This window comes from Triticum urartu, chromosome 3A (genome assembly GCF_056163025.1).
Source record: "Triticum urartu cultivar PI428250 chromosome 3A, HENAU_Tu73, whole genome shotgun sequence".
Lineage (NCBI taxonomy): Eukaryota > Viridiplantae > Streptophyta > Magnoliopsida > Poales > Poaceae > Triticum > Triticum urartu.
The window spans coordinates 547,463,726-547,535,814 of record NC_141875.1 but is presented as its reverse complement, the minus strand read 5'-3'; positions in this window follow the sequence as shown (position 1 = coordinate 547,535,814).

The following is a 72,089-nucleotide window of genomic DNA, read 5'->3' as shown; positions in this document are numbered from 1 at the left end:
ACAAGATGGTATCTCGCTAGCCCTTTCAGAGACCGCAAAACATAAATGCAGAGCACCTTTAAAGATCAAGGACTGACTAGACATTGTAATTCATGGTAAAAGAGATCCAATCATAGTCATACCCAATATAAATTAACAGTGATGAATGCAGATGACAGTTGTGCTCTCCAGCTAGTGCTTTTTAATAAGAGGGTGATGACTCAACATAAAAGTAAATGGATAGGACCTTCGCAGAGGGAAGCAGGGATTTGTAAAGGTGCCAGAGCTCGGTTTTGAAATAGAGATAAATTGTATTTTGAGTGGTATACTTTCATTGTCAACGTAACAACTAAGAGATGGCGATATCTTCCATGCTAAACACATTATAGGCGGTTCCCAAACAGAATGGTAAAGTTTATACTCCCCCTCCACCAACAAACATCAATCCATGGCTTTCTCGAAACAACGAGTGCCTCCAACATACATCAGGTCCCAGGGGGAGTTTTGTTTGCAATTAATTTTATTTAGTTTGCATAAAGCATGGGACTGGGCATCCCGTGACCAGCCATTTTCTCGTGAGTGAGGAGCGGAGTTCACTCCTCTTGAGAATAACCCGCCTAACACGGAAGATAAGGACAGCCTTGGTTGATACATGAGCTATTCGAGCATACAAAACAGAATGTTTATTTGAAGGTTTAGAGTTTGGCACATACAAATTTACTTGGAACGGCAGGTAGATACCGCATATAGGAAGGTATGGTGGACTCATCTGGAATAACTTTGGGGTTTAAGGGATTGGATGCAGAAGCATTATTCCCGCTTAGTACAAGTGAAGGCTAGCAAAAGACTGGGAAGCGACCAACTAGAGAGCGACAACAGCCATGTACATGCATTAAAATTAATAAACATTGGATGCAAGCATGAGTAGGATATAATCCACCATGAACATAAATATCGTGAAGGCTTTGTTGATTTGTTTCAACTACATGCGTGAACATGTGCCATGTCAAGTCACTTAAATCATTGAAAGGAGGATACCACCCCATCATACCACATCATAACCATCTCAATAGCATGTTGGCACACAAGGTAAATCATTATAACTCATAGCTAATCAAGCATGGCACAAGCAACTATGATCTCTAATTTTCATTGCAAACATGTTTATTCATAATAAGCTGAATCAAGAACGAGGGACTCATCATATTTACAAAAACAAAAGAGGTCGAGTTCATACCAGCTTTTCTCATCTCATTCAGTCCATCATATATCATCATAATTTCCTTTCACTTGCACGACCGAACGGTGTGAATAATAATAAGAGTGTACGTGCATTGGACTAAGCTGGAATCTGCGAGCATTCAACAAACAGGAGAAGACAAGGCAATATGGGCTCTTGGTTAAATCAATAATAATGCATATAAGAGCCACTTCAACAATTTAATTATGGTCTTCTCCTACTGACCCCCAAAGAAAAGAAAAGAAATAAAACTATTTACACGGGAAAGCTCCCAACAAGCAAAAGAAGAACGGGAAATATTTTTGGGTTTTCTTTTTAATTATTACTACTACGGCAGAAAATAAACTACTAATAATTTTTTGGTTTTTCTTAAGGTTTATTAAACACACAAGAAGAAAGCAGAAAAAAAGAAAATAAACTAGCATGGATATTACAGTGAAAAAGTATGAGCACCAACATCTAGCAATGAGTGTGAGTGAACATAAATGTAATGTCAGTGAGAAATACGTACTCCCCCAAGCTTAGGCTTTTGGCCTAAGTTGGTCTATGGCCACGGCTGGCCTAGCGGATATCCATAATAATAGTTGTTGGGGTCGTACTGTGATGAGGAAGAATAGTTGGGATCATACTGATGTGCAGCGGTTATCGCCTGCTGAGCTGCGGCGTGGAGTCGAGCTACCTCCGCTCTCCTCTCGTACTCTTCTGCCTCCTCTCTGGTAATAACATATCTTCCTTTTGTCTGTGAATCAAAGAAGGCAGGAGCAGGGAGAGTAATACGGAAAACATGTCGTTTATCAAAAATTAAATGATATAACAGAGGTGATTTAGGCCTCTCGACAAACTGGTGCGAAGCCATGGAGTCATAATCTAAATATGCAGGAGGCAACTCCATATCACCCTCACGAATGTCTATCTCAAGAAAATGAGCTAAGCGGGTTGCATAAATTCCTCCAAAGAAATCTCCATTATGTCTATTATGATGCAACCTACGAGCTACAATGGCTCCCATATGATAAGATTGGTCTCCTAACATAGCACTCCTAAGAATGCTAAGATCAGGGACACACATGTGACATGCTTCATCCTTAGCATTTATGCATCTACCGATGAAGAGAGGAAAATAATGTATAGCAGGAAAGTGAATGCTCCCTATGGTAGCCTGCGTTATATCTCTAGATTCCCCCACAGTTATACTAGCAAGAAAGTTTCTAAATTAGATTTAGGGGGATCCCTAACACTATCCCATGATGGAAGTTCGCAAGCAGAAGTGAAATCCTCTAAGTCCATGGTATAAGATTTGTCATAGAGATCAAACATGACTGAAGGAGAATTACGCGAAGATGAATACTCAAACCTCCTCACAAATGAACTTGTGAGATCATGATACTGGGGGCATGTGTTAGGCTCAAAATCCTCAAGACCGGCATTGCGCAAGTATGCTTTGAATTCTTCTTTAATTCCTGCACGGTCCACAAAATTTTCCGACGGCCATTCGCAAGGTCGTACTGGAGCGTCTCTTGGTGGATCCTCGTCAGCATCGCGCATAGCAATCCTGGGTCCTTGCTTCTTAGAGGAGCCACCTTGGAACATCTTCCTAAGCATATTGTTTTTATCTGAAAAATTCTGAAATTTTTAGTAACTTCAAAAAAAAGTGAACCAACTTCAATAAAACTGATAGCAACTACTCCTACAAGTGCCTAGAGCCTATATCAAGCATTAGAACTACTTGGAACCATATAAATTTGACATGCAAGCTCAAGAACATGGTCACCTATGCAGCACAAATTTGCAAAGAATAAAGAACTAGAACAAAAGCTAATTGGACCAACGGAGGAGTCACATACCAAGGAATAATCTCCCCAAGCAGTTTTGCGAGAGGTGCTTTGAGCAAGGAGATCGAAAATCATAGCAAAAGTGGCTGGAACTCGTGCTTGAGTTGGTTTTTCGGGTTTGTGTGAGACAGAGGAAGAAGATGGGTGCTGGGATAAGTGGAGGAGGGCCACTGTGGGCCCACGAGGCAGGGGGCGCGCCCTATAGGGGGGCGCCCACCACCCTCGTGGCCAGGTGGCAGCTCCTCCCGCGGTAATTTTTGCACAATAAATCCTCAAATATTCCCGAAAAAATCATATTAAATTGGCATGTCATTTTGAGGACTTTTATTTTTGGGATATTTTTATGTTGCACAGATAAGTCAGGAAACAGACAGAAAAATACTATTTTTACTTTATTTAATATAAATAACAGAAAGTATAGAGTGGGTACAGAAGGTTGTGCTTCTAGTTTCATCCATCTCATGCTCATCAAAAATAATCCACTAACAAGGTTGATCAAGTCTTGTTAACAAACTCGTTCCGATAATCATGAAAACAGAGAAATTTCAAATAACACTAAGTTACCTCAACAGGGATATGCACATCCCCAATAATAAGTATATCATATTTCTTCTTGACGGTAGGAAGAGGAAATTCAAAACCTCCAAATACAATCGATGGAATTTTTCCAATGGAGTTGATACTATGAACTTGAGGTTGTTTCCTCGGAAAGTGTACCGTATGCTCATTACCATTAACATGAAAAGTGACATTGCCTTTGTTGCAATCAATAACAGCCCCTACAGGATTAAGAAAAGGTCTTCCGAGAATAATAGACATACTATCATCCTCGGGGATATCATGTATAGCGAAGTCCATTAAAATAGTAACGTTTGCAACCACAACAGGCACATCCTCATAAATACCGACATGTATAGCAGTTGATTTATTAGCCATTTGCAAAGATATTTCAGTAGGTGTCAGCTTATTCAAGTCAAGTCTACGATATAAAGAGAGAGGCATAACACTAACAGCGGCTCCAAGATCGCATAAAGCAGTTTTAATATAATTTCTTTTAATGGAGCAAGGTATATGTAACATCCCAAATTTTCAATATGGAATGTTATACATTAGGTCATCATGCATATCATATTTTATTTTGCTTTTGGTTTTGATCCTAGAAAATCCTAAGCAACTCAAGGACCCACGGAGAGAGTTGGGGATTTCGTTATTTACATATTTGAGTTTTCTCAAATTATGTAAACAGGATCATTTGATTTTATTTATTTTATCATCAATTATTTCTATTACAAAAATATGAGAGCGGGAATAAAATGACTTTCCCAAAATATAGAAATATTGAGGATTTAATAAAAAATCAAATAAGATTTATTCCGGAGTTTTTCGGTATTTTTATTTGAATTTAGGAAAAATGCACGTTTTTCAAAGTTATAGTTTGGGCCCAGATAAATGTTCACTTTATCGGGCTTGATTTTAGGAACCCGGAAAAATTTATTTCGTGAATTTTGGAGTCCGTTTAGTATTTCTTTTTATTTTTCTTCCGAGCGGAATTATAAAAAAAACGCGGAACCGACTTTGTGCCGTACTCGGCCAGGACACCGCCGGCCAAGGCTATATAAGCCGCCGCCCCGGGGCCCGAAAGTGCAGCCGCCAGCCGCCCCTGACCTATCCCTAGCCGCCGCCAGCCGCCGACCCACCGCCGACTAGCCGGAGCAGCGCGCCGCCCGAGGTTCGTCGCCGCCTCGTTTTCCGTGCTGTTAAAAAAAATTATGTTCGTCGTTTTTCTTTTTCTCGTCGGATTTTTCGCGGTTATTTTTCTGATCGCGATTTCTGATCCGATTTTCGTTTTAGTATAACTTTTCGCTCGTTTATCGGAATCAGGCGATTCAAGCGCCTGGAGTTTCGTCTCGAAACCCTCTTTCCGAATAATCAACTTAAACAAGTTTTTGCTATTGTAAAATTTTCCTTAGATCCAGATTACTAGAACGAAGTTGTTTGTTTCGTCGTTTGTTTTCTTTTGCTTCGTTCGATTTGATTCTTTTGCCAACCAGGGTTCTTAAGTTGAACTTTCTGGTTAGATCTTCTATTTGCGTTTTACCTGTGCATTAGATGAGTACTTATTGTATGCTTGTTTGTTTGTCTGCGATAGAATACCCGGAGTGCGCCGCCTGTTACTTCGAATCGTTAGGTTTCTCGGACCATCAGCAAGGCAAGTAACACTTTGATCATACCTCTTCTACAACCCAGTTTTATTGCATTAGATCAATCCTCACACATTGCATGAATAGGATCTAATTAAATTGTGGGATGGGAAGTAGATGAGGTAGTACCTATTACCTGTTTACTATCAAACCTTTGGGAGTTACTTCTACGTTTGCTTATTATGCCGTGCTATGCTAGTAGACGTGGATTGGGTGCGTGAAATCCATGATAGATGTGAGATTGTTAAATTAATGGTTTATCTAAGGTGGCAACCTAACACGCATCTGGGTGGATTGAGGCACCTGGTTTCCAGGACTTGCCTGTTTTTTTTGGACCGCCACCCAGGCTCAAAGGGATCATGAGATTATTCATACTAGAAACTTCCGTGTGCAGCCACAAGCCATTATGGGCTCTGGCATAGTTGACTAAGTTGTGCGAACTCTTACAATGGTAGACTAGCAGATGTAGGGGATGTAGGTGGTACGGTCTACCCGATCGTAAGGTGCTAGCGCTTCTGAAAGACTATGTCTCGGTCATCCGTTTCTCAAACACCCTGTAGTGCGAGAAACCAAACGGAGGCGATCGAGTCTTGTGGGGAAAAGTGCGCAAACCTCTGCAGAGTGTAATAAACTAATCATGATTAGCCGTGTCCCCGGTTATGGACATCTTGAGTATCTAGTACCTGGATTATCATGTGAATCTCAACATGTTACTCTAAAGTTAATTTTGTTAATGATGCTATTTTAATTGGGATTGAGAATGCTGTCAACCATTCTCAATGTTTAACAACCACCATGATAGTAATTAAATTTATTCCTTTGAAGTAGGGAAAAATTGGCTTTACGCAAAAACTGTAACCATAGAGCTTTCCACCAGCCAAATATGCATATAGTATAGTTGTTGCATTCCATTACTCTCTATGTGTTACCTTGCCAGCATATTCCATGTGCTGACCCATTTTCGGGCTGCAACGTTAATGTTGCAGACTTTTCAGACGACGATTAAGGAGTTTTTAGGTCGTGGTTCTATACTCAGTGATGCCGTTGGAGTTGATGGATTCACTTATCTTCCAAGCCTTCCGATGTTATCGTCACTAGATGGCCTTAAGCCATATTTATTGTAATAAGTTCTCTTTTGAGACACTCGATGTAATAAGTGTGTGATTGCTACTCTGCTATAAATCCTTCGAGTACTGTGTGGTGTCAGCATTACTGATCCAGGGATAACACCAGAGTACAGAGATCAGACTGTTTGAGGTCTGGTCGCTACAGAGATGGTATCAGAGCACAGGTTGACTGTAGGACACGACCACTAAGCTAAAGACCTAGATCACTACTCACTCTCTTCTCTTCTGACTTCTCATCTTTTCTACTCTTTAGGATGGCGGATGCAAGGAACAAGTTCACACAACCAGACGAAGATACACCCTTTGGACGCCACTTGAAGGAAGTCACTAGATACCTGAACATAGGAGTACCAAGCTTCAGGGAACCTACAATGCCACTTTACCTGAAGAAGAGTGTTGGATGATTCAAGTTCAAGTTCCAGGAAGGACGTTCATGCCAGTCATTGAGCCCATAGAGTTTTCTTTTGATGCACCAACTTGGAGTCTAGGAAAGAGCATGGCAGCTCACATCGCCATGGGACGCATTGGAGAAGTCTACCGCAAGGATCTCAAGGATACTATCTACCAGATTTGTGGGCGCCGAGATGAACACTGGGAGATGATCAGCACCAGGAAAGATAGATCAATTGCAGCTTTTATCTAGGAGTTAAACCAGCACATTCGACGACAGGAGAATCAGATGTGCGCCGACATGATAGATCTGAAGAAGGCTAAGACTAGAATCAAGGAACTAGAGGAAGAACTCAAGGCTACACGTGAAGATTATGAAGAAGAAATTGAAGTATTGGTGGATAAGAATGCCGACCTAACTATGAAGATTGGAATATTTATGGGAGGCCCTATGCCCATAGATGAAGACGAAGAACCCAAGGAGATTAGCCCGGAAGACTACATCATCATTGACGGCATCGACTCGGAACAAGATAGTAGCGATGATGAGTATGTTGATGAAGTAGGAGCAGATATCATGGAGTCTACAACTGTAGAATATTTCTAGTAGACCACCTCATCAGTAGTAGTAGTCCACCATGTAAATATAGTAGTCCGAGCACTCTTGCGATAGCTAGATCGATTGTATGCCTTGTTTGTTTGAATGAAGTGAATTGTGTGCTATTGCCTCATGTGCATATGGGTAGTGTTTTCTCTTTAGACTCCCCCTATTCTTATATCTCATCCTTTCTAAACCCTCAGATGCCTCCGAGACGTGACCCCGGATTTGCCTTTCCGCCGGAGCTCACCCAGTTGATCCAGCAGCAGAACACCTTGATGCAGTTGTTAGTTCAGAATCAGAATCAAGGAAACAACAACAACAACCCACCACCACCACCTGTTGACCACTTAGCTCGTTTTCTTAGACTGAATCCGCCGGTGTTTTCCAGTAGCACCGAGCCGATAGTAGCAGATGATTGGCTCCGCAAGATAGCTAGGGAGTTAACCACAGCAGGCTGCACAGATGCGGAGAAGGTGAAGTTTGCCGCACATCAGTTAGAAGGACCCGCAGCATCCTGGTGGGAGAATTTCACAGCCACCTTCCCAGTCGACACTATCACATGGGACCAGTTTCAGCAGGCTTTTCATACTGCCCATGTTTCAGCAGGAGCAATGGCCATGAAGAAGCGTGAGTTTCGTAACTTGCGCCAAGGAGGACGGACAGTTGGCCAGTATGTGGAGTAGTTTAGTAAGCTAGCACATTATGCCCCAGATGACGTTGCTACGGATGCAGCTAAGCAGGAGAAATTCCTGGAAGGACTGAATGATGAGTTGAGTATGCAGTTGATGGTAGCCACCTTCAACAACTACCAGGAGTTGGTAGATCATGCTCTTATGATTGAAGGGAAGCAGCAGCAAATTGAGAACCGCAAGAGGAAGTATGGACAAGGAAAGTATAATTCAGGAGCTCAGCAGAAGCCTCGTTTTACCCCTAGGCCAGGAGGACATTTTCAGCATACCCATGGAGTAGGTAGCTCGCACAATCACAATGGCACCAAGAATGGTAATGGGAATGGAGGAAGCAATGGACAGAACCGCAGCACCCCATCAACCCCAGCCAAGGAGGACTTGAGCCACGTCACTTGCTATAAGTGTTCGAAGCCAGGACACTATGCAAATGAATGTCCGGAAGGCCAAAATGGCAATGGAAGTTCTGGGAAGAAGCCGAACCCTTTCAACAGGGGACAGGTGAACCACATTAATGTGGAGGAGGTTGAAGCTCAGCCCGATGCAGTAATAGGTAAGTTTTTGGTTAAGTCATTTACTGCACTCGTTCTTTTTGATACTGGTGCATCGCATTCATACATCTCAAGGGGATTTGTTGATAAGTATAACCTACCAACCCAAGCCCTTAGGTCACCCATGTTAGTAACCTCGCCCGGAGCAGAATATGTGGCTAGTCTATGGTGTGATCGGTTACCATTAAGGATTGGTAACTATGTTATTCCCTCAGACCTAATAGTATTGGAATCTCAAGGATTGGATGTGATATTAGGCATGGATTGGTTATCAAAGTATAAAGGGAATATTGAGTGTGCTAGTAATTCAATTTTGCTTACCACACCAGAAGGGAGAAGGATCAAGTATGTATCCCGGCATGTGCCAAAGAGGACCCAAGTAAATTGCCTAACAGGAGTTGTGCAGGAGGAAGTACCAGTGGTAAAGGATTTTCCTGATGTATTTCCCGAAGAGTTGCCAGGCATGCCACCGGATAGAGACATTGAGTTTTTGATTGAGCTTTTGCCAGGCACTGGGCCAATATCGAAGAGACCATATAGGATGCCAGCAAAGGATTTGGTGGAAATTAAGAAGCAGATTAAGGAGTTACTGGATAAGGGATATATTCGCCCAAGTTCTTCGCCTTGGGGATCGCTAGTACTTCTAGTGGAGAAGAAGGATGGATCGTTAAGGATGGTTGTTGATTATCGAGGATTGAACGAAGTAACGATCAAGAACAAGTACCCACTACCAATGATCAACGATCTGTTTGATTGATTGCAAGGAGCTAAAGTGTTTTCCAAGATCGATTTGCGATCAGGATACCACCAGTTGAAGATTCGAGAACAGGATATTCCGAAGACAGCTTTTACCACCAGGTATGGGCTGTATGAGTATACCGTTATGTCATTTGGCCTGACTAACGCGCCTGCCTATTTTATGAACATGATGAACAAAGTGTTTATGGAGTTTTTGGATAAGTTCGTCGTAGTGTTCATTGATGATATCCTGGTTTATTCGAAGAATGAAGAGGAGCATAAGGAGCATTTGCGTTTGGTACTTGGAAAGCTCAGAGAACATCAATTATATGCCAAGTTCAGCAAATGTGAGTTTTGGTTGAAGGAAGTAGGATTCCTCGGACATGTTATATCCGGAGAACGTATAGCAGTAGATCCCGCTAAAGTTGAAACCGTGACCAAGTGGGAAGCCCCAACAACAGTTGGAGAGATCCGGAGTTTTCTGGGACTCGCAGGATACTACTGGAGATTTATTGAGAATTTCTCAAAGATTGCAAAGCCTATGACGGAGTTGCTGAAGAAGGATACTAAGTTCAAATGGACTGAGGAGTGTGAGGCTAGTTTCCAGGAGTTGAAGAAACGCTTGGTTACCTCATCAGTGTTGATTTTGCCAGATCAAACCAAGGATTTTGAGGTGTATTGCGACGCTTCACGTCGAGGACTTGGAGCAGTGCTTATGCAGGAAGGGAGAGTTGGTTCGTATGCCTCAAGACAACTGAAGCCCCATGTGTTGAATTATGCCACGCATGATTTGGAGTTAGCAGTCGTAGTGCATGCATTGAAGATATGGAGACATTTCCTCGTTGGAAATCATTGTGAGGTGTACATGGATCATAAGAGTTTGAAGTACATTTACACACAGAAGGAGTTGAATCTCAGAAAAAGGAGATGGTTGGAGCTTATCAAGGATTATGATATGAAATTGCATTATCATCCCGGGAAGGCTAATGTAGTAGCTGATGCGTTAAGCCGCAAGAGCCATGTCAATAGGTTAATAACGGGAGAAATGCCCAAGGAGTTAGCAGAAAATCTTCGTGAACTATGTGTGGAAATAGTTCCGAGAGGCTATGTAGCAGCGTTGGAAATTCAGTCAACTTTGATGGACAGAATCAGGGAAGCTCAGAAAACTGACAAAGAGATTACCGCTATAAAGGAGAAACTGAGCAAAGGAAAAGCTAAAGGATTTCGTGAGGATGAGCACGACACCCTATGGTTTGAAGACCGTGTATATGTCCCCAATGACCCGAAGATCAGAAAGTTGATTCTGCAAGAGGCACATGATTCACCGTATTCGATTCACCCAGGAAATACCAAGATGTATTTGGATTTGAAGGATATTTTCTGGTGGACCGGAATGAAAAAGGATATTGCAGAGTATGTAGCAGTTTGTGACGTATGTCAGAGAGTAAAGGCAGAGCATCAGAAGCCAGCAGGATTGTTGCAACCATTGCCGATACCCGAATGGAAGTGGGATAAGCTAGGCATGGATTTTATCATGGGATTGCCCAGGACTCGTTCAGGCTATGACTCGATTTGGGTTGTAGTCGATCGATTGACGAAAGTAGCCCATTTCATCCCAGTAAAGACCACTTACACCGGTGCTAAGTTGGCAAAAATATACATGACCAGGATCGTATGTTTGCATGGAGAGAGCATCGTATCAGATAGAGGAACCCAGTTTACCTCAAAGTTCTGGAAGCAGTTGCATGAGACTTTGGGTACTAGGCTAGAATTTAGTACAGCTTTTCATCCGCAGACAAGTGTACAGACCGAGAGAGTCAATCAGATTTTGGAGGATATGCTGAGAGCTTGTGCGCTAGATTATGGATCTAGTTGGGACGATAATTTGCCATATGCAAAATTCTCTTACAATAATAGCTATCAGACCAGTTTGAAGATGGCCCCTTTCGAAGCTTTGTACGGAAGGAGGTGCAGGACACCGTTGTCATGGGACGAAGTTGGAGACCGCTAGTTGTTTGGACCAGATCTGATTAAAGAGTCTGAACAGAAGGTGAAGTTGATTCGCGATAGGCTCAAGGTAGCCCAGTCCAGGCAGAAGAGCTACGCAGATTCTAAACGCAAGGAGACAGTTTACGAAGTCGGAGACAGAGCTTATCTTCGAGTATCCCCACTTCGAGGGATTATGCGCTTTGGAGTTAAGGGGAAGTTAGCGCCACGATTTGTAGGACCATATCGAGTTTTGGAGCGTATGGGAGAAGTGGCCTACAAGTTGGATTTGCCAGAAGGATTGACAGGAGTTCATGATGTGTTCCACGTTTCTCAGTTGAAGAAGTGTCATGCGGAGATGGCTAACATACCTTTGAGAGACACAGTACCATTAGAAGCAATTCAGTAGGATAACAATTTGACCTATGAGGAGAAACCAGTCAAGATTCTCGAGTTTGCCAGCCGAGTTACTCGCAGCAAGGTTATTAAGTTTTGCAAAGTTCAGTGGAGCCACCACACGGAGGATGAAGCCACCTGGGAGCGAGAGGAAGATTTGCTCAAAGACCACCCTCAACTATTTTCTAGCCAACCCGAATCTCGAGGGCGAGATTCATCTTAAGGGGGGTAGGTTTGTAACATCCCAAATTTTCAATTTGGAATGTTATACATTAGGTCATCATGCATATCATATTTTATTTTGCTTTTGGTTTTGATCCTAGAAAATCCTAAGCAACTCAAGGACCCACGGAGAGAGTTGGGGATTTCGTTATTTACATATTTGAGTTTTCTCAAATTATGTAAACAGGATCATTTGATTTTATTTATTTTATCATCAATTATTTCTATTACAAAAATATGAGAGCGGGAATAAAATGACTTTCCCAAAATATAGAAATATTGAGGATTTAATAAAAAAATCAAATAAGATTTATTTCAGAGTTTTTCGGTATTTTTATTTGAATTTAGGAAAAATGCGCATTTTTCAAAGTTGTAGTTTGGGCCCACATAAATGTTCACTTTATCGGGCTTGATTTTAGGAACCTGGAAAATTTATTTCGTGATTTTTGGAGTCCGTTTAGTATTTCTTTTTATTTTTCTTCCGAGCGGAATTATAAAAAAAACGCGGAACCGACTTTGTGCCGTACTCGGCCAGGACACCGCCGGCCAAGGCTATATAAGCCGCCGCCCCGGGGCCCGAAAGTCCAGCCGCCAGCCGCCCCTGACCTAACCCTAGCCGCCGCCAGCCGCCTACCCGCCACCGACTCGCCGGAGCAGCGCGCCGCCCGAGGTTCGTCGCCGCCTCGTTTTCCGTGTTGTTAAAAAAATTATGTTCGTCGTTTTTCTTTTTCTCGTTGGATTTTTCGCGGTTATTTTTCTGATCGCGATTTCTGATCCGATTTTCGTTTTAGTATAACTTTTCGCTCGTTTATCGGAATCAGGCGATTCAAGCGCCTGGAGTTTCGTCTCGAAACCCTCTTTCCGAATAATCAACTTAAACAAGTTTTTGCTACTGTAAAATTTTCCTTAGATCCAGATTACTAGAACGAAGTTGTTTCTTTCGCCGTTTGTTTTCTTTTGCTTCGTTCGATTTGATTCTTTTGCCAACCAGGGTTCTTAAGTTGAACTTTCTGGTTAGATCTTCTATTTGTGTTTTACCTGTGCATTAGATGAGTACTTATTGTATGCTTGTTTGTTTGTCTGCGATAGAATACCCGGAGTGCGTCGCCTGTTACTTTGAATCGTTAGGTTTCTCGGACCATCAGCAAGGCAAGTAACACTTTGATCATACCTCTTCTACAACCCAGTTTTATTGCATTAGATCAATCCTCACACATTGCATGAATAGGATCTAATTAAATTGTGGGATGGGAAGTAGATGAGGTAGTACCTATTACCTGTTTACTATCAAACCTTTGGGAGTTACTTCTACGTTTGCTTATTATGTCGTGCTATGCTAGTAGACGTGGATTGGGTGAGTGAAATCCATGACAGATGTGAGATTGTTAAATTAATGGTTTATCTAAGGTGGAAACCTAACACACATCTAGGTGGATTGAGGCACCTGGTTTCCAGGACTTGCCTGTTTTTCTTTTGGACCGCCACCCAGGCTCAAAGGGATCATGAGATTATTCATACTAGAAACTTCCGTGTGCAGCCACAAGCCATTATGGGCTCTGGCATAGTTGACTAAGTTGTGCGAACTCTTACAGTGGTAGACTAGCAGATGTAGGGGATGTAGGTGGTACGGTCTACCCGATCGTAAGGTGCTAGCGCTTCTGAAAGACTATGTCTCGGTCATCCGTTTCTCAAACACCCTGTAGTGCGAGAAACCAAACGGAGGCGATCGAGTCTTGTGGGGAAAAGTGCGCAAACCTCTGCAGAGTGTAATAAACTAATCATGATTAGCCGTGTCCCCGGTTATGGACATCTTGAGTATCTAGTACCTGGATTATCATGTGAATCTCAACATGTTACTCTAAAGTTAATTTTGTTGGGTTTAATGATGCTATTTTAATTGGGATTGAGAATGCTGTCAACCATTCTCAATGTTTAACAACCACCATGATAGTAATTAAATTTATTCCTTTGAAGTAGGGAAAAATTGGCTTTACGCAAAAACTGTAACCATAGAGCTTTCCACCAGCCAAATATGCATATAGTATAGTTGTTGCATTCCATTACTCTCTATGTGTTACCTTGCCAGCATATTCCATGTGCTGACCCGTTTTTGGGCTGCAACGTTAATGTTGCGGACTTTTCAGACAACGATTAAGGAGTTTTTAGGTCGTGGTTCTATACTCAGTGATGCCGTTGGAGTTGATGGACTCACTTATCTTCCAAGCCTTCCGCTGTTATCGTCACTAGATGGCCTTAAGCCATATTTATTGTAATAAGTTCTCTTTTGAGACACTCGATGTAATAAGTGTGTGATTGCTACTCTGCTATAAACCCTTCGAGTATTGTGTGGTGTCAGCATTACTGATCCAGGGATGACACCGGGGCACAGAGATCAGACTGTTTGAGGTCTGGTCGCTACAGTATAGTAGGTACTCCGGGATCTCCAAGTTTCTTTGGTATTCCACCCTTAAAAGTATAATTAGCAAGCATGGTGGAAATCTCAGCTTCTGGTATCTTTCTTTTATTAGTAATGATATCCTTCATATATTTAGCATAAGGATTTGTTTTGACCACATCAGTTAATCGCATACGCAAAAAGATAGGCCTAATCATTTCAGCAAAGCGCTCAAAATCCTCATCATCCTTTTTCTTGGATGGTTTCAGAGGAGAAGGCATGGGTTTCTGAACCCAAGGTTCCCTTTCTTTACCATGTTTCCTAGCAACAAAGTCTCTTTTATCATAACGTTGATTCTTTGATTGTGGGTTATCAAGATCAACAGCAAGTTCAACTTCGACATCATTATCATTACTAGGTTGAGCATCATCATGAACATCATCATTAATATTTTCATTAGGTTCATGTTCATTACCAGATTGTGTTTCAGCATCAGACATAGAGACATCATTTGGATTATCAGGTGGTTCAGCAATAGGTTCACTAGAAGTTTGCACAGTTCTATCATTTTTCTTCTTCTTCTTTTTAGAAGAACTAGGAACATCAATATTATTTCTTTGAGAGTCTTGCTCGATTCTCTTAGGGTGGCCTTCAGGACACAAAGGTTCCTGAATCGTTCTACCAGTTCTAGTAGCCACTCTAACAACATAATCATTTTTCTTACTATTCATTTCATCAAGCACTTCTTTTTGAGCCTTAAGTACTTGTTCTACTTGTGTGGTAACCATAGAAGCATGCTTGCTAACAAGTTCAAGTTCACCTTTAATATTAGCCATATAATCACCCAAGCGTCTAATCATATAAGCATTTTCTTTTAATTGTCTACCAAAATAAGCATTGAAGTCGTCTTGCTTAAACATAATGTTATCAAACTCATCCAAGCACTGACTAGCAATTTTAGTAGGAGGGACTTCCGCTTTATCATATCTATAGAGAGAATTTACCTTTACTACATGTGTCGGGATATCGGGATTAGGAGATTCTTCAGTAAATAAAGAATTAAGATCATAAGTTTCTTCAACAGGCGGTGAATTAAGACCATGTATTTCTTCAATAGGAGGTAAATTCTTAACGTCTTCAGCTTTAATACCTTTTTCTTTCATAGATTTCTTTGCCCCTTGCATATCTTCGGGACTGAGAAATAGAACACCTCTCTTCTTCGGAGTTGGTTTAGGAATAGGCTCAGTAATTGGAGTAGGAGTTGGCTCAGGAGTTGGCTCAAGAGGTGCCGAATTATTTTCATTTGTCAACATATTATTCAATAAGATTTCAGCTTCATCTGGTGTTCTTTCCCTGAAAAGAGAACCAGCACAACTATCCAGGTAATCTCTGGAAGCATCGGTTAGTCCATTATAAAAGATATCAAGTATTTCAGGTTTCTTAAGAGGATGATCAGGCAAAGCATTAAGTAACTTGAGAAGCCTCCCCCAAGCTTGTGGGAGACTCTCTTCTTTAATTTGCACGAAGTTGTATATTTCCCTCAAAGCAGCTTGTTTCTTATGAGCAGGGAAATATTTAGCAGAGAAGTAATAAATCATATCCTGGGGACTGCGCACACAACCAGGATCAAGAGAATTAAACCATATCTTAGCATCACCCTTTAATGAGAACGGAAATATTTTGAGTATATAGAGGTAACGCGATCTCTCGTCATTAGTAAACATGGCAGCTATATCATTGAACTTAGTAAGATGTGCCACAATAGTTTCAGATTCATAGCCATAAAACGGATCAGATTCAACCAAAGTAATTATATCAGGATCAACAGAGAATTCATAATCCTTATCAGGAACACATATAGGTGAAGTAGCAAAAGCAGGGTCGGGTTTCATTTTATCTCTAAGTGATTCTTTGTTCCATTTAACTAATAACCTCTTAAGCTCATATCTATCTTTGCAAGCTAAAATAGCGGCAGAAGATTCCATATCAAAAAGATAGCCCTCAGGAATAACAGGCATATTTTCATCATCACTATCATCATCGTATTCAGATTCAATAATTTCTTTTTCTCTAGCCCTAGCAATTTTTTCATCAAGAAATTCACTAAGGGGCACAGTAGTATCAGGCATAGAAGCAGTTTCATCATAAGTATCATGCATAGCAGAAGTGGCATCATCAATAACATGCGGCATATCAGAACGAATAGCGGAAGCAGGTGTAGGTGTCGCAAACTTACTCATAACAGAAGGTGAATCAAGTGCAGAGCTAGATGGCAGTTCCTTACCTCCCCTCGTAGTTGAGGGATAGATCTTGGTTTTTGGATCTCTCAAGTTCTTCATAGTGTCCAGCAGATATAAATCCCAAGTGACTCAAAGAATAGAGCTATGCTCCCCGGCAACGGCGCCAGAAATTAGTCTTGATAACCCACAAGTATAGGGGGTCGCAACAGCTTTCGAGGGTAGAGTATTCAACCCAAATTTGTTGATTCGACACAAGGGGAGCCAAAGAATATTCTCAAGTATTAGCAGCTGAGTTATCAATTCAACCACACCTGGAAACTTAGTATCTGCAGCAAAGTGTTTAGTAGCAAAGTAATATGATAGTGGTGGCAGCGGCAACAAAAGTAAAGACAGCAAAAGTAATGTTTTTGGTATTTTGTAGTGATTGTAACAGTAGCAGCGGGAAAGTAAATAAGCGTAAACCAGTATATGGAAAACTCGTAGGCACCGGATCAGTGATGGATAATTATGCCGGATGCGGTTCGTCATGTAACAGTCATAACATAGGGTGACACAGAACTAACTCCAATTCATCAATGTAATGCAGGCATGTATTCCGTATATAGTCATACGTGCTTATGGAAAAGAACTTGCATGACATCTTTTGTCCTACCCTCCCGTGGCAGCGGGGTCCTATTGGAAACTAAGGGATATTAAGGCCTCCTTTTAATAGAGAACCGGAACAAAGCATTAGCACATAGTGAATACATGAACTCCTCAAACTATGGTCATCACCGGGAGTGGTCCCGATTATTGTCACTTCGGGGTTGCCGGATCATAACACATAGTAGGTGACTATAGACTTGCAAGATAGGATCAAGAACTCACATATATTCACGAAAACATAATAGGTTCAGATCTGAAATCATGGCACTCGGGCCCTAGTGACAAGCATTAAGCATAGCAAAGTCATAGCAACATCAATCTCAGAACATAATGGATACTAGGTATCAAACCCTAACAAAACTAACTCGATTACATGATAAATCTCATCCAACCCATCATCGTCCAGCAAGCCTACGATGGAATTACTCACGCATGGCGGTGAGCATCATGAAATTGGTGATGGAGGATGGTTGATGATGACGACGGCGACGAATCCCCCTCTCCGGAGCCCCGAACGGACTCCGGATCAACCCTCCCGAGAGGTTTTAGGGCTTGGCGGCGGCTCCTATCGTAAAACACGATGATTTCTTCTCTCTGATTTTTTCTCTCCGAAAACAAATATATAGAGTTGGAGTTGGCGTCGGAGGGCATCCAGGGGGCCCACGAGGTAGGGGGGCGCGCCCTGGGGGGGGCACCCTCGTGAGAATGGTGTGGGCCCCCTGGTCTTCATCTTTGGCGAGTATTTTTTATTATTTTTTCTAATATGTTCTGTGGAGTTTCAGGTCATTCCAAGAATATTTGTTTTCTACACAAAAAACAACACCATGGCAATTCTGCTGAAAACAGCGTCAGTCTGGGTTAGTTCCATTCAAATCATACAAGTTAGAGTCCAAAACAAGGGCAAAAGTGTTTGGAAAAGTAGATACGATGGAGACGTATCACTATGGTTGGGTTTCACGACCTTAATGATGTTTAGTAGTTGTGGATGCTTGCTAGAGTTCCATCATAAGTGCATATGATCCAAGTAGAGAAAGTATGTTAGCTCATGCCTCTTCCTCATATAGAATTGCAAGAATGATTACCGGTACTTGTTATCGATTGCCTAGGGACAAATAACTTTCTTGTTAACAAAAACTATTTTACTAAACACCTAAATTTTATTAGCTTGCAAAGTAGTTCTAGCATCACACCTACAGAATAGTTTCATACTTGTTTCTAGCAGACGTCAAGTGTGCGTAGAGTTGTATTAGTGGTCGATAGAACTTGAGGGAATATTTGTTCTGCCTTTAGCTCCTCGTTGGGTTCGACACTCTTATTTATCGAAGAAGGCTACAAACGATCCCCTATACTTGTGGGTTATCGAGGGTGGGTAAAATTTTACTATTGGGCAATTGTATAACCTCAAATAATTATGAAGATATCCAGTTAATGATCATTATATAAGCATGACGTCCAAGATTAGTAGACCGACTACTGACTGCATCTACTACTATTACTCCACACATTGATCGCTATCCAACATGCATCTAGTGTATTAAGTTCATGGAGAAACGAAGTAATGCAATAAGAATGATGACATGATGTAGACGAGATATATTCATGTAGGAATAGCCCCCATCTTGTTATCCTTAATAGCAACGATACATACGTGTCTTGCTGCCCCTTCTCTCACTGGGAAAGAACACCATACGATCGAACCCATCACAAAGCACCTCTTCCCGTGGCAAGAAAGATCGATCTAGTCGGTCTAACTAAACCAAAGATTCGAAGAAGAAATACGAGGCTATAAGTAATCATGCATATAAGAGATCAAAGAAACTCAAATAACTTTCATGGATATATAGATCTGATCATAAACTCAAAGGCCATCGGATCCCAACAAACACACTGCAAAAAAGAGTTACATCAAATAGATCTCCAAGAGACCATTGTATTGAGAATCAAAAAGAGATAAGAAGCCATCTAGCTAATGCCTACGGACCCATAGTTCTACAATGAACTACTCACGCATCATCGGAGAGGCGCCAATGAGGATGATGAACCCCTCTGTGATGGTGTCTAGATTTGATCTAGTGGTTCTGGAAATTGCGGCAGCTGGAATTGTGTTTCGTCGACTCCTCGAGGGTTCTGGATTTTTGGGGTATTTATAGAGCAAAGAGGCGGTGCGGGAGGCCACCTCGGTGGGCACAACCCACTAGGGTGCGCCTAGGCCCCCAGGCGCACCCACACCGGTTGTGCCCCGCTCGGGGCACCCCTCTGGTACTTCTTTGGCCCAAGTTGTTCCTTCTGGTCCGGAAAAATTCTCCAAAAAGTTTTGCTGCGTTTGGACTCCGTTTGGTACTGATATTCTGCGGTGTAAAAAACAAACAAAAAACAGCAACTACCACTAGGCACTATGTCAATAGGCTAGTCCTAAAAATGATATAAAATTGCTATAAAATGATTGTAAAACATCCAAGAATGATAATATAACAGGATGGACCAATCAAAAATTATAGATACGTTGGAGAGGTATCAATCACCGCCACCCCCCCCTAAACAGTGCGGGACTGGCTCGCTTCCCGCGGCGGACATGACCAGACCCACTGTCAATGCCACTAATCACGGCGGTCTTCATTTTCCTACCTTCTCTGCCCCTCCCCTGGTTGGTACTAACCATTACCGTGCCGCTCAAGCTTCTCAGAGCCCTCACCCCTCTGCTTCTGTAATCTTGTGTCGCTCGCCCACCTCTTCGACGAGCACCATCCTCCACCCTCCTCCTCGCAATCAGATGGCTGCTTTCTCCTTCGATCCCACCCCTTTCATCCCGCCCAATCATCAGATAATTGATGTGGAAGGTCAACTTGCGCTCGTGAGGGTTGTGGCCGATGCAGTGGCACGGGTGCACAAAAAATGGGTCATTGCTATAGTCGTCCCCATGCCCAATCTTCCAGTGGCCTTAAACAACGTCCGTGAGGTACTGGCAGATTTCCTCTCTGAAGTCAAGCACATAGGGTTTTCAGAAATCACCCATGCCCATTTGGTCAAGCATACATCAAGCTAGACAGCGTGTTCGACAGAGATGCACTGCTCGGAGACAACCCCCACCCCTTCACTGATGTGCATGTCATTTTTCCAAAAAGCTCTCCGATGGCTCGACTGTGGCGCCACTTGTCTCCCTACCGGCTAGGCTTGGTGCCAGTCGGAGTGAGGCTGAAGGCGGTGTTGTACTTGCGGTGAGCAGACTCCATGTGGCGCTGCGCGGCAGCGACCTTGTTGGCCTTGGCAAGCAAGTGCTTGTAGGCCACCTTGAGCTCGGCCGCGGTAGCAGTGGGATCATCGCCCAGCGCAATGGACTCACACAGGTTCTACACCGCAACTTGCTAGGTGTTGGACTAGTTGACCCTAGCTGCGGCCTTAGCGGCCGTAGATGCTTCCATGGCACGGGCAGAAGCCTGGCTAGAGCCGGTGGTCAGGACCTTCACACGAACGCAGAGATCTTCAATGACACTAGAGATGTCGTTGGACGATAGTGGGTCAGAGAAGGTGAGCACCTCACTAGGGTACTCATCAGGAACGAGCGTGACGAAGACGCACAGCTCATCGAAGGGAACGAAGGAGCCTCCTGCACCAAGTGTCGCGCCAGAGCCGGCACAACCGGCTACACTGGGCAGGCTGATCAGACCGTGCGAGATGCGCTCGCCAGAGGGAGTGAAGGGTCTCGTCCAGAACATGACTACGCCCGACGCCGCGGACGGCTCCATGGTGGGCGCCAACTATCGTGGTGTGCTCATGGTAGATGCCATGGGTAGGCTTGTCGAACGTGGTTGGGGCCAGAGGACGCCGGTGGGTTTCGTAGGCGAGATTGGGGACAAGTGGTGTGAGACACATGATGTACCCAGGTTAGGGGCCTCCAACGTAGGTAACACCCCTAGTCCTGACGGATCTACTATGAGGATCGCAAGAATTACAATGGTGCTCCTTGAGTTGTCTGGGTGGAGGACGAAGAAAGGAGCTATCTCTCCTCTTCTCCTTGCGTGTGCATGGGTGTGTGTGATGAATGAGCCGACCCCCTCTCAGGGGTGATCATGAGAGGTCTTATAGCCTGGTCTCCCAAGTTACAAGGGCTAAAATAAGGAGGGTGGGCCCCGGTCTCATTGTCTTCATCTTCTAGTGGGGCTCGCAGGCCGCGGGACTGATAAACCACAAGTATAGAGGACCGCAACAGTTTTCGAGGGTAGAGTATTCAACCCAAATTTATTGATTCGACACAAGGGGAGCCAAAGAATATTCGCAAGTATTAGCAGCTGAGTATTCAGTTTAACCACACCTGAAAGAATTAATATCTGCAGCAAAATATTTAGTAGCAAAGTAGTATGGAGGTATGATGTCTACTACACAACCTTCTTCTTGTAGACGTTGTTGGGCCTCCAAGTGCAGAGGTTTGTAGGACAGTAGCAAATTTCCCTCCAGTGGATGACCTAAGGTTTATCAATCTGTGGGAGGCGTAGGATGAAGATGGTCTCTGTCAAACAACCCTGCAACCAAATAACAAAGAGTCTCTTGTGTCCCCAACACACCCAATACAATGGTAAATTATATAGGTGCACTAGTTCGGCGAAGAGATGGTGATACAAGTGCAATATGGATGGTAGATATAGGTTTTTGTAATCTGAAAATATAAAAAAAGCAAGGTAACTAATGATAAAAGTGAGCGTAAACGGTATTGCAATGTGTTGAAACAAGGCCTAGGGTTCATACTTTCACTAGTGCAAGTTCTCTCAATAATAATAACATAATTGGATCATATAACTATCCCTCAACATGCAACAAAGAGTCACTCCAAAGTCACTAATAGCGGAGAACAAATGAATATATTATGGTAGGGTATGAAACCACCTCAAAGTTATCCTTTCTGACGATCTATTCAAGAGTCTGTAGTAAAATAACACGAAGCTATTCTTTCCGTTCAATCTATCCTAGAGTTCATACTAGAATAACACCTTAAGACACAAATCAACCAAACCCCTAATGTCACCTAGATACTCCAATGTCACCTTAAGTATCCATGGGTATGATTATATGATATGCATCACACAGTCTCAGATTCATCTATTCAAACAACACAAAGAACTTCAAAGAGTGCCCCAAAGTTTCTACCGGAGAGTCAGACGAAAACCTGTGCCAACCCCTATGCATAAGTTCACGAAGTCACGAAACTTGCAAGTTGATCACCAAAACATACATCAACTGGATCACATGATATCCCATTGTCACCACAGATAAGCACGTGCGAGACATACATCAAGTGTTCTCAAATCCTTAAAGACTCAATCCGATAAGATAACTTCAAAGGGAAAACTCAATCCATTACAAGAGATTAGATGGGGAGAAACATCATAAGATCCAACTATAATAGCAGAGCTCGCGATACATCAAGATCATGCCAACTCAAGAACATGAGATTGAGAGAGAGAGATCAAACACATAGCTACTAGTACATACCCTCAGCCCCGAGGGTGAACTACTCCCTCCTCATCATGGAGAGCGCCGGGATGATGAAGATGGCCACCAGAGAGGGATTCCGCCCCCCCTCCAGCAGGGTGCCAGAACGGGTCTAGATTGGTTTTCGGTGGCTACGAAGGCTTCTGGCAGTGGAACTCCCGATCTAGGTTTCTTTCTGGAAGTTTTGGGTTATATAAGAGGTGTTGGAGTCGGGAACAAGGCAGGGGGGTCTCTGGGCTATCCACGAGGCAGGGGGCGCGCCCCCCACCCTCGCGGGCAGCCCGGGACTCTTCTGGCCCAACTCTTTTACTCTGTGTCCTTCTTCTGGTCCAAAAATAAGTTCCGTGAAGTTTCAGGTCAATTGGACTCCGTTTGGTTTTCCTTTTCTGTGATATTCAAAAACATGGGGAAAACAGAAACTGGCACTGGGCTCTAGGTTAATAGTTAGTCCCAAATATCATATAAAATAGCATATAAATGCATATAAAACATCCAAGGTTGATAATATAATAGCATGGAACAATCAAAAATTATAGATACGTTGGAGACGTATCAAGGTAACGGTAGCAGTGATAAAAGTAAAAGTAGCAGTTTTGTAGCAATCGTAACAGTAGCAACGGAAAAGTAGCTTAGCAAAGATCAATATGTGAAAAGCTCGTAGGCAATGGATCAATGTTGGATAATTAGGTCAGATGGCATTCATCATGCAACACTTATAACCTAGGGTGACACAGAACTAGCTCTAATTCATCAATATAATGTAGGCATGAATTCCGTATATAGTCATACGTGCTTATGGAAAAGAACTTGCATGACATCTTTTGTCCTACCCTCCCGTGGCAGCGGGGTCCTAAGGGATATTAAGGCCTCCTTTTAATAGAGAACTGGACCAAAGCATTAGCACTTAGTGAATACATGAACTCCTCAAACTACAGTAATCACCGGAAAGAATCCCAATTATTGTCACCTTGGGGTATGTGGATCGTAACTCGTAATAGGTGTCTACAACTTGCAAGATAGGATCAAGAACACAAATATATTAATGAAAACATAATAGGTTCAGATCTGAAATCATGGCACTCGGGCCCTAGTGACAAGCATTAAGCATAGCAAAGTCATAGCAACATCAATCTCGGAACATAATGGATACTAGGGATCAAACCTTAACAAAACCATCTCGATTACATGATAAATCTCATCCAACCCATCACCGTCCAGCAAGCCTATGATGGAATTACTCACGCACGGCGGTGAGCATCATGAAATTGGTGATGGGGGAAGGTTGGTGATGATGATGGCGACGATTTCCCCTCTCCGGAGCCCCCAACGGACTCTAGATCTGCCCTCCCGATGAAGAACAGGAGGTGGCGGCAACTTCATATCATAAAACGTGATGAATCCTTCTCTCTGATTTTTTTTCTCCCCGAACGTGAATATATGGAGTTGGAGTTGAGGTCGATGGAGATCCAGGGGACCCACAAGGCAGGGGACGCGCCCTTGGGGGTGGGAGCGCCCTCCACCCTTGTGGACATCAGGTGGGTCCCCTCCGGTTGATTCTTTCACCAATATTTTTATATATTCCAAAATTATTATCCGTGGATTTTCAGGTCATTCCGAGAATTTTTATTTCTGCACAAAAATAACACCAATGCAATTCTGCTAAAAACAACGTCAGTCCGGGTTAGTTCCATTTAAATCATGCAAATTAGAGTCCAAAACAAGGGCAAAAGAGTTTGGAAAAGTAGATACGATGGAGATGTATCAACTCCCACAAGCTTAACCCATTGTTTGTCCTCAAGCAATTCAGTTGACAAACTGAAAGTGATAAAGAAAAACTTTTACAAACTCTGTTTGATTGTTGCAAATATGTATAGCCAGCATTCAAGTTTTCAGCAAAGATTATGAACTAACCAAATTCACAATTGAAGGAAATATGCCCTAGAGGCAATAATAAAGTTGTTATTTTATATTTCCTTATTCATGATAAAGGTTTATTATTCATGCTAGAATTGTATTGATCGGAAACTGAAATACATGTGTGTATACATTAAAAAATACCATGTCCCTAGTAAGCCTCTACTAGACTAGCTCGTTGATCAAAGATGGTTAAGGTTTCCTAACCATAGACATGTGTTGTCATTTGATGACGGGATCACATCATTAGGAGAATGATGTGATGGACAAGACCCATCCGTTAGCTTAGCATAATGATCATTCAATTTTATTGATATTGCTTTCTTAATGACAAATACATATTCCTTCGACTGTGAGATTATGCAACTCCCTGATACCGGAGGAATAACTTGTGTGCTATCAAATGTCACAACGTAACTGGGTCATCATAAATATGCTCTACAGGTACCTCCGAAGGTTTTTGTTGAGTTGGCATAGATCGAGATTAGGATTTGTCACTCCGAGTATCGGAGAGGTATCTCCGGGCCCTCTCGGTAATACATCATAAGCTTGCATGCAAATGGCTAAAGGAGTTAGTCACAAGGTGATGTATTATGGAACAAGTAAAGAGACTTGCCGGTAACGAGATTGAACTAGGTGTGAAGATACCGACGATCGAATCTCGGGTAAGTAACATACCAATGGACAAAGGGAATTACGTATGTTGTCATAACAATTCGACCGATAAAGAACTTCGTAGAATATTTAGGAGCCGATATGGGCATCCAGGTTCCTCTATTGGTTATTGTCCGGAGAGGTTTCTCGGTCATGTCTACATAGTTCTCGAACCCATAGGGTCCGCACACTTAACATTCGTTGACGATATAATGTTATATGAGTTATATGTTTTGGTGAGCGAATGTTGTTCAGAGTCTCGGATGAGATCACGGACATGACGAGGAGTCTCGAAATGGTCGAGAGGTAAAGATTGATATATAGTACGATAGTATTTGGACACCGAAAGTGTTTCGGGGCGTACCGGGAAGGAATCGGGTCACCGGAAGGGGTTCCGGCACCCCCCCCCCTCGGGGCAAGTTATGGGCCTTATGGGGCAAAGGAGGGGGCAGACCAGCCCACAAAGGGGCTAGTGCGCCCCCTCCCTTGTTTGGCAGCCCTAGGGAAGGAAAAGGGGGAGCTCTAGCCCCTCCCGCCTTCCCTCTCATGGGAGAAAGGAAAGGGGGGCGCCACCCTCCCCTGCTTTTCCCCGCACTCCAAATAAGGAAGGGGGCGTGGCTTGGGAGTGACCCCAAGTAGGATTCCTCCTACTTGGGCACCTCCTTTGGCTTCTCCTCCCTCCCTCCCACCTATATATATGTGGGGAGGGGGCGCCACACAAGGACACAACATTGTCTTAGCCGTGTGCGACGCCCCAGTCCACCGTTTAATCCATCAGTCATATTTTCGTAGTGCTTAGGCGAAGCCCTGCGGAGATCACATCACCATCACCATCACCACACCATCGTGCTGCCGAAACTCATCTACTACATCGCCATCTTGCTGGATCAAGAAGGTGGAGGACGTCACCGAGCTGAACATGTGCAGAACGCGGAGGTGTCATGCGTTCGGTACTAGATCGGTTGGAGCGCGAAGAAAGTTCGACTACATCAACCACGTTGTGAAACGCTTCCGCTTACGGTCTATGAGGGCATGTAGACACACTCTGACCTTCTCATTGTTACATATCTCCATGGATAGATCATTGCATGTGTGTAGAATTTTTTTTGTTTTCCATTCAATGTTTCCCAACAACAATAAAAGTTAGGTCTCACATTTACTCATATCAATGGCATAATCAACTAGCGAGCAATAATAATAAATCTTGGATGACAACACTTTTCCAAAACAATCATGATATGATATAACAAAATGGTATCTTGCTAGCCCTTTCTGAGACCGCAAAACATAAATGCACAGCACCCCTGAAGATCAAGGACTGACTAGACATTGTAATTCATGGTAAAATAAATACAGTCACAGTCATACTCAATATCAATTAATAGCAATGCATACAAATGACAGTGGTGCTCTCTAACTGGTGATTTTTATAAGAGGATGATGACTCGCCAATAAAGGTAAATAGATAGGCCCTTTGCAGTGGGAAGCAGGGATTTGCAGAGGTGCCAAAGCTCGAGCTTTTAAAGCAGAGATGAATAATTTTTTGAGCGATATGCTTTCATTGTCAACATAACAACTAAGAGATCTCGGTATCTTCCATACAAGATACATTATAGGCGGTTCCCAAATAGAATGGTAAAGTTTTTACTCCCCCTCCACCAACAACCACACTCCACGGCTGGTCCGAAACAACGGGTACCTTCCATACCAACAACAGCCCCGAGGGAGTTTTGTTTGAAATTATATTTTGATTTGATTTCGAGCATGGAACTGGGCATCCCGATTACCAGCCACTTTCTCATGAATGACAAGTGAATAAACACTCATCGTGAGAATAACCCACCTAGCATGGAAGATATTGACAGCTCCCAGTCGCTACATAGCGATTCGGGCATTCAAAACAGATTATTATTTGCAGGTTTAGAGTTTGGCACATGCAAATTTACTTGGAACGGCACGTAAATACTGCATATAGTGTTGGGGAACATAGCATGCAATTTCAAAAAAAATCCTACGATCATGCAAGATATATCTTGGAGATGCATAGCAACGGGAGGGGGAGAGTGTGTCCATGTAACCTCGTAGACCGAAAGCGGAAGCGTTAGGTTAACACGGTTGATGTAGTCGAATGTCTTCACGATCCAACCGATCTAGTACCGAACGTACGGCACCTCCGAGTTTAGCACACGTTCAGCTCGATGATGTGTTCAGCTTGATGATGTCCCTCAAACTCTTGATCCAGCAGAGGGTTGAGAGAGAGTTCCGTCAGCACGACGGTGTGGTGACGGTGATGTGATTCGCGCAGGGCTTCGTCTAAGCACTACGACATTATGACCGAAGGAGTAAACTGTGGAGGAGGCACCGCACACGACTAATTGATGTGCCTTTGGGGTGCCCCCCACCCCCGTATATAAAGGAGGGGAGAAGGAGGCGGCCGGCCTAGAGGGGGCGCGCCAAGGGGGAAGTCCTACTAGGACTCCTAGTCCTAGTAGGACTCGCCCCCCCTTTCCTTTCTTCACCGGAGGGAAAAGGAAGGAGAGGGAAAGGGAAAGGGGGTGCGGCCCCCTCCCCTAGTCCAATTCGGACTTCCATGGGGAGCGGCCACCCCTTGGAGCCCTCCTCTCTCTCCACTAAGGCCCATGTAGGCCCATTAATTCCCCCGGGGGGTTCCGGTAACCCCTCGGTACTCCGGTAAAATACCCGAATCACTCGGAACAATTCTGATGTCCAAATACTACCTTCCAATATATGAATATTTACCTCTCGGCCATTTTGAGACTCCTCATCATGTCCGTGATCTCATCTAGGAGTCCGAACAAACTTCGGTCACCAAAACACATAACTCATAATACAAATTGTCATCGAACGTTAAGCGTGCGGACCCTGCGGGTTCGAGAACTATGTAGACATGACCGAGACACATCTTCGGTCATTAACCAATAGCGGAACCTAGATGCTCATATTGGTTCCTACATATTCTACGAAGATCTTTATCGGTCAAACCGCGATAACAACATACGTTATTCCCTTTGTCATCGGTATGTTACTTGATCGAGATTCGATCGTTGGTATCATCATACCTAGTTCAATATCGTTACCGGAAAGTCTCTTTACTCGTTCCGTAATACATCATCCCACAACTAACTCATTAGTTACATTGTTTTCAAGGCTTATACTGATGTGCATTACCGAAAGGGCCTAGAGATACCTCTCCGATAATCGGAGTGACAAATCCTAATCTTGATCTATGCCAACCCAACAAACACCTTCAGAGACACCTGTAGAGCATCTTTATAATCAATCAGTTACGTTGTGACATTTGATAGCACACAAGGTGCTCCTCCAGTATTCGGGAGTTGCATAATCTCATAGTCAGAGGAACATGTATAAGTCATGAAGAAAGCAATAGCAATAAAACTTAACGATCATTATGCTAAGCTAACGGATGGGTCTTGTCCGTCACATCATTCTCTAATGATGTGATCCCGTTCATGAAATGACAACACATGTCTATGGTTAGGAAACTTAACCATCTTTGATTAACGAGCTAGTCAAGTAGAAGCATACTAGGGAAACTCTGTTTGTCTATGTATTCACACATGTACCAAGTTTCTGGTTAATACAATTTTAGCATGAATAATAAACATTTATCATGATATAAGGAAATATAAATAACAACTTTATTATTGCCTCTAGGGAATATTTCCTTCAGTCTCCCACTTGCACTAGAGTCAATAATCTTGATTACATAGTAATGATTCTAACACCCATGGAGTCTTGGTGCTGATCATGTTTTACTCGTGAGAGAGGCTTAGTCAATGGGTCTGCAACACTCAGATCTGTATGTATCTTGCAAATCTCTATGTCTCCCTCCTCGACTTGATCGCGGATGGAATTGAAGTGTCGCTTGATGTGTTTGGTTCTCTTGTGAAATCTGGATTCCTTAGCCAAGACAATTGCTCCAGTATTGTCACAAAAGATTTTCATTGGACCCGATGCACTAGGTATTACACCTAGATCAGATATGAACTCCTTCATCCAGACACCTTCATTTGCTGCTTCCAAAGCAGCTATGTACTCCACTTCACACGTAGATCCCGCCATGACGCTCTGCTTGGAACTGCACCAACTTACAGCTCCACCATTCAATATAAATAAGTATCCGGTTTGCGACTTTGAGTCATCCGGATCAGTGTCAAAGCTTGCATCAACGTAACCATTTACGACAAGCTCTTTGTCACCTCCATAAACGATAAACATATCCTTAGTCCTTTTCACGTATTTCAGGATGTTCTTGACCGCTGTCCAGTGATCCACTCCTGGATTACTTTGGTACATCCCTGCTAAACTTATAGCAAGGCACACATCAGGTCTGGTACATAGCATTGCATACATGATAGAACCTATGGCTTTGGCATAGGGAATGACTTTCATTTTCTCTGTATCTTCTGCAGTGGTCAGACATTGAGTCTGACTCAACTTCACACCTTGTAACACAGGCAAGAACCCTTTCCTTGACTGATCCATTTTGAACTTCTTCAAAACTTTATCAAGGTATGTGCTTTGTGAAAGTCCAATTAAGCGTCTTGATCTATCTCTATAGATCTTGATGCCCAATATATAAGCAGCTTCACCGAGGTCCTTCATCGAAAAATTCTGATTCAAGTATCCTTTTAAGCTATCCAGAAATTCTGTATTGTTTCCAATCAACAATATGTTATCCACATATAATATTAGAAATGCTACAGAGCTCCCACTCACTTTCTTGTAAATACAGGATTCTCCAAAAGTCTGTATAAAACCATATGCTTTGATCACACTATCAAAGTGTATATTCCAACTCCGAGAGGCTTGCACCAGTCCATAAATGGAACACTGGAGCTTGCACACTTTGTTGGCACCTTTAGGATCGACAAAACCTTATGGTTGCATCATATACAGCTCTTCTTTAAGAAATCCATTAAGGAATGTAGTTTTGACATCCATTTGCCAAATTTCATAATCATAAAATGCGGCAATTTCTAACATGATTCGGACAGACTTAAGCATCGCTACGGGTGAGAAGGTCTCATCGTAGTCAACTCCTTGAACTTGTCAAAAACCTTTTGAAACAAGTCGAGCTTTGTAGACAGTAACATTACCGTCAGTGTCAGTCTTCTTCTTGAAGATCCATTTATTCTCTATGGCTTGCCGATCATCGGGCAAGTCAACCGAAATCCACACTTTGTTCTCATACATGGATCCCATCTCAGATTTCATGGCCTCAAGCCATTTCGCGAAATCTGGGCTCATCGTCGCTTCCTTATAGTTCGTAGGTTCATCATGGTCTAGTAACATGACCTCCAGAACAGGATTATCGTACCACTCTAGTGCGGACCGTACGCTGGTTGACCTACGAGGTTCGGTAGTAACTTGATCTGAAGTTTCATGATCATCATCATTAGCTTCCTCACTAATTGGTGTAGGAATCATTGTAACTAATTTACGTGATGAACTACTTTCTAATTCGCGAAAAGGTATAATTACCTCATCAAGTTCTACTTTCCTTCCACTCACTTCTTTCGAGAGAAACTCCTTCCCTAGAACGGATCCATTCTTAGCAACGAATATCTTGCCTTCGAATCTGTGATAGAAGGTGTACCCAACACTTTCCTTTGGGTATCCTATGAAGACGCATTTCTCCGATTTGGGTTCGAGCTTATCAGGTTGAAGCTTTTTCACATAAGCATCGCATGCCCAAACTTTAAGAAACGACAGCTTAGGTTTCTTGCCAAACCAGAGTTCATATGGTGTCGTCTCAAGGGATTTAGATGGTGCCCTTTTTGTTGGGTTCTACGGTAGGGTGCGTTGACTGCAAATTAGAATTTTCCTACACGTAGAACAACCAGGAACATGCTATAGGAATGGATCACAGATCGTTACCACTAGACGCACAGTGCCATGCAACGGAAGAAGAGTTGGGGCAGCACGTCCACGTGGATCGTCTCCTCCTCGTCCGATCTCCCTCGAACAGGCGGTCGTCGGTTCCCATGTACAGGTTCGCCGGAGCGGCGCAAGTGCACCGCCTATAACGGTATCTGCGTGTGCAAGAGGAACACCGTGCAGCAGAATGCTAGGTCCAATCACATAGTCGGCGGCGAGTGGAGGTGGCTATTCGCAACACATGCAAACCCTAGTGACAGCGCCGAAGCGATCAACCGTATGAGTGTGCCGCACCCCACTTTATATAGGTGTCCGTCGCGGGCTCAACACTTGGGCCTCGCATGGACCTTAAAGCACATAAGTCTACTCGGCCACAATACGAATATACCTCGGATCACATTCGACTAGTGTCCCCGGATCCGACCTCGTAGGTTCCTTCCCTTAAGCGCGTGACCCCTTAGGTTCAAGCCGGCTTGGTCGCAGTTCGAATCACCTCCGAACTGCATGGTTGGTAGCGGCCCCTAGCAAGGCATGTCGAACACCAAGCAGGCTATGAAGCTAGTTAGGCAAACATGTACATCATACTTCCATTCCTTTTGCCACGCGATATATGTTGTCGGGCTCAAGGCGATTCTGTCATCCTTGTGCTAGCCTGACCTCTTTCTCGTTCCAATGATGCCGACCACAAACCAGATTATCTCATAATCCTTGTCGCATGGCCATGCTTATCCTAGTCGGATCACACGAGGGCCCCAGAGTATATCTCTCCTGATCGGAGGGGCAAATCCCATCTTGCTCGACCATGTCTCGCAACATGGGTCTGGACAAGCCCGAAACCTACCTTTGTAACTACCCAGTCACGGAGTAGCGTTTGGTTGGCCCAAAGCAAGTCTGTCACCATCCCGAGTACATGCACCAGCTCAGGTCTTAGGACATAGAACGTATGTTGTACTAGAGACTCATAGATGACATATCGTTGCGTCTCATAGTTGGGTCTGTCCGACTCGGAACTTATCTCGACTCAGATCTGACTACGTCGAATCCGACCAGATCCTTCCGAGTCCATATTATCCGGTTCGCATCCAATGCTCCATGGCTAGTGAGACCAAGCCATCGACCATGTCATATGCTAGTCTAGTTGGCTGCGCGTCCACACGGCCCTTTCGACTAGGGACCTTTTAGGACAGTCATCATACAATGCATAGTCCCACAAACAAGTCACATACTTGCTGATACACATTATTGATAATGTCCAAGGACTATCTTTATTCATAAACACATAGGAAATATCATCATACATGATTGCCTCTAGGGCATATCTCCAACAGTCTCCCACTTGCATTGGACTCAATCAAATAGATATCGAATGCCCATAGCTCTAATGTGCCCCTCATGCTTGGATTGTGGAAGCGGCTTAGTCAATGAATCTGCAACATTTGCATCCGTGTGAATTTTGCATAACTCAACATCACCATTCTTTAAGATATTTCGTATCAGGTGATATTTCTGATTTATGTGTATGGTCTTGTGGTGATCCCTCGGCTCCTTGGCTTGTGCGATGGCACCAGAATTGTCACAATAAAGGTCCAATGGTTTTACCGAGGCTGGGAAAATACCAAGATCATCCAGAAAATTCCGGATCCAAACACCTTCCTTTGCATCTTCACAAGCCACAATGTATTCGGCTTTTGTGGTAGAATCGGCCACCGTATCTTGCTTGGAACACATCCAGCTCACTGCTCCTCCATTCATGACATACACCAATCCGGACTGTGATTGACAATCATCTCTGTCGGTTTGGAAACTAGCATCGATGTAACCCCTTATGACGAGCTTTTCCTCACCTCCATAAACTAGGAACATCTCTTTAGTCCTTTTCAGGTACTTCAAAATAGTCTTTACCGCTGCCCAGTGACTCTCACCTGGGTTGGACTAGTATCTACTTGTTAGGCTTATTGAAAAAGCAACATCAAGCCGTGTACATATCATGGCATACATGATGGATCCAATTGCCGAGGCATACAAAATTCGACTCATCCTGCTTCGCTCATCAGATGTCGAAGGACTCTGAGTCTTGCTTAGCCTTATACCATGTGAGATAGGCAAGAAACCTTTCTTGGCCTCACTCATGTTGAACCGCTTCAATACTTTATCTATGTATGTGCTTTGGCTCAAGCTGAGCAGCCTCCTCGATCTATCTCTATAGATCTTGATGCCTAAAATGTAAACTGCCTCACCAAGGTCCTTCATTGAAAACTTGCCAGTCAATGATTCCTTGACCGATTTCAGCATCGAAACATCATTTCCGATCTGTAGTATGCCATCCACATACAAGATCAAAAACACAATCGAGCTCCCACTTAACTACTTGTATAAACAAGCGTCCTCATCACTTTTGATGAAACCGAGACCAGTGACAACCTCATCAAAACGAATATTCCAACTCCGAGATGCTTGCCTCAATCCATAAATGGATCTCTTAAGCTTGCATACTTTACTAGTGCTAGTCGGATCGACAAAACTCTCGGGTTGTATCATATACACGTCCTTGGTTAAATTTTTGTGAAGGAAAGCCGTTTTGACATCCATCTGCCATATCTCGTAATCGAAATATGCAGCTATAGCTAGTACGATCCTCACCGACTTCAGCTTCGCTACCGGCGAGTAAGTCTCGTCGTAGTCAATTCCTTGAACTTTTCCATAACCTTTAGCAACAAGTCGAGCTTTGTGGATCTGAACATTTCCGTCCACATCAGTTTTCTTCTTAAAGACCCATTTGCAGCCAATGGCCTTTACGCCAGGCGGCAGATCAACCAAGTCCCAGACTTGATTTTCATCCACGGACTTTAACTCGAATCTCATGGCCTCTAGCCATGCCTCGGAATCCGGGCTCACCATCGCTTCCGCATACGTGGCCGGCTCGTCACTTTCTAGCAACAATACATCATGCACTCTGTGCAATCTTTCCGACCTCCGTGGTTCCGGTGCCGCTTCCACTACGGGTTCCCTGATAGACTCCGGTATGATCTCATCACTCGCCGAGCCATCCCCAAGTGGCACTCAGATTTCTTCGAGTCGGACCCTCCCGACTGAGAAACTCTTTCTCAAGGAAAACCCCCGTTCCGAGCAACAAACACTTTGTTCTCTTCCTAGTTGTAGAAGCTATATCCCAAGGTTTCCCTCGGATATCCCACGAATATGCATTTGTCCGACTTGGGTGTAAGCTTGTCTGACATAAGTCGCTTGACAGATGCTTCACAACCCCAAATCTTTAGAAAAGACAAACTGGGAGTCTTCCCGGTCCACATCTCATGTGGTGTCTTATCTACGGATTTTGATGGTACCATGTTAACTGTGAAAGCTGCAGTTTCTAGAGCGTATCCCCAGAATGACAAGGGTAAATCCGATTTCCTCATCATAGATCGAACCATGTACAACAAGGTACGATTCCTTCGTTATAATACGCCATTTCTCTATGGCGTACCCGGAGGTGTGAGCTAAGGTACTATACCTCGGCTTTTCAGATGATCATCAAACTCCTGGCTCATGTACTCACCTCCACGATTAGATCGTAGAAGTTTTATAGTTTTGCCGAGCTGACTCTCAACCTCATTCTGAAACTCTTTGAACTTTTCAAAAGTTTGGACTTGTGCCTCATCAAATAGATATATCCATATCTACTCAAGTCGTCGGTAAAAGTCACGAAGTACTGATAGCCACCTCTGGCAGTTGTGCTCATAGGACCACACACATCACTATGTATAAGTTCCAATAGCTCGGACGCCCTCTCGCAATTCTTTGCGGAAGGAGACTTAGTCATCTTGCCAAGCAAGCATGATTCGCATGTCTCGAACGACCCAAAGTCGGACGAAGTTAGGAGCCCATAATCATGGAGCTTCTTTATGCGTTTCAGACTAATGTGTCCAAGCCGGCAATGCCAAAAGTATGTCGGATTTATCTCATTAGGCTTATGACTCTTGACATTCATGTTATAGACCGGTTCCTGTTCTAGATTCAATATAAATAGCCCATCAATAGTGGGTGCATAGCCGTGGCACATCCCATTCAAATAAATCAAACAACCATTGTCCTTTAAATTGAATTCATAACCCTGACTCATCAAGCATTAGGCAGAAATAATGTTCCGACTAAGTGCATGAATGTAATAACAATTATTTAATTCCAAAATAAATCCAGAAGGAAGCTGGAGTTGCATCATGCCGACCTCCAACGCAGCAACTCTTGCTTTGTTGCTAACCCTGATGTCAATCTCCCCTTGTGCCACACGCCTAGTTCTTACCAGCCCCTGCATCGAGTTGCAAATATGAACAACAGATCTGGTATCAAATACCCAAGAGCTGCTAGGTATGTCAGCAAGGTAAATGTCTATAACATATGCAACAAGTGTACCTTTGCCCGAAGAAGCATTTCCGGCCTTCTTGCCATGCTCTGCAAGCCACTTGCTACGGTTCCTCTTTCAGTGACCAGTTTCCTTGCAATGATAGCAAATGGTCTTCGAGTCCGGTCCAGAATTCGGTGCAGCGGTGGAGGTTGCCGTCTCCGTGCCCTTTGCCTTAGTCTTTTTCTTGGACCAACTCTTCTTGAACTTAGCCGATTTCTGCACCATCAACACTTGATGTGTGCCTTTTTTAATATCCTGCTCTGCCACTTTGAGCATCCCATGCAATTTAGTGAGCTTCTTATCCATGCCATGCATATGATAGTTCGAGATGAACATCCCATAGCTAGGTGGAAGAGAACCCAGAACTGCATCAGTAGCCAGCTCATCCAAGAGCGGGAAGCCCAAATGATCCAAAGCTTGCACATATCCCATCATCTTGATCACATGTGGGCTCAGTGGATCACCTTCCTTCATCTTGCAATCCATCAAGGATCACCAGATGTTGAACCTTTCGGTCCTAGCCTGTGTCTGAAACATGCTCTTGAGACTCTCGATCATATCGTAAGCCACAACATTTTCGACATGCTGTTGCAAATCGGGCTCCATACAAGCCAGCATTAGACAACTGATCTCCGTTGATTCATCAACGAGTTTCTAGTAGGCATTCTTAGCTGTGGCAATAGCATTATCGGTAGGTTCCTCTGGAGGTGGATCCTCTAAAACTTGTTCCTTTTTATCATGCTTGAGAACAATTCTCAGATTTCTATACCAGGTGGTAAAGTTTGTTCCATTTAGTTTATCCTTTTCCAGAATTGATTTCAATGCAAAGTTGGGTTGAGCAGGTGGTGCCATTGATCTACAACAAAAAATATGCAATCACTAAGCAATGTGTTTATGTAGAGTAATTCAAGCCTTAAATATAAATACTCCCACTGAAGTTGGCATCCCTCTGCAAACTCTCAGTGATTCAGGATCCGACTAGCACATGCGACTAGTGAGCTTTAGCATCTCTGCTAGACAACATGCCTATCCGATAAGCAACTCCTTGCTAATCGAATCTCTATACGACTCCTGTCGGTCGGGAAGGTATCTCATACCCAGTCCTCCAACCTTCTTTGCCACAAGGCCCAAAACCGTTTTGATAGCCTTGTCAAGTTAACCCGATGAAGTGCATGTCTGTGTCCGACACGGACCCTTCAGTTCAAGGACAGCTAGCAGCACCCCAATTTTATGAGCCCACTACTAGACGTACTTGACGTGCGAAGGTGCAACATCGGGAATGGCAATTTACTTGATATTCATGAGGGATCTTTCTACCATTCTAACATGCATAGAAACAGAGAAGCATAACAATCACAAATAAACACACATCATGAAATAGTATGGCTCCTTCATGGATGTTCTTCCAGGTCGGCTCCAACTCCGATGACCATCTAGAAACTCCATCTTGTTTGTCACGCCGGGACACCAAGACGCCAACCTGATCTCTATTATCCAACTACTACAGCTAGTAATGAATTTTACATAGAGTCATTAGTCGACATGGAGGTCATTATACAATATAATGACAGCACTTTGGCTCCTGCCGGCTGACAAACATGACACGCGGGCCATGTATAATTTACACACATGCATCACATACACATGAGCCATACTGTTCACATCAAACCTACAAAACAAAGTTACTCGCATTCTACCAGTTTGAGTGATCATGTACGAAATACAAGGCGCTACGCACGCGGCAGTCCCCATGTGCGGTTGATCTCAACAACCGTGTCACGACCTCATCGACTTCGATCAACAAAAAACATAGCCACATCGATCCCCATCTGCAGTTGATCTCATCAACCGTGCACACAGTCGATCTTATCAACGACGATAGATCTCATCTGCCGCCTCCACATATCTAATATGCATACTATCTGAAACCAAATCCTATAGCAGAGACTCTGATACCACTGTTGGGTTCTACGGTAGGGTGCGTTGACTACAAATTAGAATTTTCCTACGCGCAGAACAACTAGGAACATGCTACGGGAATGGATCACGGATCGTTACCACTAGACGCGCAGTGCCGTGCAACGGAAGAAGAGTTGGGGCAGCGCGTCCGCGTGGATCGTCTCCTCCTCGTCCGATCTCCCTCGAATAGCTGGTCGTCGGTTCCCACATACAGGTTCGCCGGAGCGGCGCAAGTGCATTGCCTCTAATGGTATCTGCGCATGTAGGAGGAACACCATGTGGCAGACTGCTAGGTCTGATCACACAGTCGGCGGCGAGTGGAGGTGGCTATTCAAAACACATGCAAACCCTAGTGACAGCGCCGAAGCAATCAACCGCATGAGTGTGCCGCACCCCACTTTATATAGGCGTCTGTCGCGGGCTCAACACTTGGGCCTCGCACGGACCCTAAAGCCCATAAGTCTACTCGGCCAAAATCTGAATATAGCTCAGATCACATCCGACCAGTGTCCCCGGATCCGACCTCGTAGGTTCCTTCCCTTAAGCGTGTGACCCCTTAGGTTCAAGCCGGCTTGGTCGCTGTTCAGATCACCTCCGAATTGCACGGTTGGTAGCGGCCCCTAGCAAGGCATGTCGAACACCAAGCAGGCTATGAAGCTGGTTAGGCGAACATGTACATCATACTTCCATTCCTTTTGCCACACGATATATGTTGTCGGGCTCAAGGCGAGTCTGTCATCCTTGTGCTAGCCCGTCCTCTTTCTCGTTCCAGTGATGCCGACCACAAACCAGATTATCTCATAATCCTTGTCGCATGGCCATGCTTATCCTGGTCGGATCACACGAGGGGCCCAGAGTATATCTCTCCTGATCGGAGGGGCAAATCCCATCTTGCTCGACCATGTCTCGCAACATGGGTCTGGACAAGCCCGAAACCTACCTTTGTAACTACCCAGTCACGGAGTAGCGTTTGGTTGGCCCAAAGCAAGTATGTCACCATCCCGAGTACATGCGCCAGCTCAGGTCTTAGGACATAAAACGTATGTTGTACTAGAGACTCATAGATGACATATCGCTGCGTCTCATAGTTGGGTCTGTCCGACTCGGAACTTATCTCGACTCGGATCTAACTACGTCGAATCCGACCAGATCCTTCCGAGTCCATATTATCCGGTTAGCATCCAATGCTCCATGTCTAGTGAGACCAAGCCATCGACCGTGTCATATGCTAGTCTAGTCGGCTGCGCGTCCACACAGCCCTTTCGACTAGGGACCTTTTAGGACAGTCATCATACAAAGCATAGTCCCACAAACAAGTCACGTACTTGCTGATACACATTATTGATAATGTCCAAGGACTATCTTTATTCATAAACACATAGGAAATATCATCATACATGATTACATCTAGGGCATATCTCCAACACTTTTTAATGTGAATGCAGTCGTCTCTAAAGCATAACCCCAAAACAATAGTGGTAAATTGGTAAGAGACATCATAGATTGCACGATATCTAATAAAGTACGATTACGACGTTCGGACACACCATTAGGTTGTGGTGTTCCAGGTGGCGTGAGTTGCGAAACTATTCCACATTGTTTCAAATGAAGACCAAACTCAGAACTCAAATATTCACCTCCACGATCAGATCGTAGAAACTTTATTTTCTTGTTACGATGATTTTCTACTTCACTCTGAAATTCTTTGAACTTTTCAAATGTTTCATACTTATGTTTCATTAAGTAGATATATCCATATCTGCTCAAATCATCTGTGAAGGTCAGAAAATAACAATACCTGCCGCGAGCCTCAACACTCATCGGACCGCATACATCAGTATGTACTATTTCCAATAGGTCAGTGGCTCGCTCTATTGTTCCAGAGAACGGAGTCTTAGTCATCTTGCCCATGAGGCATGGTCCGCAAGTATCAAGTGATTCCAAAATACCATCAGCATGGAGTTTCTTCATGTGCTTTACACCAATATGACCTAAACGACAGTGTCACAAATAATTTGCACTATCATTATTAACTTTGCATCTTTTGGCTTCAATATTATGAATATGTGTATCACTATGATCGAGATTCAACAAAAATAGACCACTCATCAAGGGTGCATGACCATAAAAGATATTAATCATATAAATAGAACAACCATTATTCTCTGATTTAAATGAATAACCGCCTCGCATCAAACAAGATCCAGAATAATGTTCATGCTCAACGCTGGCACCAAATAACAATTATTCAGGTCTAAAAACTAATCCTGAAGGTAGATGTAGAGGTAGCGTACCGACAGCGATCACATCGACCTTGGAACCATTTCCGACGCGCATTGTCGCCTTGTCCTTAGCCAATCTTTGTTTAATCTGTAGCCCATGTTTCGAGTTGCAAATATGAGCAACAGAACCAGTATGAAATATCCAGGCGCTACTATGAGCATTAGTAAGGTACACATCAATAACATGTATATCAAATATACCTTTCACTTTGCCATCCTTCTTATCCACCAAATACTTGGGGCAGTTTCGCTTCTTCCCTTTGCCCTTTTTCTTGAAACTAGTGGTCTTGTTAACCATCAAGACTTGATGCTCCTTCTTGATTTCTACCTCCGCAGCTTTAAGCATCATGGAGAGCTCGGGAATTGTCTTTTCCATCCCTTGCATGTTATAGTTCATCACAAAGCCTTTATAGTTCGTGACATTGATTGAAGAACTATGTCGATGACACTATCATCAGGAAGATTAACTCCAAACTGAGTCAAGTGGTTATGGTACCCAGACATTCTGAGTATGTCTTCACTGACAGAACTGTTCTCCTCCATCTTGCAGCTATAGAACTTGTTGGAGACTTCATATCTCTCAACTCGGGCATTTACTTGAAATATTAACTTCAACTCCTGGAACATCTCATATGCTCCATAATGTTCAAAACGTCTTTGAAGTCCCGATTCTAAGCCGTAAAGCATGGCACACTGAACTATCGAGTAGTCATCAGCTTTAGTCTGCCAGACGTTCATAACGCCCGGAGTTGCTCCTGCAGCAGGTCTTACATCTAGCGGTGCTTCCAAGACGTAATCCTTATGTGCAGCAATGAGGATAATCCTCAAGTTACGGACCTAGTATGTGTAGTTGCTACCATCATCTTTCAACTTAGATTTCTCTAGGAACGCATTAAAATTCAAGGGAATGGTAGCACGGGTGAGGGAGTCCTGGATTAGGGGGTCTCCGGACAGCCGGACTATCTCCATTGGTCGGACTGTTAGACTATGAAGATACAAGATTGAAGACTTCGTCTCGTGTCCGGATGGGACTCTACTTGGCGTGGAAGGCAAGCTAGGCAATACATATATGGATATCTCCTCCTTTGTAACCAACCTTGTGTAACCCTAACCCTCTCCGGTGTCTATATAAACCGAAGGGTTTTATTCCATAGGACAACATACAATCATACCATAGGCTAGCTTCTAGGGTTTAGCCTCTCTGATCTCGTGGTAGATCTACTCTTGTAACACCCATATCATCAATATTAATCAAGCAGGATGTAGGGTTTTACCTCCATCAAGAGGGCCCGAACCTGGGTAAAACTTCGTGTCCCTGCCTCCTGTTACCATCCGGCCTAGACGCACAATTCAGGACCCCCTACCCGAGATCCGCCGGTTTTGACACCGACAACGGGCCATTGATCTACAACAACATAGATATGCAAAAACTATCAGGACTAAGTTCATGATAAATTAAAGTTCAATTATTCATATTACTTAAGAACTCCCACTTAGATAGACATCCCTCTAGTCATCTAAATGATCACGTGATCCATATCAACTAAACCATGTCCGATCATCACGTGAGATGGAGTAGTTTTCAATGGTGAACATCTCTATGTTGATCATATCTACTATATGATTCACATTCGACCTTTCGGTCTCGGTATTCCGAGGCCGTATCTGCATATGTTAGGCTCATCAAGTTTAACCCGAGTATTCCGCACGTGCAAAAATGTCTTGCACCCGTTGTATGTGAACGTAGAGCTTATCACACCCAATCATCACGTGGTGTCTCGGCACAACGAACTGTAGCAACGGTGCATACTCAGGGAGAACACTTATACCTTGAAATTTTGTGAAGGATCATCTTATAATGCTACCGCCGTACTAAGCAAAATAAGATGCATAAAAGATAAGCATCACATGCAAACAAAATATGTGACATGGTATGGCCAGAATCATCTTGTGCCTTTGATCTCCATCTCCAAAGCACCGTCATGATCTCCATCGTCACCAGCTTGACACCTTGATCTCCATCGTAGCGTCGTTGTCGTCTCGCTAACTATTGCTTCTACAACTATCGCTACCCCTTAGCAATTACATGGCAATTGCATTTCATACAATAAAGCGACAACCATAAGGCTGCTGCCAATTGCCGATAACTTCTACAAAACATGATCATCTCATACAACAATTTACATCTCATCACGTCTGATAACCCACAAGTATAGGGGATCGCAACAATTTTCGAGGGTAGAGTATTCAACCCAAATTTATTGATTCGACACAAGGGGAGCCAAAGAATATTCTCAAGTATTAGCAGCTGAGTTGTCAATTCAACCACACCTGGAAACTTAGTATCTGCAGCAAAGTGTTTAGTAGCAAAGTAATATGATAGTAGTGGTAACGATAGCAAAAGGTAATGATAACAAAAGTAATATTTTTGGTATTTTGTAGTGATTGTAACAATAGCAATAGAAAAGTAAATAAGCGGAGAACAATATATGGAAAGCTTGTAGGCAATGGATCGGTGATAGAGAATTATGCCGGATGTGGTTCATCATGTAACAGTCCTAACCTAGGGTGATATAGAACTAGCTCCAATTCATCAATGTAATGTAGGCATGTATTCCGAATATAGTCATACGTGCTTATGGGAAAGAACTTGCATGACATCTTTTGTCCTACCCTCCCATGGCAGCAGGGTCCTAGCGGAAACTAAGGGATATTAAGGCCTCCTTTTAATAGAGTACCAGACCAAAGCATTAACGCATAGTGAATACATGAACTCCTCAAACTACGGTCATCACCGGGAGTGGTCCCGATTATTGTCACTTCGGGGTTGCCGGATCATAACACATAGTAGGTGACTATAGACTAGCAAGATAGGATCAAGAACTCTCATATATTGATGAAAACATAATAGGTTCAGATCTAAAATCATGGCACTCGGGCCCTAGTGACAAGCATTAAGCATAGCAAAGTCATAGCAACATCAATCTCAGAACATAGTGGATACTAGGGATCAAACCCTAACAAAACTAACTCGATTACATGATAAATCTCATCCAACCCATCACCGTCCAGCAAGCCTATGATGGAATTACACACGCACGGCGGTGAGCATCATGAAATTGGTGATGGGGGATGGTTGATGATGACGACTGCGACGGATTCCCCTCTCTGGAGCCCCGAACGGACTCCAGATCAGCCCTCCCGAGAGGTTTTAGGGCTTGGCGGCGGCTCCATATCGTAAAACGCGATGAATCCTTCTTCTTAATTTTTTCTCCCCGAAAGTGAATATATAGAGTTGGAGTTGAGGTCAGAGGAGCTCCAGGGGGGGCACGAGGTTGGGGGCGCGCCCAGGGGGGCAGGCGCGCCCCCACCCTCGTGGCTAGGGTGTGGGCCCCCAGGTCTTGATCTTTTGCCAGTATTTTTATTATTTCCAAAAATACCCTCCGTTGAGTTTCAGGTCATTCCGAGAACTTTTGTGTCTGCACATAAATAACACCATGGCAATTCTGCTGAAAACAGCGTCAGTCCGGGTTAGTACCATTCAAATCATGCAAGTTAGAGTCCAAAACAAGGGCAAAAGTGTTTGGAAAAGTAGATACGATGGAGACGTATCAACGTCTTGACCATATCACATCACAACATGCCCTGCCAAAACAAGTTAGACGTCCTCTACTTTGTTGTTGCAAGTTTTACGTGGCTGCTATGGGCTTCTAGCAAGAACCATTCTTACCTACGCATCAAAACCACAACGATTTGTCGTCAAGTGTGTTGTTTTAACCTTCAACAAGGACCAGCCATAGTCAAATTCGATTCAACTAAAGTTTGAGAAACATACACCCGACAGCCACCTGTGTGCAAAAGCACGTCGGTAGAACCGGTCTCATGAACGTGGTCATGTAATGTTGGCCCAGGCCGCTTCATCCAACAATACCACCGAATCAAAATAAGACATTGGTGGTAAGCAGTATGACTATTATCGCCTAGAACTCTTTGTGTTCTACTCGTGCATATCATCTATGCATAGACCTGGCTCGGATGCCACTGTTGGGGAACGTAGCATGCAATTTCAAAAAAATTCCTACGATCACACAAGATCTATCTAGGAGATGCATAGCAACGAGAGGGGGAGAATGTGTCCACGTACCCTCGTAGACCGAAAGCCAAAGCGTTAGGTTAACGCAGTTGATGTAGTCGAACGTCTTCACGATCCAACCGATCAAGTACCGAACGTACGGCACCTCTGAGTTCAGCACACGTTCAGCTCAATGACGTCCCTTGAACTCTTGATCCAGCAGAGGGTCGAGGGAGATTTCCGTCAGCACGACGGCGTGGTGACGGTAATGGTGACGTGATCTGCGCAGGGCTTCGCCTAAGCACTATGACGCTATGACCCGAGGAGTAAATTGTGGAGGGAGGCACCACACACGGCTAAGAGAACAATTGATGTGCCTTTGGGGTGAACCCCACCCCTGTATATAAAGGAGGGGAGGAGGAGGAGGCCGGCCTAGAGGGGGCGCGCCAAGGGGGGAGTCCTACTAGGACTCCTAGTCCTAGTAGGATTCGCCCCCCCCCCCTTCCATTCTTCACCGGAGGGAAAAGGGAGGAGAGGGAAAGGGGGCACCGCCCCCTCCCCTAGTCCAATTTAGACTGCCATGGGGGGCGCGGCCAGCCCTTGCGGCCCTCCTCTCTCCACTAAGGCCCATGTAGGCCCATTAATTCCCTCGGGGGGTTTGGTAACCCCTCGGTACTCCAGTAAAATACCTGAATCACTTGGAACCATTCCGATGTCCGAATACTACCTTCAAATATATGAATCTTTACCTCTCGACCATTTTGAGACTCCTCGTCATGTCTGTGATCTCATCCGGGACTCCGAAAAAAATTGGTCAACAAAACATATAACTCATAATACAAATCGTCATGGAACGTTAAGCGTGCGGACCCTACGGGTTCGAGAACTATGTAGACATGACCGAGACACATCTCCGGTCAATAACCAATAGTGGAACCTAGATGCTCATATTGGTTCCTACATATTCTATGAAGATCTTTATCGGTCAAATCGCAATAACAACATACATTATTCCCTTTGTCATCGGTACGTTACTTGCCCGAGATTCGATCGTCGGTATCATCATACCTAGTTCAATCTCGTTATCGGCAAGTCTCTTTACTCGTTCCATAATACATCATCCCACAACTAACTCATTAGTTACATTTCTTGCAAGGCTTACAATGATGTGCATTACCGAGAGGGCCCAGGGATACCTCTCTGATACTCGGAGTGACAAATCCTAATCTCGATCTATGCCAACCCTACAAACACCTCCGAAGACACCTGTAGATCATCTTATAATCACCCAGTTACGTTGTGACGTTTGATAGCACACAAGGTGTTCCTCCGGTATTCGGGAGTTGCATAATCTCATAGTCAGAGGAATATGTATAAGTCATGAAGAAAGCAATAGCAATAAAACTTAACGATCATTATGCTAAGATAATGGATGGGTCTTTTCCATCACATCATTCTCTAATGATGTGATCCCGTTCATCAAATGACAACACATGTCTATGGTCAGGAAACTTAACCATCTTTGATTAACGAGGTAGTCAAGTAGAGGCATACTAGGGACAGTCTATTTTGTCTATGTATTCACACATGTACTAAGTTTCCGGTTAATACAATTCTAGCATGAATAATAAACATTTATCATGATATAAGGAAATATAAATAACAAATTTATTATTGCCTCTAGGGCATATTTCCTTCATATAGGTAGGTATGGTGGACTCATATGGGACAACTTTGGGTTTATGGAAGTGGATGCATGTCACACCCACGATGCGGCTATATCTCCCACGTGTCGAAGCATGACTTAGAGGCATAACCGCATTGTAAGCAATGTCGCAAGAGGGGTAATCTTTACACATCCAATGTACTGAATAAGGAAAGAGATACATAGTTGGCTTACAATCGCCACTTCACATAATACATGAATATAGCATTACAACATCCAGATACAATCAAGGTCTGACTACGGAACCAAAATAAAAGAAGACCACCCCTAATGCTACAGATCCCCGATCGCCCCAACTGGGCTCCACTACTGATCAACTGAAACGAAACAACACAATGAACGAGATCTTCATCGAGCTCCTCCCCGAGCTCAGTTCCGTCACCTGCACGATATCATCGGCACCTGCAAGCTGGTTTTGGAAGTATTTGTGAGTCACGGGGACTCAGCAATCTAACACCCTCGCGATCAAGACTATTTAAGCTTATAGGAAGGGTAAAAAGGTATGAGGTGGAGCTGCAGAAAGCACTAGCATATATGGTGGCTAACATACGCAAATGAGAGCGAGAAGAGAGAGCAAAGCACGTTTGAGAAACTAAGATCAAGAAGTGATCCTAGACTACTTACGTTCAAGCATAACTCCAACACCGTGTTCACTTCCCGGACTCCGCCGGAAAGAGACCATCACGGCTACACACGCGGTTGATCCATTTTAATTAAGTTAAGTATCAAGTTTTCTACAACCGGACATTAACAAATTCCCATCTGCCCATAACCACGGGCACGGCTTTTGAAAGTTCAAATCCCTGCAGGGGTGTCCCAACTTAGCCCATCACAAGCTCTCACGGTCAACGAAGGATATTCCTTCTCCCAAGACAATCCGATCAGACTCGGAATTCCGGTTACAAGACATCTCGACAATGGTAAACTAAACCAGCAAAGCCACCCGATGCGCCGACAATCCTGATAGGAGCTGCACATATCTCGTTCTCAGGGCAACACCGGATGAGACTAGCTACGAGTAAAACCAGCCCTCGAGTTTCCCCGAGGTGGCCCCGCAGGCAGCTCAGTTCGGACCAACACTTAGAGAAGCACTGGCCCAGGGGGTTAAAATAAAGATGACCCTTGAGTCTGCAGAACCCAAGGGAAGGTGGTAGGTTGTTAGTGCAAATGGTAAAAACCAAGGTTGGGCCTTGCTGGAGGAGTTTTATTCAAGGCAAATTGTCAAGGGGTTCCCATTATAACCCAACCGTGTAAGGAACGCAAAATCAAGGAACATAACACCGGTATGACGGAAACTAGGGCGGCAAGAGTGGAACAAAACACCAGGCATAAGGCCGAGCCTTCCACCCTTTACCATGTATATAGATGCATTAATTAAATAAGAGATATTATGATATCCCAATAAATATCCATGTTCCAACAAGGAACAAACTCCAATCTTCACCTGCAACTAACAACGCTATAAGAGGGGCTGAGCAAAGCGATAACATAGCCAAACAACCGTTTGCTAGGACAAGGTGGGTTAGAGACTTGGCTTAGCAATATGGGAGGCATGATAAGCAAGTGGTAGGTATCGTAGCATAGGCATAGCAAAAGAGCGAGCAACTAGCAAGCAAAGATAGAAGTGATTTCGAGGGTATGGTCATCTTGCCTGCAAAGATCTCCGAGAAGACGAAAAGCTTGATCCTCGTAAACATTATCAACAGGTCCCTCGATCACGAACTCGTCTCCCGGCTCTACCCAAAGAAAGAACACAGGCAAAGGGGACAACAATCAACCACGGTGCAATGCACAAGCAACATGATGCAAAACATGGCATGATATGCGGGATGCGATATGCGATGCATATGCATGCTTCGGAAAGGAAAGATTGAACCTGGCCTCAACTTGGAAATCCAAGAGTGCCACTGGAAAGAGGAGTTGATTTCGTCGAAATCGATATAAAGATCACCGGAATCGGATGCACGGTTTGGGAATGAGAAGCAAAACAAATATGGCACCGGTCTGCGATTAACAGCACGAGACCATCTAAATGCATCAAGAACAACATGCTACAGCACTCTAACATAACAACAAAGCACATGTAAGGGATCCACTCAAGATGCATGACAAAAGATAAACACTGAGCTATGGCTAATTCACTCAATAGCAGGTTCAAACAAGCATGGCAAAAGTGCAAAAGATATCAGGTTACAGACTTAGAGAAAATAACATGTCAGGAATTTAACATCAGGAAGCAATGTTTAGAGCAAGATAACAACATGCTATAGGAACATATCATGGCAAAGCAAGGCATGGCATGAAGCTACTCAAAGCATACAACAAAAGTCCCTTACTGACCATAAGCCAAAAGGGATCAGAAAATACAAAGGCATCCATGTGAACATAGCAATTATCATTAATAGATTCAGACTTAGCAGAAAACTGGAACATGGCAAAACAGATATTAAGTACGCATGTTTACGAGCTCGATGCACTCACCACAAGGCATTGCATGACAAGCTAAGCATACACCCAGCAAGTAGACATGGCATAGAAGCTAAACATGGCAAGAACAACAACATAGCATGCATGGGTCAACTACAACAAGCTCGGCAAAAATGATTAACATGTAAACATTCTGCCAGGAACATTTTATAGCAAAAGTAGAGCTCGATTGACTCAAGATATGGTGCTCCATAATTGCAAACAAAGACATGGATGGAAAGAGCACAACAATATCTACAAAACATCCTTACTGATCATGCTCAAAAGAGGCATGGATCACTCTGTAGCAACATGGATACATGGCATAAAAATATTGACAGGGCAAAGACTTAGAATATTTCTAAGTCCCTGAAATCAGCAACATCACGAGAGCTACTCTGCATGCTTGTGCTAGTCACCACAGAGATCACAAAAATACATGGCATACACCCCTGTAAAGATGGCATGGCATACTTCAAAACACATGTAGGGCTCAAGTTCATAGGAGGCACACTTAATCATGGCAAAAATGACAAATGTCCAATTACTGACAAGAATCTGAAACTAATATAAACTAGCACACTTGCAACAGCATTTAGGGCATCAAGATGAACTCAAATGAACATGGTGCAATGGGATGAAATGAAGTACTCGTTGAGACGAACAATTTGATATGCTACACGCCCAAAACGGAGCCACGGATGCAAAGTTATGATGCAATGAAAAATGCAAAAAAAAAATCAGGATCTGGGACTTGGAGAAATTATACCACTCCGAGAACGGATCTAGGGTTTGCATGGTTTTCAAAGCGGTGGCGGATCTGGCCGGTGCGGGGCTCCGGCAAGGAGAGCGGCGACTCCGGTGATGTGGCAGCGGGGCGCGCCGGAGGGTGGTCGGGGCCGGGCGGATCCGGCCATGCCTCGCCAGATCCGGCCGGTTTCCGGTGATGGGCGACGCAGGAGACGCGGGGCAGGGCAGCCGGCGAACTCCGGGCGGCGCGAGCGGGCGGCGAGCGGCGCGGCAAAAGATGGCGGCGGCGCACAGCGATCGAGGCAGCGGCGGCGAGGCGCACGGCGGCCGGCGGACGGCGGGCGGCGAGCCTTGGACGGAGGAAGATCCCGGGCGCGGGCGGCGGCGCTGGGATGGGCCGGGCCGCGCGGGCCGACGGCGGGGCTGGAGGAGAGAGAGGGCGGCGGTGGTGACGTGGCACGCCGTGGTTGGCTGTGGCGGGCAGCGCGGACATGTCCATCGGCGGGGAAGAAATGTCCGGCGGCGCGGAGAGATGGTAGACTAGGGTTTCGTCCGCGAATTTTGGAGGGGACCACATATATATAGGTAGAGGGAGCTAGGAGAGTCCAAATGAGGTGCGGTTTTCGGCCACGCGATCGTGATCGAACACCGAGAGGATGGAGAAGGTTTAGGTGGGTTTTGGGCCACTTTGGAGGGGTGTTGGGCTGCAACACACATGAGGCCTTTACGGTCCCTCGGTTAACCGTTGGAGTATCAAACGTAGTTCAAATGGCACGAAACTTGACAGGCGGTCTACCGGTAGTAAACCAAGGCCGCTTGGCAAGTCTCGGTCCAATCCGAGAACGTTTAACACCCACACACGAAAAGAGGTAGAAAGGGACACCGGAGGACATAGGAGCGCCGGAATGCAAAACGGACAACGGGGAAAATGCTTGAATGCATGATACGAACACGTATGCAAATGAAATGCACATGATGACATGATATGAAATGCATGACACACAAGCACATGACAAGGCAAAAGCAGCGAATAACTGAAAGACACATGGCGCATCGGTCTCAGGGCGTCACAATGCACAAGCAGTATTCCCACTTAGTACAAGTGAAGGCTAGCAAAATATTGAGGAGCGACCAACTAGAGAGCGACAACAGTCATAAACATGTATTGAGATTAACCAACATTGAGTGCAAACATGAGTAGGATATAAATCACCATGAACATAAATATCATGGAGGCTATGTTGATTTTGTTTCAACTACATGTGTGAGCATGTGCCAAGTCAAGCCACTTAAATCATTCAAAGGAGGTTACCATCCTATCATACCACGTCACAACCATTTTAAATGCATGTTGGCACGCAAGGTAAACCATTATATACCCCTAGCTAATTAAGCATGGCATGAGTGACTATAATCTCTAATTGTCATTGCAAACATGTTTCATTCATAATTGGCTGAATCAAGAACGATGAACTAATCATATTTACAAAAACAAGATAGGTCGAGTTCATACCAGCTTTTCCCTCATCTCAATCATTTCATCAAATATTGTCATTATTGCCTTTCACTTGCACGACCGAATAGTGTGGATAATAATAATAATAGTGCTCGTGTATTGGACTAAGCTGGAATCTGCAACATTTATTCAAAGGAGAAGACAAGCTAATATGGGCTATTTGTTAGATCAACAATAATGCATATGACAGTCACTCATCATTTTCAACGTGGTCTTCTCCACTCGACCCAAAGAAAGGAAAAAGAATTTCAAATAAACACACTGAAATGTTTTTGGAGTTTTTGTTTTTCTGAAAAAATAAAAAGTAAGAATGAGAAAAACTATTTACATGGGAAAGCTCCCAACAAGCAAAAGAAGAACGGGACATCTTTTGGGGTTTTCTTTTATACTACTACTAAATAAATATGGAAATGAAACTAAAAAGAAACTACAACTAATTTTTTTGGATTTTCTCAAAGTTTTTCAAACACATGAGAAGAAAGCGGGAAAAGATAAATAAACTACCATGGATGATACAATGAAAAATTATGAACACTGACAACTGGACTGAGTGTGTGAATATAAATGTAATGTCGGTGAGAAATATGTACTCCCCCAAGGTTAGGTGTTTCGCCTAAGTTGGTCTAGGCCCACGACTGGCCTGGCGGATATCCAAAGTTGTAGTCAGGGTTGTACTGAGATGCGACAGCTACTGCCTGAAGGGCTGCAGCATGGAGGCGAGCGGCCTCACCTCTCTCTCATACTCGTTCGCCTCCTCTCTGGTTATAAAATATCTCCCTCTGACCTGAAAGTTAAAGAAGGCAGTAGCAGGAAGAGTAATATGGACAACACATTGTCGGTCAAAGATTAATCGGTAGAGGAGGGACTGTTCATTCCTCACAAGAGACTGATAGCGTACTAAAGCATTATAATCAAGAAAAGCAGGTGGTAACTCAATGTCATTCTCCCTTATGGGTACCTCAAGATAATTAGCTAAACGGGTGGCATAAATTCCACCAAAGAGATCTCCATCTTTACCATTAAGGTGTAACCTCCTCGCAAAAATAGCCCTAAATTATATCGCTTATCACCCAACACTACACGCTTGAGGACACTAAGATCAGATGCACAAAGGTGGCTATGATCATGTTTACCATTAATGCATCTATCTATGAAGAGAGCAAAAAAATGTACAGCAGGAAATTGAATGCTCCCCATGGAGGCTTGTGTGATATTTCTAGTTTCTCCTACAGTGATGCTAGCAAGGAAATCATTGTATTCAGTTTTGCAAGTCTCACTAAGAATGCCCCATTGTGGGATTTTGCATTCATCACTAAAATCTTCTAGGTCCATGGTATAAGATTTATCATAAAGATCAAACAGGACAGTATGAGTATTGAGTTGGGATGTAAATTTAAATCTTCGCACAAATGAATCAGTGAGGTGATAGTATTGCTGGCACTTATCTAACACTAAGTCCTCCAGGCCAGCATTTTGTACGTATGCATCAAATTCATCTTTGAAACCTGCATGAACCATGAATTCATCCAACGGCCATTCACAAGGCCGCACTTGAGCATCCCTTGGTGGTTCAAGGTCTGGTTCACGTATCACGAGCCTCGGTGCTTGCTTCCTCGAGGAAACACCTTGGTACATTTTCCTAAACATTTTTCTTCCTCTGAAAAATTTCTGAAATTTTTAGTGACTCGAAATAAAAGTGAAGAAAACTCAACAAAATTGATAGCAACTACTCCTACAAGTGTCTAGAGGCTATATCATGCATCAAAAACTACTTTAGACCATCTAAATTTGACATGCAAGCTCAAGAACAAGGTCACCACAGCAGCAAAAATTTGCAATAAATAAAGCACTAGAACAAAAACTAATTGGACCATTTGTAACGCCCTCGATGCGGCTATATCTCCCACGTGTCGAAGCACGACTTAGAGGCATAACCGCATTGAAAGCAATGTCACAAGTGAGGTAATCTTCACACAACCCATGTAATACATAAGGGAAAGAGATACATAGTTGGCTTACAATCGCCACTTCACACAATTACATGATTAAAGCATTACATCAACCAAATACACTCAAGGTCCGACTACGGAACCAAAATAAAAGAAGACTACCCCAAATGCTACACAGATCCCCGATCGACCCCAACTGGGCTCGACTACTGATCAACTAGAATGAAACAACACAAAGGGCAGGATCTTCATCGAGCTCCTCCTTCAGCTTGGTTGCGTCATCTGCACGGTAACCTCGACACCTGCAAGCTGGTTTTGGAAGTATCTGTGAGTCACGGGGACTCAGCAATCTCACACCCTCGCGATCAAGACTATTTAAGCTTATGGATAAGGTAAAGGTATGATGTGGAGCTGCAGCAAGCGACTAGCATATTAGGTGTCTAACATACGCAAATGAGAGCGAGAAGAGAAGGCAAAGCGCGATCGAGAAACTATGATCAAGAAGTGATCCTAGAACAACCTATGTCAAACATAACTCCAACACCGTGTTCACTTCCCGGACTCCGCCGGAAAGAGACCATCACGGTTACACACGCGGTTGATGTGTTTTAATTAAGATCAACTTCAGGTTTTCTACAACCGGACATTAACAAATTCCCATCTGCCCATAACCGCGGGCACGGCTTTCGAAAGTTCAAATCCCTGCAGGGGAGTCCCAACTTAGCCCATGACAAGCTCTCACGGTCAACGAAGGATATTCCTTCTAGCGGGAAGACCCGATCAGACTCAGAATCCCGGTTAGAGCATTACTAGTAGAACCCTCAAACCCTCGAACCCTCACTAGCGTTTTAAGGGTCCAAAAATGATCCTTTTGTGCACTTTTACGGGTTGAAAAACATGGGCAAAGATTAGAACCCTCAAACCCAACCCTTATAACGGAATATTCCCCATGAACGACGTTGTCGTTGCGCGCGGGAGGTCGACGGGGCGGCCACCGGCGACGGGGGCGACTAGCAGCGGCGGTCGTGGGCGTGGGCGCGGGAGTTGGGAGGATTTTTCCCTCCCGCGCGAGTATAACCGCCAAATGAGGGTTGGGGTAGGTTTTGCTCCCCAACCCTTACTTTTGAGGATTGGGAGAGGGTTTGAGGGTTGGACGTTTAAAAAAATTTGAGGGTTTGAGGGTTAAGGGGTTCTAGTCTACGGCTTTTTTTCGACGAAAACTATAAAAAACGCAGTTATTTTTAGGGGTTTGAGGGTTTGAGGGCTCTACTAGTAATGCTCATACAAGACATTTCGACAAGGTAAAACTAATCCAGCAACACCGCCCGAATGTGCCGACAAATCCCGATAGGAGCTGCACATATCTCTTTCTCAGGGCACACTCAGATTGTCCAAGGTACGGGTAGGCCAGCCCAGAGTTGCCACTGGTGGCCACCGGCAGCTGACAGGTTGGACCAACACTCAGAGGAGCACTGGCCCGGGGGGTAAAATAATGATGACCCTTGAGTCTTCAGAACCCAAGGGAAAGAAAAGGCTAGGTGGCAAATGGTAAGACCAAGGTTGGGCATTGCTGGAGGAGTTTTATTCAAGGCGAACTATCAAGTGGTTCCCATTATTACCTGTAACACCCCGGATGTAACTTTCCCAATTTGTACTCCAAATCTTGCCGTTTCCGGCATTAAGTTATTTTATTTCTCGGGTTCGGGTCTTTGTCTCCGTGTGTTGTTGTCGTTGTCATGCTTCTCATATCATGTCATCATGTGCATTGCATTTTCATACGTGTTCATCTCATGCATTCGAGCATTTTCCCCGTTGTCCGTTTTGCATTCCGGCGCTTCGTTCCTCTCCGGTGGTCATTTCTACCTTTCTTTTGTGTGTGGGGATTAAACATTTCCGGATTGGACCGAGACTTGCCAAGCGGCCTTGGTTTACTACCGGTAGACCGCCTGTCAAGTTTCGTATCATTTGGACTTCGTTTGACTCCAACGGTTAACCGAGGGACCAAAAAGGCCTCGTGTGTGTTGCAGCCAACACCCCTCCAATTTGGCCCAAAACCCACCTAAGCCTTCTCCATCATCTAGATCGTTTGATCACGATCGCGTGGCCGAAAACCGCACCTCATTTGGACTCTCCTAGCTCCCTCTACCTATAAAATAGCATCTTCCACGAAATTTCCGGATCAAACCCTACCCTAACCTTCCCCTCGCGCTGCCGGACGTTTCCTCTCCACCGAACGGACATGTCCGCCCCCGCCGCCGACCACTCGTGACGTGACACATCACCGCCGCCACCGCCACTCCCGCTGAGGCCCACTCGGGCCCGAGGCCGGCCCTCCCGCCGCCGATCCGGGCCACAGGCAGCGCCTCCTCGCCCGCGCCTTCTTCCCCGACGCCGTCGCCCGCTACGCCCCGCTCCCGCGCCGTCGCAGCTCCGCCGCCCGCCGCCCGCGCCATCCGCAGCCGCCCGGAGCCGCCGTGCCACCTCGCCGCCCCGGCCACCGCCGCCCCGGCCTCTTCCTCCCCTCGGCCGCCTCCTCCTCCCTCTACTCCGGCCGCCGCACGGCCAACGACGCCGGCGAGATCCCGGCGAACCTCGGGGCACGTGCAAACCCTAGATCTGGGAGGTTGAATTTCTTCTAAGTCCCCAAATTCTCAGATCCAAGTGCTCATGTTCATAGCCTCGTAACTTTGCATCCGTAGCTCCATTTTTGACATATAGCATATCAAAATGTTCATCTCGGAGAGTACATCATTTCATTCCATTGCATCATTTTCATTTGAGTTCATCTCGATGCCCGAAATACTGTTAGAAGAGGGCTACTTGAGATATTTGTCAGATCTGCTACTCCATTTAGCTTTTTGTCATTTTTGCCATGATTATTGTGTGCATGATATGCCCATGAGTTCTACATATGTTTTGTTAAGGGTTTTGTCATCTTTCCAGAGGTGCAACCCATGTATTTTTGTGATGTGTGTGGTGACTAGCACAAGCTTGCCAAGTGGTGCACTTGGTAATTCTGTTTTCAGGGACTTAGCATGTCCACTAAGTCCTTGATCTGTTTATCTCATATGGCCATATGTTCATGTTGTTTCCTAGTGATCCGTGCCTCTTTTGAGGATGATCAGTAAGGATGTTTTGTTAATCTTGTAGTGCTCTATCCATCCATGTCTTTGTTTGCAATTATGGAGCACCCTAGCTTGAGTCAATCGAGCTCTACTTTTGCTACTTTGTGAATCTAGGCAGATTGTCAACTTGTTTGCAATTTTGCCGATGATGTTGTAGTTGATCCGTGCATGCTATGCTATTGTTCTTGCCATGACTAGCTTGCATTTTGTGTATTCTTGATGGATGTATGCTTAGATTGTCATGACTTGCACCGTAGTGAGTGCACCGAGCTCGTAAACATGCCTACTTGATATCTATTTTCAGCATGCTCCAGTTTTCACTAAGTCTGAAAACTGATTATGTTTTTGCTATGTTCACATGCTTGCAATTGTATTTTCTGATCCCTTTTGGCTCAAGGTCACTAAGGGATTTTTGTTAAGATCTTTGAGTAGCTCCATGCCATGTTTTACTTTGCCATGTTCAGGTCCTGTAGCATGTAGTTTCGTTGCTCCAAAGTGTGCTACCCGATCTGAAATTCCAGACAAGTGTTAATTTCACTAAGTCTGAGATCTGTTTGCCATATGCATTTTTGCCATGCTTGTTTGAACCTGTTAATGGATGAATTGGCCGTAGCTCAGTGCTAGACTTTTGTTAAGCATCTTGTATGCATCCCTGCCATGTATTTTGTTGTCATGTTTGGGTGCTGTAGCATGTTCATCTCATTGCATTTAGATGGCTACTTGCTGTAAATCGCAGACCGGTGTCATATTTGAATCGCTTGCCATTTCCAAACCGTAACTCCGATTCCGGCGTTCTTTATATCGTTTTCAAGCGATTTCATCTCATCTTTCCATTGGCACACTTGGATTTCCAAGTTGAGTCCAGGTTCTTGCATTTCCTGTCACATCTTGCATAAGCATCCCGCATCGCATCCCGCATAGCATATCATCTTTGCATCATATTGTTTGATCCTTGCACGTGGTTGATTGTGTCCTTGTTGCTTGTTTGTCTTGTTTGGGTAGAGCCGGGAGACAAGTTCACTAACGAGGAGCCCATTGAGTTTTCTTTCGAGGATCCAGTCAACTCTGACAACTGTGCAGGCAAGATGATCATACCCTCGAAATCACTACTATCTTTGCTATGCTAGATTGCTCGCTCTTTTGCTATGCCAATTCTACGATGCCTACCACTTGCTTTCAAGCCTCCCAAATTGCCATGTCAAACCTCTAACCCACCATGTCCTAGCAAACCGTTTATTGGCTATGTTACCGCTTTGCTCAGCCCTTCTTATAGCGTTGCTAGTTGCAGGTGAAGATTGGAGGTCGTTCCCTGTTGGAACATTTATTTACTTGTTGGGATATCATTATATTGCTATGTTATCTTAATGCATCTATATACTTGGTGAAGGGTGGAAGGCTCGGCCTCTCGCCTAGTGTTTTGTTCCACTCTTGCCGCCCTAGTTTCCGTCATATCGGTGTTATGTTCCCGAATTTTGCGTTCCTTACGCGGTTGGGTTATAATGGGAACCCCTTGATAGTTCGCCTTGATTAAAGCTTTTCCAGCAATGCCCAACCTTGGTTTTACCATTTGCCACCTAGCCTCTTTTTCCCTTGGGTTTCCGGAGCCCGAGGGTCATCTTATTTAAACCCCCCCCCCCCCCGGGCCAGTGCTCCTCTGAGTGTTGGTCCACCTGTCAGCTGCCGGTGGCCACCAGGGGCCACTCTGGGCTGGCCTACCCGTACCTAAGACAATCTGAGTGTGCCCTGCGAAAGAGATATGTGCAGCTCCTATCGGGATTTGTCGGCACATTCGGGCGGTGTTGCTGGTCTTGTTTTAACCTGTCGAAGTCTCTTGAGGAACCGAGATACCGAGTCTGATCGGAACGTCTTGGGAGGAGGTCTATTCCTTCGTTGACCGTGAGAGCTTGTCATGGGCTAAGTTGGGACTCCCCTGCAGGGATTTGTACTTTCAAAAGCCGTGCCCGCGGTTATGGGCAGATGGGAATTTGTTAATGTCCGGTTGTAGATAACTTGAACCTTAACTTAATTAAAATGAATCAACTGAGTGTGTTACCGTGATGGCCTCTTCTCGGCGGAGTCCGGGAAGTGGACACGGTGTTGGAGTAATGTTTGCGCAGGTTGTTCTCTAGTTTCTCGCTCGCGCTTTGCCTCCTCTTCTCGCTCTCTTTTGCGAATAAGTTAGCCACCCTATTTGCTAGTCGCTTGCTGCAGCTCCACATATTTACCTTGCCTTACCTATAAGCTTAAATAGTCTTGATCGCGAGGGTGCAAGATTGCTGAGTCCCTGTGGCTCACAGATTACTATTTCACCAGATGCAGGGCCTGATGATTCCGCTCCAGGAGACGCGCTTGAGCTCAAGTGGGAGTTCGACGAAGACTCTCAACGTTACTATGTTTCCTTTCCTGATGATCAGTAGTGGTGCCCAGTTGGGTGATCGGGACCGTGTCGCTTGTTGGGTTATCTTTTATTTTGGCGTCGTAGTCGGGCCATGAGTGTTTGGATGATGTAATGTTATTTATGTACTTGATTTACGTGGCGAGTGTAAGCCAACTATGTTATCTCCCCTTTATGATTTATATTACATGGGATGTTGTGAAGATTGCCTAACTTGCGACATATGCCTTCAATGCAATTATGCCTCTAAGTCGTGCCTCGACACGTGGGAGATATAGTCGCATCGAGGGTGTTACATTACCCAACCGCGTAAGGAACGCAAAATCCGGGAACATAACACCGATATGACGGAAACTAGGGCGGCAAGAGTGGAACAAAACACCAGGCATAAGGCCGAGCCTTCCACCCTTTACCAAGTATATAGATGCATTAATTTAATAAGAGATATTGTGATGTCCCAACAAGTAAATATGTCCCAACAAGGAACAACATCTCCATGTTCCAACAAGGAACAAACTTCAATCTTCACCTGCAACTAACAACGTTATAAGAGGGGTTGAGCAAAGCGGTAACATAGCCAAACAACGGTTTGCTAGGACAAGGTGGGTTAGAGACTTGGTTCACAATATGGGAGGCATGATAAGCAAGTGGTAGGTATCGCAGCATAGGCATAGCAAAAGAGCGAGCAACTTGCAAGCAAAGATAGAAGTGATTTCGAGGGTATGGTCATCTTGCCTGAAATCTCGCAAGGAAGAAGAACGAGTCCATGAAGAAGACAAACGGACATAGACGAACGGGTCCTCACAAACGCGACGTTATCGGAACCAATCCGAAGAAGCAAACACCGGAAATAAGCACACAACATAGTAAACAACCAACACATGAACATGGAATGATATGCGGGATGCGGTATGCGATGCGTATGCATGATTTGCAAAGGAATGATTGAACCTGGGCGTCAACTTGGAAATCCAAGAGTGCCACTGGAAAGATGAGATGATTTTGGTTGAAATCGATATAAAGATCACCGGAATCGGATGCACGGTTTGGAAATGGCAAGCAAAACAAATATGGCACCGGTCTGCGATAAACAGCAAATGACCATCTAAATGCATCAAGACAAATATGCTACAGCACTCAAACATGACAACAAAATACATGGCAGGGGTCCACTCATGATGCTTAACAAAATATAAACACTGAGCTACGGCCAATTGATACATTAACAGGTTCAAACAAGCATGGCAAAAGTGCAAATGATAAACAGGTTTCAGACTTAGTGAAATTAACACAAGCCTGGAATTTCATATCAGGTAGCACACTTTGGAGCATGCAAACTATATGCTACAGGAACTTAACATGGCAAAGTAAAAGATGGCATGAAGCTACTCAAAGAGATTAACAAAAGTCCCTTAGTGACCTTGAGCCAAAAGGGATCATAAAATACAATTGCAAGCATGTGAACATGGCAAAAACATAATCAGATCCCAGACTTGGAGAAAAACTGGAACATGCAAATATGTTAACGAGTAGGCATGTTAACGATCTCGATGCACTCACTACAGAGCAAGGCATGACAATCTAAGCATACACCCATTAAGAATACACATTATAACTAGACATGGCAAGAACAACAACATAGCATGCATGGATCAACAACAACATCCTCGGCAAAATCGCTAACAAGTAGACAATCTGCCAGGAATTATGAAATAGCAAACGTAGAGCTCGATTGACTCAAGCTAGGGTGCTCTATAATTGCAAACAAGGACATGGATGGATAGAGCACCACAAGATTAATAAAACATCCTTACTGATCATCCTCAAAAGAGGCACGGATCACTAGGAAACAACATGAACATATGGCATATTGATAAAAACAGATCAAGGACTTAGTGAAATTCTAAGTCCCTGAAATCAGCATTAATGAATGCACTATTTTGCAAGCTTGTGCTATTCACCACACATATCACAAAAATACATGGATAGCACATCTGTAAAGATGGCAAAGCATATAACAAAACACATGTAGAGCTCAGGGGCATATCATGCACACAATAATCATGGCAAAAATGACAAATAGCTATTTGGTGCAGCAGATCTGACAATTATCTCAAGTAGCTCTCTTCCAACAGCATTTCGGGCATCAAGATGAGCCCAAATGAAAATGATGCAATGAGATGAAATGATATACTCTCTGAGACGAACATTTTGATATGTTACACGCTCAAAACGGAGCCACGGATGATGAATTATGATGCGATGAAAATGCCCAATAAAACTGGAATCCGGGGGACTTAGCCGAAATTATACCTCCCGAAACAGATCTAGGGTTTCGGGGCACGCCGATCGAGGCGGGGCCGGACCTTCGCCGGCGTTGAGGCAGGAGCGGCACGGGGAGGCGCGGGGAGGCCGTCCCGGCCTGGATCTGGTCGGATCCGGCCAGCGGCGAGCTACGCGACGGCATAGGGGCGGCGCCGGCGACTTGGCGAGGCGGCGGCGGAGCTCCGCGCGGCGAGCTGCAGGGGATCCGGGGCGGCGCGGCTGCTGAGACGAGCACCGGCGTCCGAGCAGGAGACGGCGGTGCACATGGCGGCGCGGAGGTGGAGATGGCGGTCGGCGGGCGTGGACGGGCGGCGCTAGGCGGCAGCGATGCACAGGCGCGGGGCGACGGCGGTTCGGGCCGCGCGGGCCCGCGGCGGCGCGCAGTGGAGAACGGCGGCGGCGAGGACACTTGGCGGCTCCGGATTAGCGCAGGAGAGGCGGCGGACGTTGTCCGGCCGGAAACGGACATGTCCGGCCGGCGGAAGAGCGGGTTTTCTAGGGTTAGGGGTGGAGAGATCCGAAATTTCGGGGGGGGAGACCTATATATATGCATAGGGGGAGCTAGGAGAGTCCAAATGAGGTGCGGTTTTCGTCCACGCGATCATGATCGAACGCTCTAGATGATGGAGAGGGTTTTAGTGGGTTTTGGGCCAAATTGAAAGGTTGTTGGGCTGCAACACACACGAGGCCTTCTCGGTCCCTTGGTTAACCGTTGGAGTATCAAACGAAGTCCAAATGGTACGAAACTTGACAGGCGGTCTACCGGTAGTAAACAAAGGCCGCTTGGCAAGTCTTGTTCCAATCCAGAAATGTTTAACACCCGCACACGAAAAGAGGTAGAAAGGGACACCGGACGACATAGGAGCGCCGGATTGCAAAACGGACAGCGGGGAAAATGCTCGGATGCATGAGACGAACATGTATGCAAATGAAATGCACATGATGACATGATATGCAATGCATGACACGCAAGCAATGACAAGGCAACAACAGTGAATAAGCGGAGGACACCTGGCACATCGGTCTCGGGGCGTTACAACACTCACTACGAGAGGATCTCGTCCCGAGATCTAGAATGGCACCAGAGGGAAAACGGAAGAGAAAGAGGAGAGGTAAAGCTAAGTTGCTTCTTTGACAAACGAGTGAGACCAAAGAACCTTGAAAAAAGTTAAACCATCTCGAGAAAAGAATACAACGGAGAAGAACAAAGTTGAAAGCACTCCGTTAGAAAAGAGGAACAAGGGAGAACAACTTCGGGCAGCACTCCGATTGAAAAGAGAAGGAATTGAATAAGAACTTGATAAGATGAGAAGATACTTGATGAAATCACAATACACTGCCTCCGAAACTATTGAATGAATGGAACAAGGGGTAAGAAAGATCTCGGACAGCACTCTGGTTGAAAAGAGATGCAAGTCTTGATAAGGCAAAAAGAACTTGAGCAAAAAGGCACAACACTTCGGTTAAATGGATAATCAAGAAAAGAACAAGGAGACGAGAACGCTATATCACCGGGAGGATAGATGAAGAACTTGGGTCATTTGTGAGCACGATATAACAACAATCCTTAGGGAAGGCTTTAGGTGAAATATAACCCAAGACAATTCCAACGAAGAGATTGATGGATTGAGAAGAGCTCATGCTCGAAGAAATTGATGGGTTGAAAAGATGACTTGAGCAAAGAGAAAATGATGGATTTAAATATGTCACTCTTGGAAAACTTGTGATCCATGAAACACGAAGGCAAATTATCAAAATGACATAACACCACCTCAAAAAATGACATAACGAAGGGAAATCTTGATGAACACTTTGAGAAGGAATTAAATCCTTGATGAACCACCATGTAGAATCTTCATGAAGAACTCCGGTAACAAAAGGATAACGAAAAAGAAAGAGAAGATGAAAACACAAGGTGAAACCTTGTAATGATTAGATGGACCTTCGCGACGATATATTTGAGAGAGCTTGGAACTCCGGAAAAGAAAAGATGAAACAATAGAAACCGAGAATTTGATGAGCCTCCGGAATAAGGAAAGAATTGAATTTACTCGATGACAAGAATAAGAATTGCATTATGCTTATCCTTCACCAATTTAGATTGATGAAAAGCAACGGATTTGGCAAACTACTTAATCTCATAGAAAAGATTAAGATGGATATTGCGCAAACTTGAGGAAGGTCTTGAACAAACCACCGGTAGGATTTGGGAACAACGAATGAATATGTATGATAACGAAGGAGAAGAACTCTTGAATAGCTCTGGATGGGTGAAAAGAATTCTCACAATCGAATACCATTATGAGAGGATGGCAACAAGATAGAATCACGAATCTCGAAAAGAATGAAGCAAGATTGAGAGAAAAATCTTCTTCGGTCTTCAAATGCAGAGAATGATGACGAGAAACACCACCAAGAATTGTTTAGATGCTCCGGAAGAAGCAAAAGCGAAAATACTGAGCCAACGATGAAAAGAATTAAACCGATCTTGGAGACAGGCATTTGACTGATGATAATTCATTCTTACGTCAAACTTTGAAAAAGAATTTGAGGATAGCTCTGGGAAAATAAGAAGAGTCAGGTAAGATTCTGGGAAAAGACCTGTGGGTTAGGGCCCACTCAAAAGAAACACCGTTGAAATGATTAAAAAGAGAGGTTGCACCGGTTGAATTAAATGGCTTGAATGAGATAATAACCTCGAAATAGGTTGAACAGATCTTGAATGACAAGACGAGCCTTTTGAGATATCTTGAGCACTCCGGAACAAATGAATAGCGAAGAGGTGGATGATTAAGAGGTGCACCGACATGAGAAGGTATTGAAAGGAGGAAAAGGATATGATCAACAAAGCTTGAATTGAATCCACCGGAGAAGAAAAAGAAAGAAGAATGATGAACTGGTAGAGCATCTTCAAGAGAACCACCAGGTAAGAACATTGATTGAAAGAATGAAGAGACTTCACATGAATAAAATGGATACTTGATTAAGAAATCCGCGTCCTTGAAGAAACAAGGGTGGGCGGGTGGGAAAATAAAGGCAACTTGGGGACGGATGGAACAAATAACGTTGAGAAGACTTTGAGTTGATCTTTGTGGATGTTGAAATAATCGGATCCACTTGAAGAGAAAATACGCTGGTTGAAAAATAATTAACATGAGAATCTCAATGATCGAGAAGGATTGGTATTCACATAGGAACATGAGAACACCGCTTAGGAAAAGGTATGGAATCAACATTTGACTTCGAAGCAACTCGAATACCACAACTCAAAACAAAACAAAGGATTGGCTTGCAGAATAAGCCGGAACAAACATATGATAGAGATTTCGTCCGAAGTTTTCATGGTGGGGCCTACACGGGCTCGATCGTACAGCACCATCATGTACAAGGCAGTGCACATGACATACGAAGCGTCCCCGAGTCGGCATAGCCAAGGACTCTTTAAGACACAACGAGACCACTATAAAACCAACCGTGGATAGATGGACCACTAGACGTCGAACCCCAATTTCATATCATACATCTGTCGGAAAGATATCGTAAGAGCTACTTGAATTCCCACTTATAAACTCCCGACATTTTCCGGTTATGCAATCAGGTGTTGGGGATACAGGGGAAGCATAATATCTCACCCAAATCTAGCAAATCCTACATCCAGTTGTATCCATCCTTCAACACATAACCGAGAAAAACTTCGGAAATCGTCTACCTCAACCTTCGAAAAGCATCTGTTATACAAGTTATGGCAATACTCCCGAACTCCCGCCCTAGTACTGGGTGGCGTCGATGTTATCTCACCAACAACTACATAAAAGATATTTTTGATGTCGTCGAAACTACTCTCAGGTATTCCAGAGCTGCAACGATAAAATTGTGACGACGACACCTCGGAGCTCAACTCCCCGGGACACTGCCACAACCCCTAAATGTCAGGAGGCACCAAGAACAATGTTCTCGTCACAAAACCATCGGAACGATTCCAAGATAACTGCGTGATCCTAAAAAAATTGTGAAAATTTGAGAAGAGAAGAGTCAAAACTCTACGTCAGGATGCCTTACCAGAGCGATGAAGGGACTGAGGAGTAAAAAGAATTCCTACTCTCCGATATATATAATTTCTAAAAGACTCAAAACATTTCTAGACTCAATAATGTCAGCGATTCGATCAAGCAGGGGGCTCCTAAGGTCGGGGAAGGCTCTGATTACCAACTTGTAACGCCCTCGATGCGGCTATATCTCCCACATGTCGAAGCACGACTTAGAGGCATAACCGCATTGAAAGCAATGTCGCAAGTGAGGTAATCTTCACACAACCCATGTAATACATAAGGGAAAGAGATACATAGTTGGCTTACAATCGCCACTTCACACAATTACATGATTAAAGCATTACATCAACCAAATACACTCAAGGTCCGACTACGGAACCAAAATAAAAGAAGACTACCCCAAATGCTACACAGATCCCCGATCGACCCCAACTGGGCTCCACTACTGATTAACTAGAATGAAACAACACAAAGGGCAAGATCTTCATCGAGCTCCTCCTTGAGCTTGGTTGCGTCATCTTCACGGTAACCTCTGCACCTGCAAGCTGGTTTTGGAAGTATCTGTGAGTCACGGGGACTCAGCAATCTCACACCCACGCGATCAAGACTATTTAAGCTTATGGATAAGGTAAAGGTATGATGTGGAGCTGCAGCAAGCGACTAGCATATTAGGTGGCTAACATATGCAAATGAGAGCGAGAAGAGAAGGCAAAGCGCGATCGAGAAACTATGATCAAGAAGTAATCCTAGAACAACCTACGTCAAACATAACTCCAACACCGTGTTCACTTCCCGGACTCCACCAGAAAGAGACCATCACGGTTACACACGTGGTTGATGTGTTTTAATTAAGATCAACTTCAGGTTTTCTACAACCGGACATTAACAAATTCCCATCTGCCCATAACCACGGGCACGGCTTTTGAAAGTTCAAATCCCTGCAGGGGAGTCCCAACTTAGCCCATGACAAACTCTCACGGTCAACGAAGGATATTCCTTCTAGCGAGAAGACCCGATCAGACTCGGAATCCCGGTTACAAGACATTTCGACAAGGTAAAACTAATCCAGCAACACCGCCCGAATGTGCCGACAAATCCCGATAGGAGCTGCACATATCTCTTTCTCAGGGCACACTCAGATTGTCCAAGGTACGGGTATGTAACATCCCAAATTTTCAATTTGGAATGTTATACATTAGATCATCATTGCATATCATATTTTTTTTGCATTTTAGTTGATCCTAGAAATTCTACGCAACTCAATGACCCACGGAGAGAGTTGGGGATTTCGTTATTTTCATATTTGAGTTTTCTCAAATTTTGAGAATAGGATCATTTGATTTTAATTATTTTATCATCAATTATTTCTATTTACAAAAATATGAGAGAGGGAATAAAATGACTTTCCCAAAATAAAGAAATATTGAGGATTTAATAATAAAATCAAATAAGATTTTATTTCGGTGTTTTATTTGAATTTAGGAAAAATGTGCGTTTTTCAAAATTGCATTTAGGCCCCAAATAAATGTTCACCTTGTGAGGCTTGATTTTAGAAGCCCGTGAAAATTTATTTCGGAATTTTTGGAGTCCGTTTAGTATTTATTTTTATTTTTTCTTCTGCGCGTAAAAAAACGCGCACCGACGTAGGGCCGTGTCCGACTAGGACTCCCGGCCCATTAGGCTATATATAGCCGGGGGAGGCCCAGCCAAAACCCTAGCCAGCCCCAAGCCGCCCCAAACCGCCCCAGCCGTCGTCGTCGTCGCCGCCGCGCCGCCCCGCCGCCGGACGCCGCCGCCCGAGGTCCGCCGCCGCCTCGATTTCTGCGCCGGTTTTTTTTTTTTTTGAAAAACCGTTCGGTTTTTCCGTCGTTTTTTTTAGATTCAGTTTTTTTAAATAGATCGGTTTTTCTGGTTTATTTAAATAGCGAGCGTTCATCCGTTCGTTCGATCTAGCGAACGTTCGTCGTTTTTTTCTTTTTCTCGGATTAAATCCGTGCTTTTTCTGATCGCGATTCCTGATCCGATTTTCGTTTTAGTATATCTTTTCGCTCGTTTATCGGAATCAGGCGATTCAAGCGCCTAGAGTTTCGTCTCGAAACCCTCTATCCGTTTAATCAATTTAAACAAGATTTTTCTACTGTAAAAATTGCTCTAGATCCAGATTTGTAGAACGAAGTTGTTTTCTTTCGCCGTTTGACTTTCGTTGTTTCGTTCGTTTTGATTCTTTTTGCCAACCGGAGTTCTTAAGTTGAACCTTCTGGTTAGATCTCTTATTTGAGTTTTACCCATGCATTAGATGAGTACTTATTGTATGCTTGTTTGTTTGTTTGCGATAGAATACCCGGAGTGCGCCGCTTGTTACTTCGAATCGCTAGGTTTCCCGGATCATCAGCAAGGCAAGTAACACTTTGATCATACCTTTTCTACTACCCAGTTTTATTGCATTAGATCAAATCCTCACACATTGCATGATTAGGATTCTAATTAATTTTGTGGGATCGGAAGTAGTTGAGGTAGTACCTATTACCTGTTTACTTTCAAACCTTTGGGAGTTACTTCCGCGTTTGCTTATTATGCCATGTTATGCTAGTAGACGTGGATTGGGTGAGTGATATCCATGACAGATGTGAGTTTTGTTAATTAATGGTTTATCTAAGGTGGCAACTTAAACACACATCTGGGTGGATTGAGGCACCTGGGTATTCCAGGACTTGCCTGTTTTCTTTCGGACCGCCACCCAGGCTCAAAGGGATCATGCGACTATTCATACTAGAAACTTCCGTGTGCAGCCACAAGCTATTATGGGCTCTAGCATAGTTGACTAAGTCGTGCGAACTCTTATAGTGGTAGACTAGCAGATGTAGGGGATGTAGGTGGTACGGTCTACCCAATCGTAAGGTGCTAGCGCTTCTGAAAGACTATGTCTCGGTCATCCGTCTTCTCAAACACCTTGTAGTGCGAGAAACCAAACGGAGGCGATCGAGTCTTGTGGGGAAAAGTGTGCAAACCTCTGCAGAGTGTAATAAACTAATCATGGTTAGCCGTGTCCCCGGTTATGGACATCTTGAGTATCTAGTACTTGGATTATCATGTGAATCTCAACATGTTACTCTAAATTAATTTTGTTGGGTTTTGTTTAATGATGATGCTTAATTGGGATTGAGAATGTTGTCAACCATTCTCAATGTTTAACAACTACCATGATCATAATTAAATTTATTCCTTTGAAAAAGGGAAAAATTGGCTTTACGTAAAACTGTAACCATGGAGCTTTCCACCAGCCAAATATGCATATAGTATAGCTGTTTCATTCCATTACTCTCTATGTGTTACGTTGCCAGCATATTCCATGTGCTAACCCGTTTCGGGCTGCAACGTTAATGTTGCAGACTTTTTAGACGACGATTAAGGAGTCTTTAGGTCGTGGTTCTATACTCAGTGATGCCATTGGAGTTGATGGACTCACTTATCTTCCAAGCCTTCCGCTGTTATCGTTATTAGATGGCCTTAAGCCATATTAATTGTAATAAGTTCTCTATTGAGACACTCGATGTAATAAGTGTGTGATTGCTACTCTGTTATAAATCCTCCAAGTACTGTGTGGTGTCAGCATTACTGATCCAGGGATGACATCGGAGCATAGAGATCAGACTGTTTGAGGTCTGGTCGCTACAGAGATGGTATCAGAGCACACGCTGACTATAGGACATGACCACTAAGTTAGAGACCTAGATCACTATTCACTCTCTTCTCTTCTGACCTCTCATCTTTTCTACTCTTTAGGATGGCGGATGCAAGGAACAAGTTCACGCAACCAGATGAAGATACACCCTTTGGACGTCACTTGAAGGAAGTCACTAGATACCTGAACATAGGAATACCAAGCTTCACCAGAACCTACAACGCCACTTTACCTGAAGAAGAGCGTTGGATGATTCAAGTTCAAGTTCCAGGAAGGACGTTCATGCCAGTCACTGAGCCCATAGAGTTTTCTTTTGATGCACCAACTTGGAGTCTAGGAATGAGCATGGAAGCTCACATCGCCATGGGACGCATTGGAGAAGTCTACCGCAATGACCTCAAAGATACTATCTACCAGATTTGTGGGTGTCGAGATGAACACTGGGAGATGATCAGCACCAGGAAGGATAGATCAATTGCAGCTTTTATCCAGGAGTTAAACTAGCACATTCGACGATAGGAGAACCAGATGTGTGCCGACATGATAGATCTGAAGAAGGCTAAGACTAGAATCAAGGAACTGGAGGAAGAACTCAAGGCTACAAATGAAGATTATGAAGAAGAAATTGAAGTATTGGTGGAGAAAAATGACGACCTATCAAGAAGATTGGAATATTTATGGGAGGCCCTACACCAGTAGAGGAAGACGAAGAACCCAAGGAGATTAGCCCGGAAGACTACATCATCATCGACGACACCGATTCGGATCTAGACGGAAGCGATGATAACTATGTTGATGAAGCTGGAGTAGATATCATGGAGTCTGCAACCGAAGAATATTTCTAGTAGACCACCTCATCAGTAGTAGTAGTCCACCATATAAATATAGTAGTCCGAGCACTTTTGCGATAGTTAGATCGATTGTATGCCCTTGTTTGATTGAATGAAGTGAATTGTTTGTTTTTGCCTCATGTGCATATGGGTAGTGTTTTCTCTTTAGACCCCCTCTATTCTTAGATCTCATCTTTTCTAAACCCTCAGATGCCTATGTGACCCCGGATTTGTGTTTCCACCGGATGTCACTCAGTTGATCCAGCAGCAGAACACATTGATGCAGTTGCTAGCCCAGAATCAGAATCAGGGGAACAACAACAACCCACCACCACCACCACCACCTGTTGACCATTTAGCCCGTTTTCTTAGGCTGAATCCACCGGTGTTTTCCAGTAGCACCGAGCCGATAGTAGCAGATGATTGGCTCCGCAAGACAGCTAGGTTGTTGACCACAGTAGGATGCACAGATGCGGAGAAGGTGAAGTTTGCCGCACATCAACTTGAAGGACCAGCAGCATCATGGTGGGAGAATTTCACAACCACTTTCCCTGTCGACACTGTCAGATGGGACCAGTTTTAGCAGGCTTTTCGTACTACGCATGTTTCAGCAGGAGCTATGGCCATGAAGAAGCGTGAGTTTCGCAACTTGCGCCAAGGAGGACGGACAGTTGGCCAGTATGTGGAGGACTTTAGTAAGTTAGCGTGTTATGCCCAGATGACATCGCTACGGATGCAGCTAAGCAGGAGAAGTTTCTAGAAGGACTGAATGATGAGTTGAGCATGCAGTTGATGGTAGCAACCTTCAACAACTACCAGGAGTTGGTAGATCGTGCTCTTATGATTGAAGGGAAGCAGCAGCAAATTGAGAATCGCAAGAGGAAGTATGGACAAGGAAAGTACACTTCAGGAGCTCAGCCGAAGCCACGTTTTACCCCTAGACCGGGAGGACATTTTCAGCATACCCATGGAGGAGGTAGCTCGCACAATCACAATGGCACCAGGACTAGAAATGGAAATGGAGGAAGCAATGGCCAGAATCGCACCAACCCATCAACCCCAGCCAAGAAGGACCTGAGCCAAGTCACTTGCTTTAAGTGTTCGAAGACCGGACATTATGCCAATGAATGCCCTGAGATACAAAATGGAAATGGCAATGGAAGCTCTGGGAAGAAGCCGAACCCTTTTAATAGGGGACAGGTGAACCACGTTAGCGTGGAGGAGGTTGAAGCTCATCCTGATGCAGTAATAGGTAAGTTTCTGGTTAAGTCATTTACTGCACTCGTTCTTTTTTATACTGGTGCATCGCATTCATACATCTCTAGGGGATTTGTGGATAAGTATAACCTACCAACCCAAGCCCTTATGTCAGCCATGTTAGTAACCTCGCCTGGAGCAGAGTATGTGGCTAGTCTATGGTGTGATCGGTTACCATTAAGAATTGGTAACTATGTTTTTCCCTTAGACCTAATAGTATTGGAATCTCAAGGATTGGATGTGATATTAGGCATGGATTGGTTATCAAAGTATGAAGGAAATATTGAATGCACTAGTAAGTCAATTTTGCTTACCACCCCAGAAGGGAGAAGGATCAAGTATGTATCCCGACATGTGCCGAAGAGGACTCAAGTAAATTGCTTAACAGGAGTTGTGCAGGAGGAAGTACCAGTGGTAAGGGATTTCCCTGAAGTATTTCCAGAGGAGTTGCCAGGCATGCCACCAGATAGAGATATTGAGTTTTTGATTGAGCTATTGCCAGGCACCGGGCCAATGTCAAAGAGACCATATAGGATGCCAGCAAAGGATTTGGTAGAAATTAAGAAGCAGATTAAGGAGTTACTGGATAAGGGATATATTCGCCCAAGTTCTTCGCCTTGGGGATCGCCAGTACTTCTAGTGGAGAAGAAGGATGGATCGTTAAGGATGGTTGTTGATTATCGAGGATTGAAGGAAGTAACGATTAAGAATAAGTACCCACTACCAATGATCAATGATCTGTTTGATCGATTGCAAGGAGCTAAGGTATTTTCCAAGATCGATCTGCGATCAGGATACCACCAGTTGAAGATTCGAGAACAGGATATTCCTAAGACAGCTTTTACCACCAGGTATGGGTTGTACGAGTATACCGTTATGTCATTTGGTCTGACTAACGCACCTGCCTATTTTATGAATATGATGAACAAAGTATTTATGGAGTTTTTGGATAAGTTCGTCGTAGTGTTCATTGATGATATCCTGGTTTATTCGAAGAATGAAGAGGAGCATAAGGAGCATTTGCGTTTGGTACTTGGAAAGCTCAAAGAACATCAATTATATGCCAAGTTCAGCAAATGTGAGTTTTGGTTGAAGGAAGTAGGATTCCTCAGACACGTTATATCTGGAGAAGGTATAGCAGTATATCCTACCAAAGTAGATACCGTGACCAAGTGGGAAGCACCAACTATAGTGGGAGAGATCCGGAGTTTTCTTGGACTCACAGGATACTACCGGAGATTCATTGAGAATTTCTCAAAGATTGCGAAGCCTATGACGGAGTTATTAAAGAAATATATCAAGTTCATATGGACGGAGGAATGTGAGGCTAGTTTCCAGGAGTTGAAGAAACGTTTGGTTACCTCACTAGTGTTGATTTTTCCAGACCAGACCAAAGATTATGAGGTGTATTGCGACGCTTCACGTCGAGGAATTGGAGCAGTGCTTATGCAGGAAGGGAGAGTTGTTTCATATGCCTCAAGACAACTGAAGCCTCATGAGTTGAATTATGCCACGCATGATTTGGAGTTAGCAGCCATAGTGCATGCTTTGAAAACATGGAGGCATTTCCTCATTGGAAACCATTGTGATGTGTACACGGATCATAAGAGTTTGAAGTACATTTTCACACAGAAGGAGTTGAATCTCAGACAAAGGAGATGGTTGGAACTCATCAAGGATTATGATATGAGATTGCAATACCATCCTGGAAAGGCTAATGTAGTAGCTGACACCTTAAGCCGTAAGAGCCATGTCAATACATTAATGACGGGAGAAATACCCAAGGAGTTAGCAGAAAATCTTCGTGAACTATGTTTGGAAATAGTTCCGAGAGGCTATGTAGCAGCATTGGAGATTCAGTCAACCTTGATGGATAGAATCAGAGAAGCTCAGAAGACTGACAAAGAGATTTCCGCTATAAAGGAGAAACTGAGCAAAGGAAAAGCTAAAGGATTTCGTGAGGATGAGCACGACACCCTATGGTTTGAAGACCGTGTTTATGTGCCCAATGACCCAGAGATCAGGAAGTTGATTCTGCAAGAGGCACACGATTCACCATATTCGATTCACCCAGGAAATACCAAGATGTATTTGGATTTGA